This window comes from Pecten maximus, chromosome 13 (genome assembly GCF_902652985.1).
Source record: "Pecten maximus chromosome 13, xPecMax1.1, whole genome shotgun sequence".
Classification (NCBI taxonomy): domain Eukaryota; kingdom Metazoa; phylum Mollusca; class Bivalvia; order Pectinida; family Pectinidae; genus Pecten; species Pecten maximus.
In genome coordinates, this window is record NC_047027.1 from 12,259,298 (window position 1) to 12,331,386 (window position 72,089).

General features: G+C 37.5%; 2 protein-coding genes across 2 annotated transcripts in view; one reads left to right on the top strand and one right to left on the bottom strand.

The window, feature by feature from the left end:
- LOC117341111 overlaps nt 1-7,581 on the top strand; it is an 11,770-nt gene extending 4,189 nt beyond the window's left edge. The window contains exons 2-7 of the mRNA XM_033902948.1: nt 2,109-2,348; nt 3,666-3,920; nt 5,509-5,591; nt 5,822-5,915; nt 6,085-6,298; nt 7,147-7,581. Coding sequence (XP_033758839.1) covers nt 2,109-2,348; nt 3,666-3,920; nt 5,509-5,591; nt 5,822-5,915; nt 6,085-6,298; nt 7,147-7,162 — 902 coding nt within the window. The 3' untranslated portion in view covers nt 7,163-7,581. The remainder of the gene's footprint in view (nt 1-2,108; nt 2,349-3,665; nt 3,921-5,508; nt 5,592-5,821; nt 5,916-6,084; nt 6,299-7,146) is intronic.
- Nucleotides 7,582-18,496: 10,915 nt separating this feature from the next.
- On the bottom strand, nt 18,497-40,242 carry LOC117341328 (retinol dehydrogenase 14-like). Its single transcript, XM_033903184.1, has 9 exons — nt 39,904-40,242; nt 30,070-30,155; nt 29,106-29,313; nt 28,630-28,664; nt 27,980-28,077; nt 27,168-27,270; nt 26,642-26,798; nt 20,338-20,464; nt 18,497-19,141 (listed from the first exon to the last, which is right to left on the bottom strand). Exons 1-9 carry the CDS (start codon nt 39,977-39,979, stop codon nt 19,045-19,047), a joined length of 987 nt encoding a protein of 328 aa, XP_033759075.1. The 5' UTR covers nt 39,980-40,242; the 3' UTR covers nt 18,497-19,044.
- Nucleotides 40,243-72,089: the final 31,847 nt, after the last annotated feature.

The following is a 72,089-nucleotide window of genomic DNA, read 5'->3' on the forward strand; positions in this document are numbered from 1 at the left end:
ATTGTCGCAATGTTTACAATTAATACCGAGTAGCAATCTAGTGTAGATCACCAGTCTAGTTAAGGGATATACAAAGCCAATTAAAACATCGACCACGCGTTTTTATGGTATCTACATGAAAATTACGGATGAATCATTGGCAACAAGATACAATATTAACATCTATGAATAGAGGTGGAAAGCCATGGTACTAACGCCATGGACAATGCTCAATAGTTATTTGTGCTTAAATGACAATAACTGATGATTGGACGTTAAGCTAAACACTGGATTCCCTCTCCTTTTCCCCCCTTCATTAATGATTAGTTATAGACGGACAGCAGTTACTGTTATTTCATATAGGAATTCAATGATTGGTTTTTGCATTGCGGCTATGAATAGCAGTAGCTATCTACATATCTTCTGATCTACGTATCTTCTCAGGTATCTACATATCTTATGAGCTACTGCTATTCTTAGTCACAACAAAAAGGAAAAGAAAAAAACAACAACACCAAGATTACTGGATAGATCACGAATATGATAGAACATAGAGTAAAATGTTATATTCAACGGAAAACTATTCAATTTTCTTTTTATCGCATCTTAATGCTTAAAATCAAAATCAAGCACAATATAATATGAAAACATGATGTCAACAAGTGCCGGAATCAGTACCACATGACGTCGTCTCTTTGTGACGTTACTCTACGTGAACTTGGCGGCGTCATTTTAAAAGGACCGATCAGCGCAATTTAAGTGTTTTCTTCTGTTATCAGAGAATCTGTAAAGGAAAAGCTAACGACCAGTAAATATTTTGTCATATACTTGTCTGAATATTTCCGAAACACAGCAAAATAACCCATCGATCTCTCTTCGCTTCGATTAGAAATATCGGCAAGTTAAAATGAGGTGAGTACAAAGGTTCATTCTGATTGGTCTTAAAACTTATATTTTCACTTCATTTTTTTTGTTTTTTCACTATTCATCACTGCAGTGAAAAGATAAGTTTTATCAATTTCTACATTTCACTAAAAAATACAATAAATATGTATATGTTGTATCCATAACTTAATATAACAAGCGCACTGAGTATTGCTCAAGCAATACATGTCCCTTACTGGCCTCTGTAGCTAGTTTGATTAAAATCCTTCAAGGAATAAAGACGCTACAACAATGACGAAAAATAGTAATGGTGACTTTAACTTTCACCCATTAACTCTGAAACTTTTCTTTCCGAGATAGTATTATAATTTATAATTGTACGAAGTGTGATGAAAATCCCTCAAGGAATAAGGCCGTTAGAGCACTGACAAACGCACGTGGCTTTGCATAATACGAACATGCGTGCAGACGTACGTACAATGTACTTACCTACTAGACGGACGGAGATGAAACTTATAGTCTACCTTCACCGGTAAGGGACTTAATGATAATGTGCTCTTCATTTACTTTTTAAAAAAGCAATCCTTTAACGTTTATAATAGCTATGCTCATTTAAGGACGACCCCTCATTAACGAGATGCGTAAATGTGGTATGCTGCTATATATTCGTTTTAGTTTCCTTGTGATAACGAGGAGTGAACGCGAAATAGACAGTTCAGTTTCATTGAACCTACAGATATATTGGATTTTATTATACCATAAAAATGCTGTTGTTTCCCATTTTCACAGGTGAGCTGCTAATATATTTTAAACCGAAGTATATACGCATGTTTCCTCGGAACACATACTCTTAGTTCAAGTTATTGATTTGGTGTGTTTACGTACCAGAAATGTATATATACTCGTATGAAGATGGGATAGTTAAATATTTAAAAACGTAATTTAAATGTGATTGTTTAAAGCTCATCGGAACAAGCAAAATTTTGTATTGATGTAAATAAAACACATTTAAAATTGCGTTTGCTTACTAAGTGCTTTAAAAATTGTTAGAAAATTTCAAAAGATTGCAACAAGAGGTCAAATGGGACGTCCGATGACAATGCAACTAACAATTAAATGTTCCAATTGAAAAACTGTATAAAGTATTTTTTGTTGGTTTTATTAATTAGACGTCATATAAATGTGGATTTACTTTGAATATAATCAAATCTTATAACACTACATTATTATTTTCCTGTGATCAGGTCTCGCCATCATGGCTGATGACTACTTCCAGGAGGATACCATGAATTCCGGGTTCTTGTTCATCCCCTCCTTGATGAAAGAGACCCACGACTTCTTGGAAGACTGTCTAGCGCTTTGTGATTCGACACCGAAGTGCAATATCATAACTTTTGACAAGGCACGACAGATGTGCAGGGGATATGAAAACATCACGCAGTCAGTGGGCTTCATCTCCGTACCTGGTACAAAGATATGGTCTAGTAAGTAATTCTGGATTATACGTATGTAAAGGTTACAAATAGACTTTGTTAACTTTTCGTGGTTCTTTGGCATTTAAAAATAAAGAAAATATGTAAATAAATATATATATATAAAATAAATAAATAAATATAGGTAAAATAATAACAAGTACAAATTGCAACGGGTTGCCGTTACAAAACGTCTCCCTGTTATAGAAGGACGATTCTACCTAACCAATTGTTAATCGGAACAAAATGACAGTTTGAAATCGAAAAAAAAGGCATATATGTGATATATTTCATTTTTTATACAACATTATTAATTTTAATGTTAAAGACACTACGTATTTATCTTATGTTTGGACTATATTTACGTGTTAATTGTATCGAATGCAGTTTACAAAGGTCTGTATGCACTGCCATCGATCCACCAGTCCTTTCTATAAATAGGAATGTATTTAAATTCACATATAAGTGGAAATGTAGTCGTCATAAACAGCTGCAGTGGCATCAGAAAGGTAATTTTGAGGATGAAAGATTGATTAAATGTTCCAAAACACTTCATATCAGTCAAACAGGACAATCCACATTTCCCTAACTTTCTCAAAATTCACCAAAATATGACATATTTTACCACATAAATGTCCCTCTTCTAAATCAGTCCAACTAACTTTATTTTAAAGGGATTGCTACCATATAAATATACATTAATTTTGCAGTCGATTGGACAAACTACACATATTATAAAGCCATTTCTATAGCTACACGAAAATTGCGATTTTTAGCGGAAAAGTATGTTGTATCAGAAAATAAAATGTTGAATGTACACCTGTAAATGTATCACGTATAGTTTTTGAGAAAAGTGTCGGACAATATCACGGTGGAATCAGAAGAAATAGTAATAATAATATTAATATACAACAGGGGTAAAATCGATAAGTCCCAAAACGTTGTTTGGGGACTTAAAAATGATCATCTCAGATGATTGTAATGACAAATTAACTTTTCATTTATGTTTGGTTTTCCGTTCAGAGTTCAATTAGAGTATATTTTTCTGATGCTAAATAATTCTCAATTATATTGATGTTGCTGTTAAAATTGCTATCTAAGTGTATTACTGGCGATTTGATATATAATATTCTATCAAATTAAACAAACTAATGGAGCTTAATATTATTTTAAGACATTTTGCGCTCGCAGTATTGTGTTAAAATATTTTTGCGCTAATAGCGATTTCTTTCTAAAGGATTCTTGTGCGACATTTTAATGCTCCGCTTAGCTTTTTTAAGTTGAAAATGCGCTCAAATTTAATTATTTCGGTTTATCTATTTTCCTCAGACAACAGGAAGAAGACTCATAGGTATGCCTACCCTGGACTGACCTGGGTTGCTGATCCATCACGTGCAGGCGTTGTCTTCAGTCCTACCGCCTCCAGAGAGTTCCTTCCCCGACTTGATGAATGTGTGGATCGTTGTCGTAACGACCCAACGGGTTGTCACTACTTGACATTTACAGAAAATGCTGCTGATTGTCGGTCATTTACCGGCATACCAGACTACAACGTGACCCTGGCAAACACTGAAGTTTGGATGAGTAAGTCAAACTATTTGTGCTTACTAAACTAGCTCACACTAAACTATTATTTCCGCGTCAAAAGTCTCTAAAAAGAGGACACTTTATTGCCCAATAAGAAGCCTGCTTCACAGTTCATGTTCATAATCGTTGGGACATATACGGGAATTTTCTGCCGTTTTTTTTATGCATTGGATATTTATATTGTTCGGTCCTTATTTAAGAGTTGAGATCTTTCATTTACCAAATTTTCTCTCCGTTCGGTTTTCAGTTCCTTGCTATCCCCGTGTTGTACAAAATCGGACATGACTTCTGTTATTTAACAGCCATGGTCATTTAAGGATGATCTCCCCGTGTATTCAATGTTAGTGTACACTGAAGGGGTCGTATGAATGTTCTCAAGTGGTTGCACTATGTTCATGCGAGGCGTCTTGTAACAGCACAAAACGTGTAGCGCTACCCCCCCCCCCCCCCCCCAGCCCCCTCCGAAGTATGCTTTCGAGGACACCCAATAGGATCAAACAACCGGTCACATTAAACCGACAATGTGCGGTGCGAACCAGGCATCTTAGCATAGAATATGGCACTAAAATTGTACTTTAATCCATGTTTTCTATCGAAATTATTAAGTCCCCGTCTTCCAAATATAATACATCAGGCCAGTTTAAAATAAACTCCATCCAAATGTCAAAATATCAAATTAACCCGCTGACAGATAAGGCAAAAACGGAGAATAATTGGTATCGGGGAAAGGGTTTCATTTGACGTTTAGCGCATATAATTTAAACTCATAACGAAGTTATTGAACATTTAAGCATTAAAAAAGTAATAGAAATTATTCTCTGTCACTATATCCAAAGTACGATCTTCTGTTATGGCATGTTTTTAAATCGACTTATCTCACAGTGCATTCAGTAGGACTTAAAATATCAATGTCCGTGTAAACAAAATTCATTTATATACTACTAAGCAAATAATTGCGGTCCGTAAACAGAGTTTTTGTGCCTGTCAAGTTCCTATCAATACCTGGCCAATAGATAAAGGGTTAAACAAAACCTATGTGAATACTCATAATACTGTCAATAAATGACAACAAAGGTTGGCGTACTCAGAACCTTATATGTAAAAAAAGAGAGAAAAAAAAGGTAGATTCTATTTGTTGACTGAATGACATAAAATGACACATAAATGGATGTCATTATCCACTAGAGATTGCATCTTGTAGAACATGAGAGAAATATTACTGTGGCTGTTTCATGGGATGAGTGGAAATGACACATAAGTGAATAGTACCTAAAATGTGAACTGAATAAATACATGTAAATAGCAATAACATTACATTTTTTGTGAAGAATCATTAATTGCTAAATGACACTGCTAAATCTCCAACGTGTTTGGTTTGGTTTTATTTGTTAAACGTCCTATCAACAACTAAAGTAATTTAAGGACGGCCTCCCGTGCGTGCGACATGCATGTGTGTAATGAGTGCGTATGTGTATATTTTCTGCCGACAATTGTTTTGCGTATTTGAATTTCTCTGTACCACATTTCATCCTCAACAAAAGGCAATATTTTATATATTTATCTATACGTATCTCATGTTCAATAGAAACACAACTAGGACGGGACCTGGAGTCGCCGGAATCGTTCTACTTGATTGTAAAGAAGAATCTAAATCGCGCTGAGGCAAACGTAAGTAAAACCGGTAAAGTAAAATGAAAAGTTATTAGTCAAAAAAGGAGAGAGAATATTTGTCTTTGAAATTATTGAAATAATTCATTCACAAAATGAATCGAGTGATATAAATAAAAAAAGATTGTCAAAAGTGTCTTCATTAAATTTAAGAAGTAACATAACAATTCCAAAGTGTCTTCATTAATTTAAGAAGTAACATAACAATTCACAAAGACATCTTTCTACAGGCCTATTGTGCTCAGGACGGTATATTTGGACATCTCCTGAAAGTCAACAACGCTGAGGAGCAAGATTTCCTGGATCTCAATGCAGCGTTTGATGGTAAATTATCACACAACGGTTGTATTTAAGTACTGATTGAAACTTCGGAAATATGACGGAAGGCACCCTTCTACGAGTATTATTGATAAAAAGGTGCATTGAATGTAATTTGCGTTGTAATCGACTCTTTTGTACAGTAAACATTGTTTTGTCGGTGTTTATTCAACAGGAGCAACAACTGCCTCTTTATGGATGGATGCGGAGGTGGATGCCGACGGAAGGTTTCTGTGGAATGTCGGGAGGCCGGAATCCACATATTTGAACATGGCCTACGGCGAGCCTTCCGATACAGCAAACAAGAAATGTCTGACCATAGCAAAAGCGGACGGAAAATGGGCAAGCGCTGACTGTACAAACACCATACACTTCGTGTGCGAGATCGAGTAAGTTGTGCAGTTTTCTTGGAATCGGTGTTAAACATACTCTAACAACCAGTGTCATTATCATTATAGATTCGGTTTAGTTTATTTTGTTTAACGTTCTATCAACAGCTAAGGTCATTTAAGGACGGCCTCCCGTGCGTGCGACATGCATGCCTGTGGTGAGTGCGTATGTGTGTTTTAGGAGGCTGCGGTATGTTCGTGTTAAGTCTCCTTGTGATAGGCCGGAACTTTTGCCGATTTATAATGCTACCTCACTGAGCATATAACGTCTATTTACTGTTCAATATGACAGAATGTAATTGAAGCTAAATTTGAATTGTGGTGTTCACTTATTTTTTGTGTGATGATAATGTGACGAAGTTGCTTTGAGTATGTAAGATAATTATATTTCGAGAGGTTGAGTGAAATTTGTAGTGTGAATTTGGATAAGCCTTTAGTTAAGCATTCGCCAGAAGTCTTAAACATGCCAGCTACTAGTCCTGCTTAACGCTCAGCATACAAGGAGTGTGGCGACTGGTTTGCCTGTTGTCAGTTTAATGTGACCGGGTGGGGTGTCCTGCTGGGTGTCTTCGACAGTATGCTTCAGTAAGGTAGTACTATAAATCGGCAAAAGTTCCGGACTATCACAAGGAGACTTTATATGAAACATACAGCAGCCTCCCAAAGCACACGTACGCATTCACCACACGCGTGCAAACCAAACCAAAATAAATAAGTAGACATATATATTAATCTTGTGATATATCGTAATATGCTTTAAAAATTGTGATATTTAATGATTGTAGGATAAGGACGGGAACTCCTCTTATCGGTGCCTTATGGTAATCTATTTTTCCTTTTCTTTGTAGTAAATTACCATGGTGAACGGACATCAGGATTCAAGGTGATAGAAGTAAAACCTCTGGTTAACCTGGCCCGTTGTAGGGGATACATTACAACAGACATTATTCTCACGCATCCTATCCACGATCGATATTCAGACTATCAATATATAAATCCTCTGGCATTTCCTTTTTCGAACGGCATTATATTGTTATAATGTAATTGTTATATGTAATGTAATTTTCTCCTCACTGCTCTCTAACTTTCTGTGCTTTGATTGTGGAATTGGATTACATTTTTTTTTCAAAATAAATTTTATTCAACAAGCATGTATATATATATAAACAAATGTCCTCACGCAGGAGGGCTTTCACTCATCAGACATCCTATCTCTCACTCATCAGAGATCCTATCTCTCACTCATCAGACATCCTATCTCTCACTCATCAGAGATCCTATCCCCTCACTCATCAGAGATCCTATCTCTCACTCATCAGAGATCCTATCCCCTCACACATTCTTTTCATATTTTACATACATGTACTGTACACTCTGATACATTTTCGTTCAATCTAAATTATATACACACAATATCACTTAAAATCTATACCAACACACATTTTTTCTTCTACTACTTTGGTCTACTATAATCGGTATATTATAAAAAAAAACTATCCAGTGGTTAGCCCAAATTTTGGTATTCGACTATTTTGGCCTTTATACAATACTCAATATTTACTTCCGGTTTGTCGTAGCACGTTGTTTGTAAGTAAACAGATCAAATTTCTTGTAATAGTGTTCGATATTTTGATATCAAACATCTCTTTTTAGCGTCAGGTGTAATTTTAATGTAAAGTGATGTGTTTTCTTTCAATAATTTCTTCAGAATTATATAAGCCGATTGTGGAGACGTTGTTTTGTTTTGAATTTTTGTAATGTTTCTAGCCTTCCATATGACCCATTTAGTTGTCAAGATAATTGTGTTAGCTATGGTGGCTGTGATGTTATCAGTTGCATCTCCTAGTATCATCTTCTCTTCGCCAATATTCCATATTTGATTAGCTGTGACAAAAACAGGGTTATTGTACAAGTTAACATGAATTATATCTAATAGCTGATTTGAAAATGTACAGTGAAAAAACAAGTGAGTTAGAGTTTCAGTTTCAGTGTTACACATGTGACATAAGCCATTAGATCTGTTCATTAAATTTAATTTGCTTTCAGTGTATATAATTTTATGAATACCTTTCCAATGAAGTTCTTCTATCTTGCTATTTATTGCAATGTCAGTATTTTTGAAGTTTTCCCATACTTTCTCCCATGGTATTTCCTTATGAAAATGAGTATTCCATTTCATTTCTGATTTAGGTCTTACAATTGGATCTGAAATATTGTGGGGAATTGAAAATTTTAGTTCATGTGGTTTTAAAATTTTAAAATGATTTATTTTCAAGACACATATCTCTAACTTATTGTTAACATATATTTTTTTGTTTTTTTTTAGCACCAGCTGTTCTGTCAGGTTCTTGTCCTTGCATAATCTCAATATATTGTTTAGGTATAGCTTTCTTTATTTTTGTTATTTCTGCAATCCAGTTTGTTCTAACAACAAGTTTTCTTAATAAATGTTGATTATTTATAAATTGATTTCTATCCCAATCCCATAAGTCTGATATTTTTTAATGCCACTTTTTGAAAAGGATGGTATAAATAATGGTTGTCTGTTTAGCTGTATGTTTTTGTTTCCAAACAGTGGCTGTGATGAAATTTGTGAGATTCCTTCTGGAACTATTTTTGATTTCATATTTGCCCATGCTTTTAAATTATTGTAATAAAACTTAGGAATTTTATTGTTAATGTTTAATCCGTTCAAGTCTGAGCAGCTTGCTAAGAAGTTACTTTGCATATATTTATTGTCCAATATTTTCAAATAGGATTTTCCAATAGCATTCCAAGCCTCAGTCTTTGTGTGTAGGATTTTGTATATTGTTTTTACTTGTTTATTTTCTGTAAATTGCATTAAATTTATCATTCCTATACCTCCATCTATTCTACTGTTACAGCAGACTTTCCTCTCTACTAGATTTACTTTCCCATCCCAAATATAATCCCATATTAATTTGTTTATTTCTTGCATGTATTTCTCAGGAATGCCTCTGGCTTCTATTTCAAACCCTATCAAGGATATTATGAAAGATTTTATTATAAGTGTTTTCCCCGTAAGAGTGAGATTCCTAGTTTTCCACACTTGGAGACAGTTTTTTTTATCTTCTGTATTTTGTCTTTCCATATTTTATCATTGTCGATCACATGCCCATGGAAAATGCCTAATGTTTTAACAGCAGTTTTTGTCCATTTTATTTTTGTGAATATTGATTCTTTGTTTTTCCATGGCCCCAAGTATATTCCTTCTGTTTTAGATTACATTGAATTGAATTGGATTACATTGATCTTAAACCTGTAAGGGATTTTTTAAAAACAGTATAGCTAAGGACTGGGCGAGGCCATAACGTATTTTAATGGCTTAAACTTTTAAAATCTTCATCTCAAGACCCAAACAAGATAGAATCAAATACTCTTCATAGATGAAATGGTCTTAAGGTTTTTAACCAAAATTGTGAATTGCATGACCTTAAGGTCTCATGTTTGCTCTTGAGGTGGGAGTAAACTTGACTATAGATTATATACGAAACGCACACCTTTGACTACCATTTGTTTGATTTCTATTGGAATTCATTCTACTTGGTTTTCATTATCTACATGGGATTACAGTTTGATGGTATGCACATGTTGGCTTGACTAACCCCTGGGCCGATTGGCGAGTCTAGTCATCGTTAAGGCCCATGGGCCTCTTGTTCTTTGTATTATTTGAAAGATATTTTCAACATTAAAGGTATATTCAATATAAAGCATTACGTATAAAGTTATAATTTGCACTTAAATATGAAAAAAATCAAATGAACAATGAACTTCTTATCCGTTTAAAGTAAAATATAGACAACCTGCAGCGGTGACAAGAGACAAACATAGGTAGGTCATTTTTAACAAGCCTGCTTAGCTCATATGACAGAGCAACCCGTAGGCTCGTAGTTCGAATCACCATCATGTATTCTTTTTACATTTGCTTGTGTTCTTAATACGATTTATTTTTTCTTGCTCATATTTGAGATATTTTCAATATCAAATTTAATATATTATGATAAGTAGTCACAGTTTTCACTTGAATATGAAAAGAATAAAATTAACACTTGACTCCGTATGACACGAGACAAACATGGATAGACAGTGTAAAATTCCTATGTAATATATCGATTTAACTGACTTTTATATTGTATTGATTGACAACGCATGACGCACCAATTGATCATGGAATCACAAGTGGTCGCGTGATATTTTACCTGTATTTTAGCTGAGACTATCGCTTGACGCGGCACAGTTCAGGGTAAGCATAAAACGACCTTTATTATTTAGCTTATCTGGTCCGCAGGACTAGTGAGCTTACTCAATGGTGCGGCGACCGTCCGTCATTTTGTCTTTAAATCGCAACTAGTCATTATGTACTAAACGGATTTTGACCAAATGTGGTCAGAAGCATGCTTTGGTGTAAGGGATAAGATTTTGCATAGATTTTGACTGGTCCTCTTGTGCTAGAGGTGCGAGGCCAAAAATAATATAGACAATTAGAAGTTAATCTTTTGAATCACTATTTGTCGATGAACAAACTAGATTTGGTATCCTTGGGTGAAGTGGAACAAATCTGTAGAGTCAAACGCCAAGGGGCCTAAGTGAAGGGGACAATACAGTTAATTTTGCAAATTATTTTTAATTCTTCTATAAGAATGAAAGGCTTTTATCTCTATTTGGTATAAAGTATCCTTGGAAAAGAAGGAAACAATGGTGTATATGATGTTGGTCTGGCTGAATAACGGCGTCCCATTAGGGGATATTTGGCAGATTATTTGAAATCCTTCTTCCTCTGTAGACATGAGTGTTTTGCCATAATTATTGCAATATCTAGGTAAGCGATAAGTCCTCTCGGCCTCTTGTTTTATTTAATAAATTGAATCATATAAGAACGAACAACTTAGCACACAAACTATATTCTTCACTATTTTGTACATACTGTATTTATCATCGTATTCAAATTTATTATTTCTAATACATTGTGGTGTTTATTGACAAGGGCCTTGAAAAGAGGTTTATGCTATATATTTTACATCGTTATCATTATCCGTGAACATTTATTAAAAAAAATGTTTTATAAAAGTTAATTAGTATTTTAAATTGTCAATAGTGTCTTACAATAGCAGTCATTTTAATTCAGCTTATGTCTCATACGAAGGGTCAGAATGAACACGAAATAAAGGAAAAAAGTGCTACAAAGGAAGCAAACAAATATGCAAGGAAACGTTCACGAAGCTGAAGCAATGTTTGTTGCCCTAATGTTACCGTTTTTCAAATAAATATTTGTACTTGTAAAAGTGTATCTTTTTGTTATTAGTTGTATAAACCAAATTAAGTTCACCGAAATAGCATATTAGCTCTTTTGGATATCAAATAATCGCTAATTGGTAATCACTCTTTCATATATTGTAGATTTATAAATTCAAATTGGAAAAATAGCATTACCTGATCCTGAGAAGATCATCTTAAGCTAAATATATTACGATTAGTACCCAATAGTGCTGGAAAGATGTTTAGCTTTTCTGAACGAAGCGATGTCCAGAATGTAAGCATCAGCTTATCATTTTTAGATGACTTTTATGAAACCCGTTGTCAATTTCAGTTAGTAACCAGGTTTCTTATCAGTCATAGACTCGTCCTGTCTTTCCGACCAGTCAATTAACTCTTATGCTTCGTCCGTCGTCGTGCGCCGTCCGCCGTGCGTAAACTTTTCATATTTCAATCTTCTTCTCATGCACCATCAGTGCTATTGAGCTGAAACTTACCAGAAATGATCCTGAGATGGTCCTGACGAAGTGTTGTTATTTTTCGGGTCGGTCCGAAATCCAAAATGGCCGCCATAGTCGCCATCTTGAAAAACACATATTAAACTTCTTCTCAAATTCCACTAGTGCTATTGAGCTGACACTTGCCTGAAATGATCCTGATATGATCCTGACCAAGTGTTGTTATTTTTCGGGTCGGTCCGAAATCCAAGATGGCCGCCATAGCCGCCATTTTGAAACACATTTTAAACTTCTTCTCATGTTCCACCAGTGTTATTGAGCTGAAACTTGTCTGAAATGATCCCGATATGATCCCGACCAAGTGTTGTTATTTTTCGGGTTGGTCTGAAATCCAAGATGGCCGCCATGGCAGCCATCTTGAAAAACACATTTTAAACTTCCTCTCCAGTTCCATTGGTGTCATTGAGCTGGAAATGGTTGAGGATGTCAAGGAAGGCGAGACAAGATAGTGTTGTTATTTTTTCGGCCTCGTAAAGACTTTGAAATGGCAGCAATGGTGGCCATCGCAATCATGGTTTTCCTGAACAACACCTATTTCAAACTTCTTCTCAAATTCCACCAGTGGGACTCAGTCCTAACTTACGATAAATGATCCTGAGATGGTCCTTACCAAGTGTTGTTATTTATTGGGTCGGTCAGAAATCCAAGATGGCTGCATGCCATGGCAGCCATCTTGAAAAAAAACATCTTAAACTTATTCTCAAGTTCCACTAGTGCTATTGAGCTGACACTTGCCTGCAATGATCCTGATATGATCCTGACCAAGTGTTGTTATTTTTCGGGTCGGTCCGAAATCCAAGATGGCCGCCATAGCCGCCATTTTGAAACGAATTTTAAACTTCTTCTCATGTTCCACCAGTGTTATTGAGCTGAAACTTGTCTGAAATGATCCCGATATGATCCCGACCAAGTGTTGTTATTTTTCGGGTTGGTCTGAAATCCAAGATGGCCGCCATGGCAGCCATCTTGAAAAAAACATCTTAAACTTCTTCTCAAGTTCCACTAGTGCTATTGAGCTGAAACTTGCCTGAAATGATCCTGATATGATCCTGACCAAGTGTTGTTATTTTTCGGGTTGGTCTGAAATCCAAGATGGCCGCCATGGCAGCCATCTTGAAAAACACATTTTAAACTTCCTCTCCAGTTCCATTGGTGTCATTGAGCTGGAAATGGTTGAGGATGTCAAGGAAGGCGAGACAACATAGTGTTGTTATTTTTTCGGCCTCGTAAAGACTTTGAAATCTAGCAATGGTGGCCATCGCAATCATGGTTTTCCTGAACAACACCTATTTCAAACTTCTTCTCAAATTCCACCAGTGGGACTCAGCCCTAACTTACGAGAAATGATCCTGAGATGGTCCTTACCAAGTGTTGTTATTTATTGGGTCGGTCAGAAATCCAAGATGGCTGCCATGGCAGCCATCTTGAAAAAAACCATCTTAAACTTATTCTCAAGTTCCACTAGTGCTATTGAGCTGAAACTTGTCTGAAATGATCCTGATAGGATCCTGACCAAGTGTTGTTATTTTTCGGGTCGGTCCGAAATCCAAGATGGCCGCCATAGCCGCCATCTTGAAAAACACATATTAAACTTCTTCTCAAGTTGCACTAGTGCTATTGAGCTGAAACTTGCCTGAACTGATCCTGATATGATCCTGACCAAGTGTTGTTATTTTTCGGGTCGGTCCGAATTCCAAGATGGCCGCCATAGCCGCCATTTTGAAACACATTTCAAAATTCTTCTCATGTTCCACCAGTGTTATTGAGCTGAAACTTGTCTGAAATGATCCTGATATGATCCCGACCAAGTGTTGTTATTTTTCGGGTTGGTCTGAAATACAAGATGGCCGCCATGGCAGCCATCTTGAAAAACACATCTTAAACTTCTCCAGTTTCACTGGTGCCCTTGAGTTGGAAATTGGTGAGGATTTTAAGGAAGGAGGGCCATCAAAGTGTTGTTATTTTTCGGCCTCGTAAAATCATTGACTTGGCAGCCATGGCAGCAATTTTATAACATGATTGTGCAATCATGGTTTTCCTGAACAATGCCAATTTCAAACTTCTTCTCAGATTCCACCATCGGGATTCAGCTCTAACTTAATAGAAATTATCCTTAGATGGTCGAGACCAAGTGTTGTTATTTATTGGGTCGGTCAGAAATCCAAGATTGCCACCAAAGCCACCATCTTGAAAAACACATTTTAAACTTCTTCTCAAGTTCAACAAGTGCTGTTGGGCTGAAACCTGCCAGAAATGATCCTGAGATTGTCCTTACCAAGTGTTGTTATTTATCAGTTCGGCCAGAAATCCAAGTTGGCAGCCATAACCACCTTCTTGAAAATCACATTTTAAACTTCTCCAGTTCCACTGGTGCCATTGAGCTTGAAATTGGTGAGGATGTTAAGGAAGGAGGGCCAACAAAGTGTTGTTAGTTGAAAGTTTTTAATTTAGAGTCAGATGACCGTTAATGCCCCTGGGCCTCTTGTTTTGAACATACCATGGGTTGAAATATCTTCGAATGATGTATCTAATTTACGGAGTATATCGGTAATGACGGACCTTTCTTCCAAAGAAATTAGTATTCTTCTGGCAGTTCCCCTTGATAAGCGACGTATTGCTTGTACCATCTTCATCACCTCCATGCAAGCAACGGATCTCATATTCCTGGTAGGTTACCTCTCCCTTTTAGTAGGATGACTAATCCAAATTGTAATCAAATTGAAATGAATACGTCCTAGAAGCATCGAGGGAATTATCAGCATCAAAACGGATTCGACCACGGATCACGGTACCCTAGTTGTAGGTAAGTTTAAAACGACTATTAACAGCTAAGGTCATTTAAGGACGGCCTCTCGTTCGTGCGATATGCATGTTTGTGTTGAGTGCGTATGTGTGTTTTGGGAGGCTGCGGTATGTTCGTGTTAAGTCTCCTTGTGATAGGCCGGAACTTTTGCCGATTTATAGTGCTACCTCACTGAAGCATACTGTCGAAGACACCCAGCAGGACACCCCACCCGGTCACATTATACTGACAACGGGCGAACCAGTCGTCCCACTCCATGTATGCTGAGCGCTAAGCAGGAGCAGCAACTAGCATTTTTAAAGACTCTGGTATGTCTAGGCCAGGGGACAGAACACAAAGCCTTCCTCACGGGGGCGAACGCTCAACTAAAGGCCAAAAGTGAGGCAGTGTCAAGGAAGACGTTAGGAAGAAGAAAGTTGTTAAGAAAGAAGAGAAAAGATAAGATCCCAAATTTAGTCGCCTCTTACGATCATGCAATGGGGCAGCAGGTACAATTCTTACGCCCTACCTGCAGGGCGGGTCACTAAGGGGAAAACAGTCCAAAAAAACAATGTAATATTCCCTAGTGTGTCTTTAATCATCAATTCTTATTATCAGTACTCCTGAAGATCAATATAATCTTAGACCTGCGCTACTTTCAATGTTCAGGTATGATAGTATTTTCGCAGGTTTCCTCTTGTGTAAATTGTCTTGGTAAATCTTCATATGCATACAAATAAGTCAATAACATGTGTTTTAATGTATTTATTTATTGCCACTGATTCAAGTGTAAATATACAGGAAATTAATATATAAAACAAACATGCAATACAAAACAATTTTAACATACATATTTCGAATCTGCAAACAACTTCCACAAAACATTAAAGCGTCACGTTTTTATTTTTATTACTCAAGAATGATACATTCTTGGGCGACATAAATTGTTTCATGTGTGCGGATAACAGTTACAACCTCTATTGTCTACTTACAGAAAAAAATGAAATTAAAAATAATGAAAAGCCCGTTTATGTCATAAACAAGAAATATATAACGCCCTGTCCAATAGTTTATTTGGTCATGACATATGTGACAACGACGTCACGATAAATAAGTAATATTGCATAAATGACAATAAGCAGTAAGATTGATTTCTAGGCAAATACAAACGAAACAGAAACAAGAATTGGAATAGAGAGCATTATTTTCGACATCAGATTCTATTTCCTTAAGCCTGACAATATATTGCCATTTTTATTTGGATGATCAAAGACGCGATTTCAAGAGTTCAAAGGATTTAAATACTATTTCTATATTCATCTCGAAGTAGGAAAATAAAAATATCAATTGTTTGGCACAAAACGTATTCAATATCCCCGGAATATTGCTAGGAAAAAATAATTTACATACGGCAGAATTCAGTCCCCAACAAATATTTGAAGATCTAATGATGAAAGTCTATCTAGACCATTTATTCCGATCTTATGGGCCATAATAGGTCATTTCATTTCAAAATAATATATTAACAATACATATATAACTCATACAAATATTTATGTGTGCAAATACAACATTGTAATGCTTACAATGGCAATGTCAATGCTAACAACTACGTGTAAGTAGTGTACGTAATAAAAAACATTGTGTATCAATGAACACTGTTGGTCGGCATTGTTTCAAAAATGATTGTCATCGTGGTGTGAATGGCTGTAAAAACATGTATCGAATATCACATTTCATATCCTCTCATTTTCACATGGATGTTTCCTAACTTCACTACTTCTTCACTACGAATAATTATTAACTTGAACCAACTTAATACATACGACTGGAATCAGGAACAAGAGGCCCAGGGGCCTTAACGGTCATCTGACTCTAAATTAAAAACCTTATATAATTGTAGTATGTATTCTCTGTAGCAAGTATATAGTGGCACCGTTTGCCATGGTGGCCATCTTGGATTTCTGACCGACCCAATAAATAACAACACTTGGTAAGGACCATCTCAGGATCATTTCTGGTAAGTTACAGCTGAATCCCATTGGGGTTTAAAAAGTTTAAAATAGGCATTGTTCAGGAAAACCATGATTGCACAATCATGTTACAAATGGCCGCCATGTCTGTCAAGTCAATGATTTTACGAGGCAGAAAAATATTAACACTTTGTTGGCCCTCCTTCCTTAAAATCCTCACCAATTTCCAACTCAATGGCACCAGTGGAACTGGAGAAGAAGTTTAAAATGTTTTTTCAAGAAGGTTGCCATGGTGGCCATCTTGGATTTCTGGCCGACCCGATAAATAACAACACTTGGTAAGGGCCATCTCAGGATAATTTCTGGTAAGTAAGGGCTGAATCCCACTGATGGAATTTGAGAAGAAGTTTGAAATAGGTGTTGTTCAGGAAAACCATGATTGCACAATCATGTTACAAAATGGCCACCATTGCTGCCATTTCAAAGTTTTTACGAGGCCGAAAAAATAATAACACTATGTTGGCTCGCCTTCCTTGACATCCTCACCCATTTCCAGCTCAATGGCACCAATGTAACTGGAGAAGAAGTATAAAATGTGTTTTTCAAGATTGCGGATATGGCTGCCATCTTGGATTTTAGACCCAACCAAAAAATAACATTTGGTCGGGATCATATCAGGATCATTTCAGGCAAGTTTCAGCTCAATAGCACTGGTGGAACTTGAGAAGAAGTTTAAAATGCGGTTTTCAAGATGGCGACTATGGCGGCCATCTTGGATTTCAGACCAACCAGAAAAAAACAACACTTGGTAAGGATCATAACAGGATCATTTCAGGCAAGTTTCAGCTTAATAGCACTGGTGGAACTGGAGAAGAAGTTTAAAATGTGTTTTTCAAGATGGCGGCCACGGCGGCCAACTTGGATTTCAGACCAACCCAAAAAATAACAACACTTGGTCGGGATCATATCAGGATCATTTCAGGCAAGTTTCAGCTCAATAGCACTGGAGGAACTTGAGAAGAAGTTTAAAATGTGTTTTTCAAGATGGCGGCTATGGCGGCCATCTTGGATTTCGGACTGACTTGAAAAATAACAACACTTTGTCAGGATCATATCAGGATCATTTCAGGCACGTTTTAGTTTAATAGCACTGGTGGAACTGGAAAAGAAGTTTAAAATGTGTTTTTCAAGATGGCGGCCACGGCGGCCATCTTGGATTTCGGACCGACCCGAAAAATAACAACACTTGGTCGGCATCATATCAGGATCATTGCAGGCAAATTTCAGCCCAATAGCACTGGTGGAACTTGAGAAGACGTTTAAAATGTGTTTTTCAAGATGGCGGCTATGGCGGCCATCTTGGATTTTCGACCGACCCGAAAAATAACAACACTTGGTCAGGACCATCTCAGGATCATTGCTGGCAAGTTTCAGCTCAATAGCACTGGTGGAACATGAGAAGAAGTTTAAAATGTGTTTTCAAAATGGCGGCTATGGCGGCCATCTTGGATTTTGGACCGACCCGAAAAATAACAACACTTGGTCAGGGCCATCTCAGGATCATTTCAGGCAAGTTTCAGCTCAATCCCACTGGTGGAACTTGAGAAGAAGTTTGAAATGTGAAAAGTTTACGCACGGCGGACGGCGCACGACGACGGACGAAGCATGATGACTATGGGTCATCCTGACCCTTCGGGTCAGATGACCTAAAAACAAAACAAAATTAAACACACTTTCTCGACTTACTTTAAATCACAACATTATAACAAAATATAAATACTACGCCATGCAGGGAAAACCCATCACAGACCCATTTATCACACAGCACCCGTCAATATGAGTCACGACAAATGAAACAAGACGTTTGTATCACTGACCAAGTAGGGGGCATGACCGAGTCTCGAAACAAATGTTTATATCTACAATAATCTACTTGACATGACACTCGATAATGCTCCATATACTATGATTGATATTTGAAGGCACCTCTACTGATATCGCCTTTTTAGGAGGCAGTGCTTTTTTCATTGTCGTGAAGGGTGTCCTTTTACTAAACGATAATGCTTGATCTGATGATGAATAATGAGTAGGGTAAAACTATCCCATGAACACATTTACTTTAAGTAGAGGTAAATATTGCAATTATGAATACTTTTGGATGAAATTAATTTCAAAAACAATTATTTAAGTTGCTGAAAATTATTTTGTTCTTAGATCTTCCAGAATATCCTCTGGTAGGTGGTGTTTCACTCTTTCGAGAGAGAACTGCCATAACGTTTCTTGGTCCTCCGTCACCCTGTACAAACAAAAAAGGTTTAATGAAATATCGCAAGTACCTTTGATAACAATAGACCAAGACAGCAGCATGCATTGCTCACCATAACCAGAAAAAACGGTTTAGTGATAACAAAGGCAAAGTATGAAGGACTGGTACCTTTGTCAAGCTGTCACCTGGTCATATCTTTGACAAAGGGACCAGTCGGTCTTAATGTAAATGTAGAAAGGCAGCATTCGATACCACATAGTTCCAAACTGATGTAGTTTTTTAATCAAAGACATGCATGTTTATTAAAAATATAACCTGGTCTCATTAAATAATCATTGAGGCTTCACCTGGATTATTCATCAATGTAATACTTAACAATCCAATCATACAAAGTACTGTAATGATATTAGGACAAAGGGCATGATTATTTTGTTTTAAATCACTGCTCCGCTATGGATCACGGACCTCTGGATTTACTAGTCTTACGCTTGATCAAGCTAAAGAGAAGTTCTCTCATGTCGAGAGGTATATTGCGGCAGAATTAACTAGGGTTACAACAAAACAAAGGATTGGAAAAGGCAAGGTATGTTTGAACACCTTGCAAAAAATATTATATTTTTCTACTTGGCAGCCTTTTACGTAATCGATGAAACTAAATAAACCAAACCAAACCAAACGTAATCAATCTTGATATGCAACCCCTAAACGTTTCCTCTATTTCGTGTGATCCCTTTATTTCCAAACCTTACCTTAATATCCTAGCGAGGACAGACATGAAATTATTAACATCATTTAAACAAGGCAAGACCATTCAGCGAGATATTAAATCATCCAATAAAGAATTGAACTCTTCAAAACTGCGAATTGTGTAATTGTGAGGAAAATTACGAGGGCTGATTGATACGCTGTGAGCCTCATATTGAAGAATTTTAATTTTGCCGGACAAATTGTATTATTTTTCAACCTCATCCTCTTTAGTATCCATCCACTTTTGCCAGTGGTGTTTAAGGGCCCGAATGCCACAAAAGTCTGTTATTTCAACGTCAGTCAAGCTTCAGATATATACTTATATTACATTCTTGCAATAATTAATATCGTAATTCGCCCTTGGAAAGGTAAATGACATGATGGAGACAGGGTTAGAATGTTTCGTCCTTTGGAAGCACTATATATATATGCTATTATCATACTTACGAGACATTAAAATAGATACATGTGTTACATACCTGGCATGAGATTTGATTGCCTCTGGTTTGGAATTGTTGAAATACACATCTCGAATTCCAGTCAGGTTTGGGTTTACTACTGCATTAATGGATGTAAAGGCCCCCTGTTCTGCAGATTTGGACAATCCTGTCGAAATACATTTTCTATTTATTGGTCAAGTACAGGCAATGGCATCATTTAAAAAAACAGACAAGGACAAAGAAAACAAGAGGCCCAGGTGGCCTGAATCGCTTACCAGGTTGGATTGGACTAAAATCAAAATAAAGCTCATTTCATATTTAATTCGTTTAAAGCTTCATCTGTTGATGTCGAACAATGGTATATACAGTACGAGGAGGGTGATTTGGTACTCAAACGCTCACAGAGCGTTGACCCGCGCAGCCCTCCGCTCAGAATTTGCGCGGGTTTGCAGCGGGATTGCCGCGGGATTTGAGCGGGCTTCGAGCGGGCTTGAGCGGGTTCGCAGCGGGCTTGAGCAGTTTTGTAGCGGGCTTGAGCGGACTTGTATCGGACCCGCTCGCCGGGCGGGCTTGTAGCGGGCCCGCTCGAGCGGACTTGTAGCGGACCCGCTCAAGCGGAATTGTAGCGGACCCGCTCGAGCGGAATTGAATAGGACCCGCTCAATCAGTAATGACGGTAGACTTTCAACAGCCTGGTGTCGATTAATTATACTTTAATGACCATGTATATGTTTTCAGTTGTATTGTCCATCGTAAGTATTTATTGGATGATGTACCTCAACTATGAGATACAAATTCATACGTGTAATGTATTGCTCATGAAATCTATGTTATAAGTTGAATAATATCTGCAATGTTGTACAATATGACAGTGTACTTGATGTCGACCATTTTGATAAAAACTATTTGTAGGGAAATATTGTAGTTATTAAAGTTCAAATAGACTATTTTCATGCATGTGCAAGATCACTCACGAGTCATAAATCCAGTAATATTGGATATAGTCGTCATTTAGTGTTAGGAGCTGAGTCAATACATGTAAATGTATCCTGTGACTGCTAACTGGTGACCGTCTTCTTTGGGAAAACAAAAGGTAATTATTCCGGTTAATGGTGGACAATGAACCAAGTGTCCGCAGTAGCATTATTTCATTCTTACGGAATGGGGACGGGTCAAAAGGCGGTTTTGTCATCATTTCTAGAGTACTTAGGACGGTCGGATCTTGGTCAGAATTTTGTGCACCTCGAGTGGGATATGGGGAACACGGAAATGTGCTCAATCCGGTAACCATTTTAATAGTGGACAATGAGCCACGTGTCCACGGCAGCATTATTACAATTCTGATTTAGCTGACCTTTGTATAGATGTCGTTTTGTGCATGACCTCGGAGAGGCCACATAAGGGGCTCGTTATTTTGATCTCGACTTATTTTTACGTAGACATTTGAAGTATTTAGCTAGCAACATGTCCGTTTGAGAAAATTATCTTTGAATTTCTGTAGTAAGTTTCATAAACTTCACAATTATTTGAACATTTCGTAGTTTTAAATCCACGGCCTAAAGATATTGTGTTTTTATTACTATCATTATTTATGTGTCCATCGGGGTCATCTCTTGCATGGCTAATATCACGGACATACACTTACATGTATATTACCGGTAGATATCGAAATCAGTGCTAATAGTTTCCCAACTATAGTAGCTAATCATTTAATTACTTTCTTATCAGAAAAAAAATCGTCACAAGTGCATTGCTCTACTCGAGCTGACTTGAATTATATTTTTTGTAATCGTATGATGTTGATGAGATGTATACTCGCAAGACTAATAAAGAATTGAATTTTTTTTTACCATTTTAGCAGCCTGGTACAAAATTATTTTGTGAGATATCGAACACTTTTGTAAAGGATAATCGATTGCCTTCCCGATCTCTTTTTGCCAGCAAAGAAATACATGTAGTACGGTCTTTGATTACAAGACATAATAGTATATACGTATGTATGTATATCTTATGTTGTATATATGCTATTAAATGGAAATTGTCAAATAAAATACAGTTTAAACTATATAGAAAACAGAATGATTGTGTGTGTAGTCCAATATTCGTGATAAAAACGTCAACAAAAACACATTTTAAACAAATTTTAATAAATTATAACGACAACATGGAAATATTTCCTGTCCTTTTTATTTCGGAAGTATAAAAAAAAAAAAAAAAAAATACGTACTGACTACAGGAAAGTCACCATTATTATCAAGACCTAACACCCAAACAATGTGAAGTATTTCCTCCTTCACCGAGCTATTGACCAGTCCATTTTATGTCCGATGAAGCCTGAGATTAGATTAACTCTAATTGTATTAGATACACAGTGTACGTACATGTAATTGAAATTTTCCATTGAAACTGGTAGGTAACAAAGAGTTTCAGGAGAAGATATGAACCTTGTCTTCAGAGAATGTAGGAGATGAGTACTATTATCTGTTTTCCTGTAAAAACGCAATCATTGAAAATTGGCAAGAAATTACATATTCTAAATTATTACCGCTCAAATCCAAATAAAACTAAACCAAAGGTCTGTTTAAGGTCATAATTATAAACGGAAGTTCTAAATGGTTTGTCTTTTTTTTTCTAAAAAAATCTCTTCTTTGATTACGTGTATGTAATATAATCCTATGAATATTATGTTTTTGTAACTGGATTGTTTATTCATATATATGTACGTGTGATACAATGTTAATGTTCCTCGTGTAACACATTTCCATGTGTTATAGTATCCAAATAAAACTGTGTGTATGGAGACCACGTGGTTAAAATTGCGTCATTTACAAATCATGATTGGAGTTAATCAATGTGATATAGATAAATCCTCTATACACAGGACAAATACCGGTCGTGTACAGTGTAGTTACCGTTATAGAAATGTTTTCACCTGCTGTTAACATCTGCCAATCACAGATTTTGATTACAATAGCGAGTATACCTGTATCGCAGTGACCCCATCGGACCCCTACAGCTTTTTTTTTACCTGCGGGCGGAATGTTGTTACATAAGGATTTAGCCTATGCTCCATGTTTACTAGTCTACCTGTATCTCACCTCTTACATTTAGGTCTTTTAGAATAAGGCACCTGCCGTTTTCCTTTTGAGGCCGTAATAGCGGAAGTAAAACCCGTTAAATCCGTATGCGATGATAATTGTATTAATCATTCTTAAATCATTTATATATTTTCGATTTAAATTAGGTACGTAATTTGTATTGTTGAAAGTTATACATTTATGATATGTACATCACTATATCTTTATATATCCCCCCCCCCCCCCGTCCTCTCTCTCCCTCCCGCTAAACCAATTTGTAAACATGTTAAAAAATAATATTATATTAAAATATTATATTATGCCATCTTGCTGTATTTATTTCATGTATACTTGTGTCGGGAAAGGTGGTTTTTGCCCAATCTCTTATATACATATAAGTTACAATAAAAATATGTTTAAATAAAAAATCAGGGTAACTATTTATGTCAGGTTTCGTAAGAAAATAGAACACTCAGTATCCATATTTTTAATTTCAACACATCTTATTGACGAGACGTTAAGTCAATAGGATTGGACATCAGACATAGCCTATATAGATCGATATCGTGATACACTTATTTATTGATCTTCATATTACTTTAATAAGGACGAACTTGGATATTTCACCCAAACATGCATATACAATTTACATATACATGTATATACACATAATACTAATCATAATAACAACATTATCCGTAATAAATCATGTACATGTATTTGTTTCAACAAGCACATACAAATGTACATGTACATGTATAATGTATATATGAGGAGCCTCATATATGAGACATACGTTATGGGTCCGGTTGTTCAAAACAAATGTGTTTTCATTTTATGAAAAATGTCAAGACTGGTTACCTATCAAACGGGTGATATACAGATTAATAAGTTTACAATACAGTACATTTTACCGTCTCAGCTTATGTAAATGATAAGGATGACCACAGTTCATTTCAAATATTTCATTCAGAGAATTACATAAATATTATATATATATGAATGGATTGAACAACAAACTAAGCCTACATGTATCAGTGTATACTGCCCATCGCCAGCCGTCGAAAAACTGTCTCGGTACCCTGTACATTGCGCGTGCATTGTGCATACTACGACGTTTACCGAGCATTGAATACATTTGTAGGTAACTCAGACGGGCATGGCTACATAACGGCTGGCGATCGTACAATTCGACTACATTTCAAATCCTGCCTATATCAAAGAAAATGTTTCACTGACAGAACGAATTGCCTTCTTTATTTTGATATATCATACATAACTACGATACTTTAAGTGGATATACCACGCAAAAATGTATGTAAGATAAATGATTGTTCGCGCACAGCGCTAGCGAGAGCTTAACTAGAGTACATGTGAAATATCACGTGACTTATTGCGAATCTACATCACCGTATAACAAAATAGATATAAACATATATATTGCACTCATATTTTGCTCAGTTGTCATCGCTGTGAGCTTCGCAACTTGTAGATATGTACATATGTATGCAAAATAGATAAATGTTGGTGGTTTGATCTCTTAATCTTCCGTATGCTGCATAAACTGATGGTTTTGTTTTCTATTATTCATGTAGTTAGTATAATTGACATTCAAACTTAAATATTTCATCAACTACGTCTTCCCCCATGTTATTGACACCAGCGAATATCAAATCTGAGAACTACTTTTTATTTGAAAATGGTCACCTTTAGGTCGAAACAGGCCAAATTGCGTCATGTTCCTCTTTCATACGATCCAGCTAACATGTACATGTACTGTATGTACACCAAAAAGACAAAACAACTTAGAAATATATCAGAATACTTAATCTAATTAAAATCATATGTACATTTGCATTTTGCACTACGCTACTCTCCGTATGAACATTTTTAGATACAAGATGTTGTATAAAAAATAACTTTGTGTTTAACATTTTTCTATGATTATACTTTAAGATCCATAAAATGTATTTTTGTTAAACTAAACTTCATTACTTACGCTACCAAATTACTCTTGATTTGATACTTACACAAGCAGAGAACAACTCAAGCAAGTGAATACGAAACATATTTTGTAACCGTTACATTACATTCTGCGAACGTTTCTGATGAAATAAATATGAGTTCCTTCTTATTCATCGTTATATTTAAAAAACAGATTGCAGGATTTCTTGTGTCCATGTTACGGGAGCGGGATCGCTGGCTGAGCGGGTTTGCTGGCCCGCCGGAGCGGGATCGCTGGCTGAGCGGGTTTGCTGGCCCGCCGGAGCGGGATCGCTGGCTGAGCGGGTTTGCTGGCCAGCCGGAGCGGGATCGCTGGCTGAGCGGGTTTGTAGGCCTTCCGAAGCTGAATCGCTGGCTGAGCGGGGTTGCTGCCTTGTCAGAGCGGAATCGCTGCGTGAGCGGGATCGCAGCGACATCGCTTGCGCGGGATTACGGCGGGATTGCAGCGGGGTTTTAATCCCCATCGCTCGACGGGCGCAAACGCGCTGTGAGCGTTTGAGTACCAAATCACCCTCCTCGTACTGTATATGGTTATGTAGTTATTGGGACGGAAATCACAACTGCTTTGAAGAGATAATGCAGAATCGAACTCCAGACTCACAAGGGACGTGGAAAGATCTCGGAGATTGTTGTTTACAACGTGATTATGTTTAATGAAAGTCCCTTGGAATGAGGAAAGATCCCTGGGCCTGTTTTTACATCAGGATTGAGCTTATTTCCTGATGCCGGCCCATGCTTTATATGTTTATGAGATGGGGGATCTAAACAATTTCAAATTTATTACCAAGAAACTAAGCCCCTTTTGGGTTGGGAAAGACCCAAGGGTCAGCGACACCATCTGTTCGTCTAACCCCAAGGATATTTCTTACTAAATTTGGTTAAAAATCCATTTAGTATTTTATGATTAGTAGCGATTTAAAGCAAATGTTGATGGACGACGGATCCGCGCCATGGCATAAGCGCACCGATTTGGTTTGGTTTGGTTTATTTTGTTTAACGTCCTATTAACAGCTAAGGTCACCGAACCTTCGGTCCAACTGAGCTATAAATACTAGATCAGCGACACTCAAAATCATCATACGCAAACGCGTTATCAGACAAATTACTTTAATTTATTCGCACTTTATTATTTATAGTTAGGACACCAACTTCCTACTACGCTATGAATATTTGTTTTGTTCAATATTTCCTGAATGCACACCATGAATCAAACTGGACAATAAACACAATCTTTTAATAATATGCAGGTTATTGCTACTTACCTAGGCAATTGATACAACTTATTGCTCCCCTGTAAAAGCACGTGGCCTGCTCCTGGAACTCCTCCATCATGTTAGTTCGTACGATACCCGGATGCACACACGTGACTGTTACGTTAGTGTGGTGCAATACTCTGTTCATCTTGTACATCATCATTATCTGTGAATAAATGGATACAGTAAGAAAACAAAATGTCGGTCGGCGAGGAAACAATAAAAAGGCAACAACAGAAACATGTGAGAACTTGTAATTACATTTCAATGATGTCCTAAGTATCACAAAAATATTTATTTATTTTGAAAGTTTGGCGTTTATTGAAGAAGGCTTTTAGTCTGATCCTGGTTAGCGCTCAACAGTTTTGAGGCGAGACGGCTGGTTCGCCAGTTGTGAGTATAATCTGACGGTATGGCAGTATGTTTCAGTGAGGTAGCACTATAAACTCAACACAAGATTCGCACTATCACTGAAGGTGGCATTATGACAAAATTTACCATTGTACATAAGACACAATACGAATTAAAATCTTACCATATATAATTTACTTTTCTGGTAATAATGATCGCTGTCGTACGTAGCCGGAGTTTCCTTTTCTGCATTAATTGTCTTCACCTCAAATTTTCCAGACTTGTACCTGTACAACAGTAGATAAGTCATTATCAATTTTAATTGATAAAGGTATGTTTTATTTAGTGTAGACACTGAAATAAAATATAACGGTGTATCTATTTTTGTATAACACGACCATCCACACTAAAGTTTTAGGGACCAAGCTAACTTAAACAAAGATACAAACAAGAAATATATTTTGTTTCATGTAATATTGATTAACCTCGTAACAAAAGACATGCAAGGTACATGAGTGTGACGAGCGCATGAGCTGCGATGTGTTGGTATGTGTCTGCTGGTGCGATTACAGTGCTCTTTTACTGAATCATAAAAAAATGAAACTACCCATCTGGACACCCTAACTGGCGCGCTTATACTGACAAGTCTTCCCGACTCCTTAAATGCTTACCATTAAGCAGGGAGTAGTAGCTTATAATTTAGTGTGTTTCCGCTAGGGTCAGAAACTTAAGTCTTATGGAACTATGTTTCAGTGACTTGGCACTAGAAAATCATCATCAGTTCCGTGCAATTACAAGGAGAAAAACACGGACATTCCGTAGGCACCCGCAACACATACAACACTCTTATGCATTTTTCACACATGTGGAATTGTCCTCAAAATTTCATAGCTATTGATATGACATTAGACCATACAAAAGAAAGCCAAATCTTAAAGGAGCGACACTCAACCAATCGGTTATCAATCTATTTTAGGATAAACAGTTATAGCTTACCACAAACTTGACAGGAGCACAATCCGGCAATCTGGTCCCGACATTTTCATTACAGGAAGTAGACTCGCAGCTATTAGGAAGTGACTGAGGTAGTTGACCTTATAATAAAAAGAAACGTGATTAATACAATGTTTGACATGTTGACTACTGAAGAATATTCGTAATAATGTTTACATCTTCGTATGTTTGGTTTATTACTGTTTGACGTCCTATCAACATCCATGGTAATTTGCATCTCGCACATAGGAGAAACCGTCCTTAAATGAACTTAAACAGTAGCAAATTGCACAGTTCTCCTTGTTGAATATATTTTGTTATATATTGACATATTTGCGTTGAAAATCTTCCACAATCTACAGCAGAATATATGTTGACATAAGCAATAACCAGACCAAATACTGGTATAATGTGATCGTATACACGACGCGCAAAACGTAGCAATGCTATCACGTGAAGCTGTCTTTACAAATATTGCAAATTATGAGGTCATCAAATCAAATGTGTTATCTGTTCCTTCCCCTGAAAGGTTTAAGAGTAATATGTTTTGCATTCACTTAATAATTAAAATATGTTCTAACGATTACTTATAACAGACAGGGTTGAGTGTATGACAACTGGACCAGTTAATACAAATCATGGCATAAACATACCTGAAAAAGTAGTTCATTTCCGTCCTCTGTTATAGCTGAAACAGGAGCGAGGAAACAGTAATAATACATTTTAGAAAAGTAAAAATATTATAGGTTGAAGACAAATTTACTAACTTTATGAGGAGTAACAAGGAAAATCTACAAAATATATGTTCTATACTAGCGGTACGAAAATTATTTAATACAACATAGATTGTAAACTTCAGAGATTACTAAATTTCCACATTTTGAGATAATCTAATATAGACTGGATTGCATGCCTTAGTTTTTCTTCTTTCCGCTAGTTTTTGTTTTAAAATACATCGACATGTCTGGACGGTCGATCCTGTCAGTTTGATTGGCTTTTTGTCTAGATATGACAGAGAATATTCCTTTTGAAAATTGCGTCTGGGATATTTCGCTGAACATATACAAGAGAAAACTAAATATCTTTAATTCTGATGAATGGTGTTACGTTCTCCCTACATCAAACGTACTCTTTTTAACAGTGTTGATTCCTGCATTACATAGCAATACATGGAGCTTTCTTCCAGATGCTTTGAATTCGTCCGTAAATTCTCGCACTGATTTCAATGATGTACAATCCAACTTCATAAAGTCGACACTCAGTTGATCGTAGGGAGCAAGACCAGATGTCCCTTTCCTTTTTTCTTCTTGGAACTCTCGATTCATATCCTCGATAGCCTGCAACGAAACAATTAAGACTTTCTGTGAAGTGAAATGTCTTCACAGTTTGGTTTGGTTAGTTTTTGTTTAACGTCCCATCAACAGCCAGGGTTATTTAAGGACGTGCTAGGTTTTGGGAGTGGAGGAAAGCCGGAGTACCAAGAGAAAAACCACCGGCCTACGGCCAGTACCTGGCAACTGCCCCGCGTAGGTTTCGAACTCACAACCAAGAGGTGGAGGGCTAGTGATAAAGTGTCGGGACACCTTAACCACTCGTCCATCGCGGCCCCACTTCACATGATAACATTGGTTTATTCAATAAACACATCAAGAACGTACTAGTATAGCTTTAATCTAACTGTATTTATAAGTGGTAATATTCTGTAACATTTAAACAATATTTTCTAACGTCCATTGCAATAGCCAAAGTTATGAACGAATGATTGGTATGAAAATCGTTTGGTTAAGAATTATTGAATGTCAATATTAAGGTCATTTATGGTCATTAACATCCTATCAACAGCAAAGGCCGTTATGTGAGTGTTTTATGGGAGGCTGCGTTATGTTTGTATCTTTTTGATAGTTCGAATCGGAAGTCGACTGTATTGTGCTATCACATTGAAGCTTACTGGGGAAGCCACCCAGGATGTAACCCGAACCGGTTATAATATACTGAAAATGAATGGGCTTACCAGTCAAACCAGCGCTTAGCCAGGCAGAAGTAACTTCAATATTTTATAAGCGCTGTATATTATACTATGGGTATTAACAGACCTTTGTAGCTTTAAATTCGGATCGGCAGGCGAGAATCACAGTCGCTCCCATCATGGCAATCCGTTTGGCAGTCTGGTACCCAATACCTACAAAATAAAAGAAAACTGATCAGTGAGTTAATAAACAGTAGACCGCAAAGATAAAGCATATTGTCTAAATAATCCTCTAAGGACTAGTAGAAATAATAATTTTACATTTGTATCGTTAAACGTCAGTGTCTCTGCATGATATTAGTATAACTGGTTATCTGTGTATGACATTTATATAACTGGTTTTCAGTGTATGCCATTAATATAATTGGTTTTTAGTGTATATGCCTCAGTGAGGTAGCACTATAAATAGGCAAAAGTTCCGGCCTATCACAAGGAGACTTAACACGAACATACCGCAGCCTCCCAAAACACACATACGCTCTTACCACACGCATGCCTATGTCGCACGCATGGGAGTCCTTAAATGACCTTAGCTGTTAGCTGATAGGACGTTTAACAAATAAAACCAAAACCAAATCAATTTTAGTGTATGACATTAATATTACTGGTTTGGAGTGTACATTCTTATAACTGGTTTTCAGTGTATGACATTTATATAACTGTTTTATATTGTATGCCATTAATTTCATTGGTATAACTGATCGTCAGTTTATGACAATGTTATAACTGGTTGTCTCTGTATGGCATTATTATTATAACTGTTATCAGTGTCTGACGTTAACTTAACTAGATGTCCGTGTATGACATTTGTGTAAGTAATTATCTGTTTATGACATTGTTAATATTGGTTGTCTGTTTAAGACATTGCTTTAACCGGATGTCTGTATGACGTTAATGTAACTAGATGTCCGTGTATGACATTTGTATCACTGATTATCTGTTTATGACATTGTTATACAGACCCGTGTACGTTCGCAGTTCCGATTTAAGCGTACCATTTCCGTAGCATTACCGTATCACTTCCGTACCATTTCCGTAGCACTTCCGTAGCATTACCGTACCATTTCCGTAGCACTTCCGTAGCGTTTGCGTTTAAGACGGAACAGCGAACGTAGACGGGTCTGTAATTGGTTGTCTGTTATGTGTTATAACGCGATGTCTGTGTATGACATCATTATCAGTCCTTAAAGTTTTCCATGTAAAACAAATTGCGCTAAAAAACCAAAGAATTTCGAAACATTTGTGTGTGTTTGTGAAGAAAAGCCCATTCATTATTCATTGATCCCGGACTTGACTTATTGATATTATCATACTATTGAGTATCTAACAAAAATTCTCGCAGACGTAGAATAGAGCTATTTGTTTCAGGCGAATTACTTGTGGTGCGTCATGCTGACATGTCCAGTTACACGTTTATGTAACATATACACACACGCACTCGCCACACTCATGCATATCGTACCCACGGGAGGCCGTCCTTAAATGACCTAGCTGTTGATAGGAAGTTTTACTAACAAGAGGCCCATGGGCCTTAACGGTCATCTGACAAACACTTACACTTACAGCAGGGACACACCCCTCAATCCAGCATTATTACCATAAATCATTTATCGCAGCCAGTTATGTTTTAGATCAAATTTGGTTTTTATCCATTTAGCTTGTCCAGGAAGAGCAGCATCATTTTAAAATGTTAGCAAAATTTTAGCCAAGTTCCCATTTTTGGGGCATGCCCCTCTGTCCCAATGGGTCAGACAAGACTCATTTATATCAATTAGGATTGCCTTTCCCCAATGTTTCATGCTAAATATAGTTGTAATCAATTAAGGCATTAAGGAGGAATTGCATTTTAAAGAAATGTTTAACCTAAGCGCTCCTTTTGCCCCATCTTTTTTTCCCCAGGGGTCAAACCTGTCTCATTAAAAAATATGCTTGCCGTCACCTTATGTTTCACATCAAATAAGGTTGTAATCCACCAAAAGGTTAGGGAGGATTAGGATTTAACAGCAAATATTCACCAAAGTTCCCCTTTTGGGGCCCTGCCCCTCAGGCCCCAGGGGTCACACTAGCCTCGTTTATATAAAATATGACCACCCTTCCCAAAGGATGTTTCACACCATATTTCGTATTAATCCACCCAAGGGTTAGAGAGAAGTAGGATTTATAGCAAAAATTCACCAAAGTTCCTCTTTTGGGGCCCCGCCCCTCTGGCCCTAGGGGTCAAACCAGCCTCATTTATATAAAATATGATTGTCCTCCTCCAATGATGTTTCACACCAAATTTGGTAATAATTCACTATGGGGGTTAGGAGGAGTAGTATTGTAAAGCAAAATTTCATCAAAGTTCCCCGTTTGGGGCCCTGCCCTTCTGGCCCCAGGGGCCACACCAGCCTAATTTATATAAAATATGACCACCTTCCCCCAATGATGTTTCACACCACATCTTGTTGAAATCCACCAAAGGGTTAAGGAGGAGTAGGATTTTATAGCAAAATTTCATCAAAGTTCCCCTTTTGGGGCCCCGCACCTCTGGTCCCAGGGGCCACACCAGCCTCATTTATATAAAATATGACCACCCTCCCCCAATGAAGTTTCACACAATATCTGGTTGAAATCTACCAAAGGGTTAAGGATGAGTAGGATTTTATAGCAAAATTTCATCAAAGTTCCCTTTTTTGGGCCCGTCACTCTGGCCCCAGGGCTCACACCAGCCTCATTTATATAAAATATGACCACCCTCCCCCAATGATGTTTCACACCAAATTTAGTTGTAATCCACCAAAGGGTAAAGGAGGAGTAGGATTTTATAGCAAATATCCACCAAAGTTCCCTATTTAGGGCCCGCGCGGCCCCTCTGGCCCTAGGGGTCAGACCAGCCTCGTTTATATAAAATATGATTGTCCTCCTCCAACGATGTTCCACACCAAATTTTGTAATAATCTACTTTTGGGTTTTGGAGGAGTAGTATTTTAAAGCAAAATTTCATCAAAGTTGCCCTTTTGGGGCCCCGCATCTCTGGCCCCAGGGGTCACACTAGCCTCATTTATATAAAATATGACCACCCTCCCCAAATAATTTTTCACAACATATCTGGTTGAAATCTACTAAAGGGTTAAGGAGGAGTAGGATTTTATAGCAAAATTTCATAAAAGTTCCCCTTTTGGGGCCCCGCCCCTCAGGCCCCAGGGGTCACACTAGCCTCATTTATATAAAATATGACCGCCCTCCCCAAATGATGTTTCACAACATATCTGGTTGAAATCCACTAAAGGGTTAAGGAGGAGTAGGATTTTATAGCAAAATTTCATCAAAGTTCCCAATTTGGGGCCCCGCCCCTCAGGCCCCAGGGGTCACACTAGCCTCATTTATATAAAATATGATCACCCTCCCCAAATGATGTTTCACACAATATCTGGTTGAAATCCACCAAAGGGTTAAGGAGGAGTAGGATTTTATAGCAAAATTTCATCAAAGTTCCCCTTTTGGGGCCCCGCCCCTCAGGCCCCAGGGGTCACACCAACTTCATTTATATAAAATATGACCGCCCTCCCCCAATGATGTTTCCAACCAAATTTAGTTGTAATCCACCCAAGGGTAAAGGAGGAGTAGGATTTTATAGCAATATTCACCTAAGTTCCCTTTTTGGGGCCCCGCCCTTCTGGCCCCAGGGGTCAGACCAGCCTCATTTAAGGAGTTAAGGAGGAGTAGCGTTTTGAAAGAAAAAGTTTACGGACGGCGGACGACGACGGACGAAGCACGATGACTATAGGTCATCCTGACCCTTTGGGTCAGATGACCTAATAAAACCAAGCCAAACCAAACCACTTCTGTGTGGTGACATGTACTTTGAACTGAACTTGAACCGTCATTCGTGGACACGTCTTTGTATGCCACGATCCGTTGTCAACTCGTTAAGGCACGTGAGGAACATTCGCGTTTCTGTGTTCCCGGGGCCCTACGGAGGATTATAGGTCCTTCCACACCTTATGTTTATACCACAGTTGTATACATAAAGTAACGGACTGGTTATTTATCCCATTGCAAGAAGGCGGTTACATTTTGCCTATTCGTTAACTTGCCATTATATCCGATTGATTCCAGATTTTCGGTATGTCTCTTAGATAAACTTTTACTCGCACCATCGTAGCTTTGACCTTTCTCTTTTTACGCTGTGGAGATCAAAAGCGTTAAAATATACACTTGTATATAATCATCCGCTCCGTTTTAACATCAGTTAAAGATAACAAATCACCGTTTAGCAGCCAATTTGACAGATATTTCCTGTCAGTTTCAATGGTTCGTTAGAATATTAAACGCACTAATAACACATTAAGGTCACTTAAGGACGGTGCAACTAGCATAAGGGCATACACAAGTGCAATTATAAAGTGGCTATTGAAATATGTTGCCGGCTCAATTGGATAATCTCTCATCCTAGTCCACTATACTAACACTAAAAATGTACAATCAAAAGTCCATGGCTTGTCTACAAAAACGCGCTACTCTATACAATGGAATATCGTTAGTCTATACAAATGGAGCTTGATACTTCCTGATTGACTATGACTCGTTTGTCCGTTTTTAAAACGTCACTGGGGTAACATAGTACGGTGTCCACGCGATGTTTCTCTGCGAGAACTAAATCCGCCCGTCACTCGTCCAGTTATTTGTGAGCGCATCTCTGGGATGACGTCTTGTCAGTATAATTTAGTCGTTTATGTAAAACAATGCGAAACTAGAGGAATGTTCACAGAAAGAAAGGAAACTAAAATGTTAAAAGATGAAAATCGAAAAACTAATTGCATCAAACGAACTGGTAGCAAAACATGATCCTAATCGGAGAGGTGTTATTACATGTTGATTGTTTGATTATCACTGGATTGACATACCATTCGTTAAGCTGACGTTACGATGGAACATGACTCATGTGAGGTAAACATAGATTTTGTAAGTGTTTGAGCGATAAACAGCGGTTTTTTCCCTTCTACGAAAGATAACATTGAAAAGTATTTTTATGTCAATACGTTTTCGTTCTTTCTTCCTTTTCAGATTGTAGTCTGCATGTTTAGGACACCCTGCGGTTGTTCAGAAGGTGAATGATACGCGTTGCACACTAAGTGATTATGACTAGGAGAAAGAATTTAAATGATATACCATTATAAATATGTAACTTTGCTGTACGTTAAACAGATAACACCCCAAGCTTCAAAAAAGGTTCTTACCGACAATGATGACTAAACATACATCTTCACTCAAATAAGTTAAGTGTTTCGAATTTGTTTCCGCGCCTCCAATATTCAAGAGGTCATTTTTTGCTTATTTAAATGTTAAATATTGCCTATGTTTATAACAAGAGCTGAATGTTCTCAGTCGGTGCATATTGTACAACTTGTGATAAAGCGAATCTGATGTCGACTATATAGTTATACCTCAATGGAGTATAGTGCTGAAAACATCCAGCAGGACACCCCACCCGGTCATTTATAGTTACTTTTGAACGAGAACGACAGCTCTAGTGTTGTGTGTGGAGTTAAACAGATACATAATAAGTTTGTAGGCCCTAGGAGATTATTTTTTTAGTGATGGACCAGATTATCATAAAAATATAATTAATGATTGAAAATAAAAAATAGTTTATCAATTAATAAACGTAATTAATATTCAGATGAAAATAAAATATTAATTATACGATACCATATATTGTATAAAATAGTTGAGAGTAACAGACAATGCCGTATTGATGCGTTCGTTTAAGGTTGCCCTAAGGTAATATGAAGAGACGACTAGATTCACGAATAACGAAATGCCCCCGCTGCCACTTGACACCCGGAAACACAGTTTGGTGAGGATCGCATCAGCAGTTCCTGAGATCAGATATGTTCACCATTTGAATATATAAGATTCATCTGTCCCATGTGAAACACCAATGTCGGATGTCTCTGGATATATCTATCCCACATAGGGGATATCACACACAAGTGCAACTAGTAACATTAGGTCCGGGACTCATTTTAAATGTGTTATTAAACGTCATTAATATTCAGATGGAAATATAGTATCACTTTGATAAAATAGTTTATCACGAAAGTAGCAGATATTACCATGTTGATACGTTAGTTGAGCGTTGCCCTAAGGTAATATGAAGATAGTATTTTCGGGTTATAGGGTCGCACCTCGTACTGACTAGAATAACAAAACTGACAAGACCTGTTGCAATGCTATGTCTCGTATTACTTACTGGTGTATATCATGATGAGAAATCTGTATCACACGAAATGTGCATTTTAATTTCATTTCGACGAAGAAGATATACATCAATATACGAGTAGAAGTGGTTGAAGGGATTATGCTCACTTTTTCAATGGGAGAAAAGCATTAATTTAAACGTTTTCAATATGTATGTTATCGAAAACTAGACTACGATTTTTTTCTTCATATTTTCATGATTTTTATAGAGATATGATTGATAATTTATTAAATCACCCGACAAGGTACCGGGTACACGGTGATGTATCAGTAAATGAATCACTTCCGTCATTGTATACCCCACGTTCTAACGAAATCATCCAAGCGTGTAAATAGGTGAGATTAACAATCAACTAAATGTGGGACAAAAGTCATCCGATACAACACGGAGTGACAGAAATGAATCACAATATCTTGTAGTACACTATAACAATGGCTAGCGTAGCCAGCGAACATCACCACGCACAATTTGTACGCTTCAGAAGATTGTAGAATGCTATTTATCCTAATAAGGACAAACTGTATTTATACAAAAATTGTCACTGTTATCAAATAAAACTAGAAAATGTCTTAAGTAATAGATGCCGCCGCTGCCACTTTGACCTCAAAAACAGTTTGGTAAGGATCACATCTGTAGTTCCTGATATAAGATATCTTCACACCTTTGAATATGCAAGATACATCTATCCCATGAGGAACATCCATGAGGGATATCCCCATCCCACGTAGGTGCGACGAGTTACCTAAGGTCCGGGACTAATTTTCAACTGTGTGACGTCACTTGGAAAACCCATCTGTTTGTTCATATGTATAACTTTTACAAATGCATTGTATCATTTTTCCATATGTCGTTTGAACAAATTATTTATTGTAGTCATTGACCTATACATAAAAAGTCTTATTTTTACTGTTTGCCGAGAACTTATTTTTACAGCTGAAGACTAGATAATTTTCCTTGTGCAAGCAAGCATAGGCGGAGGAATATGACGTGATGTCCAACATCAGTTGGCAGTTTCCGGAAAGCCAATCGCCTCTGACATATTTGTTGTTATCTTGTTTTATTGTCGGTCATCGAAAAGTTTCGCAATATTTGAACAATTGCCCCATGCATTTCACGAAAAAGGTGTGAGAAAAATAGTCTATTATATGTTAAGGATGTAGGATTCCCAATGCCACATACCTACATATGATGGACTATATAAGTCACATTGCATCGAGACGGTGCGAGACGGATATAGGTTACACTATACCCCCCCCCCCCCCCCCCCTTTTTTTATGACGGGCAGATAAAAACTGGATATATCTATACAAAACAGTTCCCATATTACTGGGTATTCTAAAAGAGGATGATCTATTTTACATGTGATATTATTTGTCGTGTGTTTTGTATCATATTTTGCTTCGATGGTTTCTTTACTGTCTGAACAGATTTTGTTTGTATCCTTTGGTTGTGATAAGATTTTTCATTTTCTAACGGCCTATCAACCTCTGTGGTCATTTAAAGCCTTACCTGTGTGTTGTTTAACGTCCTATTAGCAATTGTGGTCATTTAAAGTGTTCCCCATTTGTGTTTAACGTCACATCAACAGCTGTGGTCATTTAAGGACGGCCTCTGTGTATGGGTTTTTGGTATAGTCGTATATATATTGCCTGTGCGCGGAACTGATGTCGAGTTCAGAGTGCAACCTCACGGAAGCAAACTACCCTAGTTATCCAGCAGAACACCTCAACGGTTCACATTATACTATTGTGTTGGATGGCTTTGTGTACAGTTTTTAGGATTACTATCGAGTCCTAGATTGCGATACACTTATACAGTTAATTTAAGGATTGTATACCACTTCTTCAGTAAATCATTCGACAGAGTAGAATGGTCACGGCTTAACACTTCAATTTTGGAGTGTAAATTCGGGATTGTATAGCAATGTTTTGAAAAGTTCGAAGACACCTATATAATAAATACTTTTGTGAGTATATTTCCTTATATTGACATCAGCGAGACAGGTCTTATCGATAGCTCCGATTTTGTACATTTTACAAGAAGCTAAACCACTTGGTTCATTTATTAGAAGAAATAAATATATTTAAGGTATTTAACTCACGAATCAGCAATATAAGTGTGTCCATAAGATTACATACAGAATAAAATATAATTAAAGTTGGTAATTGAAATTGTATATGCCACTTTTGCAGGACGCAAATCGAAGATGTTCAACTTTTTCATGAATGAAAAATTGTTTTAAATATTCTGAACATGTACTCTTTACAAATACACCAGTACTACAAAATATTCCAGGATTTAGAGAAGAAATGTTGACACTACAAACTGTGATTCTAGGATATCAAGGAAACTTTGGCTGCTGTTCTAATAAATTAATTCGAAATGATAAAAATTACTATAAAAGTACATTTACAATTGTTCTCATTATGATGAGGTTGAAACATTAGTCATTAAACAATTTATGTAAAAGTAATGATAAATAAAATATAGTATCAATATATAATGTTCAGAATATTTTAAATAATGTATGATTTCAAACGCTGGTGGGACCCTTTTGAACGTTTTGTCTATGCAATGCTTATTTCATGTAATTTCTTATATTCTTATATTCGCTTATATTTGGTTATTTACATGCAATAGAACAATATCATAAACTATATTTTTAAACCTCTCTTTAGTTTCAGTCCTCCTTATATGGTACTGTTTGGCCCTTAATCACTCGAAGTGTTGATGAACCGTAAAACAAATACCATACATGAAAATATTGACATTACTCCCCATACTGTTAACAAATCATATACATGTAACGAAACATACTAGCAACTGGATTGTGTTCCATTACGTGAGGGTAATTAACTAAAAGCCTTTAAACTTACAAAGATTACTTCCTTTTTTTTTTTTTACATATTAAATGGTCAGTCAACTAGAGAATAGATCAATAAAGAAATAATTGATTGGTAAACAGTTGTGAAGAACGGGAAACAAAATTTAAAAAAGAGGAAACAATTGCTGCTAGTTAAGATGATAAAGTGATTACGGATGATTATGTCCTGTGGTAAAGACAGACAACTTTAGATTTGAAAATGTGTCAATGTTAACAAATATGTTATGCTGTTCTAGTATCTTGGTTCAATACAATTCATACTTGGTTTTACAGTTTTGTAGTGGATGTGTTTGGCAGTTTCCAGAGAAAATGACCTTTTTAATGGTTGGTACAGATCCCACACCGGTACCAGAGCAACTTTCTCAAATACTTTTAAAATATTAGTTTCCATAATTGTAATATAATTTATATATTACTGAAATTACTTTTATATCATAGGTAATCCGATATTCATGTAAAAAATATATGTCTGGTTTTCATGGACATGACTATCAAGTTTATTAATGGAATAGATATACCTTATATTTTGTTGTCATTATCATAATTGTATTAAAATTAATTTCCATTTAATCATTGATTATTGTATTAATAATTATCCACCTACAGCAACCGCATTTCGCGAGTAAAACCCACAGTAAAAGAGAGCGTTTTTCATTACACATTTTACAGTTTAACCAATTAAAACAATCTAATCGTAGACCCTAGTCTTTTTTTTTTTAATAAAGCGTATAATTTGAATGAGAAATATTAAAACAAATCCATCACAAACTCACCTTGATTTCCTCCCGTAACGATGACAACCCGCTCCCGTGGGAGGGTAACAACGGGGAAAGACTGTCTCCCTCCCATATACAACTCTTCAGTCCACGTCGGGTAGGGTCAGATGTATATAAACTGTCTGTGGTAGAAATCGGCTTCACCTGTCAACGACTACAATTCACAATGGACGCTTTGATTAGGGCTTAGGGTAAAATATCCCAGCGAGGTATATTACATCAATGCTACATACCTCACCTACCCGGCAGCCTAAATTTATATATCGGGATTATGACGTTTGAATGTTAGGCTGTGTATAAAGAAGAAGAAATACAACCTATCAGATACCTCACACAATACACTGTGCAGGTATCTGGACAAGTTTCACTATACTACGTACACAATCGTCAGAGCGAGCTACTGCTCTGTAAACAACGCGTGGGTCGGAGCGCGGATGAAATTACCACGTGAATCTGAACGAAAGTTAAGTACATCTGGGGATAATTCGGCAATAAACATCTGGGTCGTCTCAATTTTCGTTATTATATACTCGCCTATATGTAATGTGACCGGGCTGAGTAAGATTTAACTTGATTAAGTCTTTTATATACTATTGTCAGTGATATGTATATATAATGTATGCATTGTATGAACGCCCTAGATCAGTAATCTACTACGAGGTATGTGCAGTTACTTTATTGTGTATGTTCACACTGTGTAATGGATTTAGACCGGGGGTTACGTTTGAATGCTTTTTGCACTTACACATATAAATATGTACTATCTACGTTGATATTTACTTTCGGCTATTTATGTACATTGCTCTGAAATGTTGTTAAATATCCAAGAGTGACAGCCTTACTTGCTATGTGGGAAGGATAGATCATACTAGTTCAGTTTTTTATATCTATGTCACAGACAAGCGACGATTTTTTTCAGCCTATCACAAGGAGACTTAACATGAACATACCGCAGCCTCCCAAAACACACATACGCACTCACCACACGTATGCATGTCGCACGCACGGGAGGCCGTTTTTTTAAGACTTATTCCCTTTTAACAAGCTATATTAAAGCTACTACGAAGAAGAAATATTCTTTTCTTATATCTGACCTGCAGGTAGGGCGTAAGAATTGTACCTGCTGCCCCCATTGCATGATCGTAAGAGGCGACTAAATTTGGGATCTTATCTTTTCTTCACAACTTTCTTCTTCCTAATGTCTCCCTTGACACTGCCTCACTTTTGGCCTTTGGTTGAGCGTTCGCCCTTGTGAGGAATTCTTTGGGTACTGTCCCCTGGCCGAGACATACCAGAGTCTTTAAAAATGGTAGTTGCTGGTCCTGCTTAGCGCTCAGCATATTAGGAGTGGGACGACTGGTTCGCCCGTTGTCAGTATAATGTGATCGGGTGGGGTGTGCTGCTGGGTGTCTTCGGCAGTATGCTTCAGTGAGGTGGCACTATAAATCGGCAAAAGTTCCGGCCTATCATAAGGAGACTTAAACACGAACATGCCGCAGCCTCCCAAGACACACATACCCACTCACCACACGCATGCATGTCGCACGCACGGGAGGCCGTCCTTAAATGACCTTAGCTGTTAATAGGACGTTAAACAAAACAAGAGGCCCATGGGCCCTGCATCGCTCACCTGGTTGGATTTGACCAAATGTCAAAATAGTGTTCATTGTTCAATTCATTTTATTTGTCAACCTCAAAAAATGCATTATATGCTTAAAGTATGGGGATCCAGACTCTCTAAGTTTACAACATGCATTCATAATTCTATGACTAGTAGCGATTTAAAGGAATTTATTTCCCTTATGGGGCCCTAAAACTTTGGCCAAAGTTATCATTAAATGCAAAATCTGTTTTGCTTCCCCCTAGGATGTTTCTGACCAAATTGGGTTCAAATCCATCCATAACAAGTAGCAATTAAAATAATTACCTCTATTTCTCCTATTGGGCCCCGCCCCTTTGGCCCCTCGGGGTCAGAGTCACCATTTACGCAATATCTGTTCCCCTTCCCCGAAGGATGTTTCTGACCAAATTAAGTTCAAATCCATAAATAACTTAATGACTAGTAGCAATTTAGAGAATTACCTCTATTGGGCCCCACCCATTTGGCCCTAGGGGGTCAGAGTCACCATTTATGCAATATCTGTTCCCCTTCCCCAAAGGATGTTTCTGATAAATTGGGTTCAAATCCATTCATAACTTAAGACTAGAAGCGATTTAAAGGCTTTACTCTATTTCCCCTATTTGGCCCCACCCCTTTGGCCCCTTGGGGGTCAGAGTCACCATTTATGCAAATTCTGTTCCCCTTCCCCCAAGGATGTTTCTAACTAAATTTGGTTCAAATCCATTCACAACTTAATGACTAGTAGCGATTTAAAGGCATTACCTCTATTTCCCCTATTGGGCCCCGCCACTTTGGCCCCTCCGCGGTCAGAGTCACCATTTATGCAATATCTGTTCCCCTTCCCCCAAGGATGTTCCTAACTAAATTGGGTTCAAATCCATTCATAAGTTTATGACTAGTAGCGATTTAAAGGAATTGCCTCAATTTCCCCTATTGGGCCCCGCCTCTCCGGCCCCTTAGGGTCAGAGGCACCATTTATGCAAATTCTGTTACCCTTATTCCAAATATGTTCCTAACTAAATTGGGTTCAAATCCATTCATAACTTTATGACAAGTAGCGATTTAAAGGCATTACCTCTATTTCCCTTATTGGGCCCCGCCCCTTTGGCCCCTCGGGGGTCAGAGGCACCATTTATGCAATATCTGTTCCCCTTCCCCCAAGGATGTTTCTGACCAAATTTGGTTCATTTATGACTAGTAGCGATTTAAAGGCATTACTTCTATTTCCCCTATTGGGCCCCGCCTCTCTGGCCCCTCGGGGTCAGAGACACCATTTATGCAAATTCTGATCCCCTTCTGCCAAGGATGTTTCTGACAAAATTAAGCTCAAATCCCTTCATAACTTTATGAGGAGTAGCGATTTAAAGGCATTACCTCTATTTCCCCTATTGGGCCCCGCCCCTTTGGCCCCTCGGGGGTCAGTCACCATTGATGCAATATCTGTTCCCCTTCCCCCAAGGATCTTTCTGACTAAATAGGGTTCAAATTCATTCATAACTTTATGACTAGTAGCGATTTAAAGGCATTACCTCCATTTTCCCTATTTGGCCCTGCCCCATTGGCCCCTCGGGGGTCAGAGTCACCATTGATGCAAAATCTGTTCCCCTTCCCCGAAGGATGTTCACGACTAAATTGGGTTCAAATCCATTCATAACTTTGACTAGTAGCGATTTAAAGGAATTACCTCAATTTCCCTATTGAACCACGCCCCTCCGGCCCCTAAGGGGTCAGAGTCACCATTTATGCAAAATTCATTCCCCTTCCACCAAGGATGTTCCTGACTAAATTGGGTTCAAATCCATTCATAACTTGATGACTAGTAGCGATTTAAAGGAATTGTCTCATTTCCCCTATTGGGCCACGCCCCTCCGGCCCCTTAGGGGTCAGAGGCACTATTTATGCAAAATCTGATCCCCTTCTGCCAAGGATGTTTCTTGCCAAATTTGGTCAAAATCCAATAAGAACTTTTTGACTAGTAGCGATTTGAAGCAAATGTTGACAGACGACGGACGGACGGACGCCATGACATAAGCTCAACGGACCCTCGGTCCAGGTGAGCTAATAAACCAAACCAAACTTTTCTTATATTGTTTTTCGTTTACTACATTTTGATGAACAAATGTTTATTTTATATTCTACAAATATGATACCGATTTGAAATTGTTTTAACTAAGACAGAATCGATATAGATGTCCCGCCCGGAAAGAAATGCCTGCTGTATTGATATATAACTTCTTTACGACCGTACTATAGGGACAATTTGATAGGGAGCAAGAAGGATGGATAAAACGATAAAACGAACATAATATAATAAACAACATGTATATTAAATTTAAATGTACTCTTATATTTTAACACAGACATAATATAATAAAGAACATGTATATGACATTTAAATGTACTCTTATATTTTAACACAGACGAAGTCGGATATCAACAAGATCGCATATATTGTTGAAATATTTGCTGGTATTGCAGGGTTTTACATTAATCTAGGTCAAAACGGACCCGACTTTCACAAAAAACCACGCAATAATAATAAACAATCAGATATAGAGTTATGCAGAAAATGTATCATATGAACATTGATTTCATCAACACAACGTTAAATCAGTCTCATTTGTCCCTCTGAAATCTGAGTATTCAATCATATTGATTGACAGTAAAATAATCATCGCAGGTTTGACAAATGTAATGATATGCCTTTCGTAATATGTAATTGTCGGTGGTATATGTTTGGCTCAAACGCGGGAGAACAACATCCTCTCGACAATTTCATCACCTTTTACCACATATGCAAACAAAAGGTCGACCATCACTCAGTTTGTTTACCGTTTGTGTAAAATGATCTTGTCAGGATAGTTTAATCAGGTTCGTTATCAATGATTTAAATCGGAATATTTCAGTCTAATGTCGTTCTCGTAGGTCAAGTGCTGCCTTATCAGCTTTCTCATGTCCAGTAAATCCGACATGACCTGGAATTGAAAACAGGATTATATGAGATATCACAAACAATGTTGAGCTCCAACCAGGTGTAGTTTGGTTTGGTTGACTTATTTAACATCATATCAACAGCTAAGGTCATTAAAGGACGGTCTCCAGTTGGTGCAATATGCATGGGTCTGATGGTTGCGTATGTGTGTTTTGGGAGCTTTGATTGTGTGGAGCAGGTGTAGTAACTACCATTTTTATTGCCTCTGGTATGTCACGGGCCAGGGGACGGATGGTGTGGTACCTAACTGCAATCTTGGTCGATTATAGAGGTTTGTTTTTTATTGAAGGATTTTGATCAAAACTTTCTTCAAAAACACTGTAGGCTAAAATAGCAGAGCCTTGACTAACTCCAAAGGGAATTAAATACAAGAGTTCTACGAAATGAAAAAGAATATACGGCCGTCAAATGTCATATTGTGTTATACTATATACCATCTAGCATCGATATAAGATATGCATCAGCTTATGACTGGTCATAGGCATGGTTTTAAAACTAACTTTTATTTTCATTACAAAGTCAATATTAGATGTTCTTACAGTCTCAGGAATAGGAAAGATCAGTAGTTACTGAAGTACCGTGATCGTCAACTCAATAAAAACAAATTGATACATGTATCATGATTATAAAGCCTACCCAGTTGCAAAGAATTAGTTAAATAAAGTAGGATCTCACGACAAAAATCAGACACTAAAGTTGTATATTGACGATAAGGAGGTCAAGCTTTGATTTGCTAATAGTCGATTCTTGAGGTAATGTTTTTATTATTTGATAAACGCTTTCAAAAACACTGCAGGGCCGCTATAGGAGAGCCTTGACTTGCCCCGAAGGGAATTTAAAACAAGAGTATCGTGGAATGAAAAAAAAATATAAAAAGTACTATGCATGTTATCTAGTTTATACGTGGAGATGCCTTTTGCAAGATATCTCTCTGCGAGTGTTTTTATAATGTGCGTAAACGGAGCGGTTCATTAGACATAAGTCAATAAGGGTCTTGCGTATCGACTGAAAGACTGACTCGGCGGACAGGTATCTCTTTACCTTCTTCTAATGCAATTTTGACTTTGATGTTGATCAAGGTCTTTTTATGTAAATACTAAGCTGATTAATACTTTAAACAAATATAACCATAGGCTATGTTTATTTAAATCATTTTTGTAACCCTTCATTCCATTACATTTTAGCTTAATTTCATGTCTTTCGCGTTATGATCATAAGAGGTGACTGAATATGGGATCTTATCTTTTTCGTCCTTCCCTTTACGCTGCCTCAATTTTCCCCTTTAGTTGAGCGTTCGCGTCTGTTAGGAAGACAACGGAATAAAGGCGATTATAATCGCTACAATCACATCGGCAGACATCCGGTTTGGCGCACTCGATACAAAAAATTCCGTTTTTCACAAGATAACTAATAGTGAGAGTCACGGCTATTTTTATCCTTCGATTTCATTGGCTGCTGCTTTCGGGCGCACTTAAAGTACACCCGGTGAAGAAATTTCAAAGCGAAGGTCAGTCTAGGTACGTATAGAAAATGTCGATTATTGGTATATAGTTCTGTCAATGTTTATTTGAAAAATATATTCACATGTTCATTTCATATTTTTTTTATTGTTATACAAAAAAATTACAACAAAAATATGTTGATAACAAGAGGCCCAGAGGGCCTGTATCGCTCACCTGGTTTCATGAGATATGAAACAAGATGATGCTTCAGTATATTTGTCGCTGGTATTGCTATGTCAATATATATCGTAAGCATTTTATATGGGTACATGCACATTGGTTTTATTTTAATGCTAAAAATGCCAAAAAGTGCATTAATCCATGAAATGAAATTGACTTTTGGCGCGACCCCATAGGGATGCTACTACACAAATGTGAGTGATATCCATATTACTTAGTTTCAGAGAAGATCTTGTTAAGACTAATTGACCCCTTTTGACCCTGCCCTCTGCCCCCTGGGGGGTCAGCTCCTTCCTATATACAATTTTTAAACCCTACCCCTATAGGATTCAACCAGTCAAACCATTGTTAAGTTTCAGAGAATAATTTGTTTTAATCAATTTAGCCCAATAGACCCCTCTTGGCCCCCTTGCGGCCTGGGTCAACCCCAACATTTGTATAATTTTGAATCACCACCCAATAACCATGCTACCATACAAATGTGAGTAATATCCATTGCTTAGTTTCAGAGAAGAAGTTGTTTAAACAAATTGACCAATTTTGGCCCCGCCTCTCGGGGCCCCTTGGGGGTCAGCCCCACCATTTGTACAATTTTGAATCCCCACCCCATAGGGATGCTACCAGGCATATATGAGTGATATCCATTGCTTAGATTCAGAGCAGAAGTCGTTTATATCAATATTGTCAAATTGACCACATTTGGCCCCGCCCCTCAGGCCCCTGGGGGGCCAGCCCCATCATTTGTACAATTTTGAATCCTCACCCCATAGTGATGCTACCAGGCAAATATGAGCGATATCCATATCTCGGTTTCAGAGAAGAAGTCGTTTATATCAATATAGCCCAATTGACCCCTTTCGGCCCCGCCCCTCAGGCCCCTGGGGGCCAGCCCCATCATTTGTACAATTTTGAATCCTCACCCCATAGTGATGCTCACAGTCAAATATGAGCAATATCCATTGCTCGGTTTCGGAGAAGTCGTTTATATCAATATAGCCCAATTGACCATATTTGGCCCCGCCCCTCAGGCCCCTGGGGGGCCAGCCCCATCATTTGTACAATTTTGAATCCCCATCCTGTAGTGATGAAACCAGGCAAATATGAGCGCTATCCATTACTCGGTTTCAGAGAAGTCGTTTATATTAATATAGCAAAATTGACCCCTTTTGGCCCCGCCCATCAAGCCCCTGGGGGGCCAGCCCCATCATTTGTAAAATTTTGAGTCCCCTACCCATGGGGATGCTTCTGACCAAATTTGATCAAATCCTGATCAGCGGTTATGAAGAAGAAGTCAATTGTTGACGGACGGACGGACGGACGGACGGACGCCAGGTGAGCTATTAATGTGTTTCAGATGTTGAAGTTATCGTCTGAAGATAACTATATAGCCATAAAATATTAGTAATACCTAATGATGTTCACCATGTTGACATTTTTTGTTTATGTATTTACTGGATATATACAAAGCATGTTTAAGTTAAACATCAAAATTATTATGAACTCCAGATAATGACATTTTTAGTCTGTATGTAATTATCAAACAATCTGATAAAAAACACATTACATAACCACATGTATATCCTTTTTCCTCTAAGTAATTATTTCTCCTTTCTTTCCTTCATCATGAACAGAAGCCTATAAACTTTAACATATATATATACACAGACTAGAAACAATTTCCTTCAGTCACCTTTATATGTTTTTGATAATTCTCTGTAGACAATGAGCATGTGTACATGTTCTAAACACACAACATGTCTTGTTAACATGATAGCCATTTACCACTGATATCTGTCATTTGTTTTACTTTTGTGTCTGGTATTTCATGTTCTTTTCGAAGTGATGGTACCGTAATTAACCTCTCATAAAACAAGTGGGCCTTTACTGGTAAGTGTCCATGCCCGAGCGATGGCATCATAATAAAACTTTGAAAAACAAAAGGGCCTTTACTAGAAGTGTGTCCATGCCAGAGTGATGAGGGTACCATAATTCACCTCTGATAAAACAAAAGGGCCGTTATTGGTAAGTGTCCATGCCGGAGTGACGGTACCGTAATTAACCCATAGTAATACAAAAGGTCCTTTAGAGGTGAATGTCCATACTGAAGTGAAGCTACCGTAATTAACCTATGATAAAACAATAGGGCCTTAACTGGTAAGTCTCCATGCCTGAGTGACTGTACTGCAATTAACCCCTATTGATACAAAAGGGCCTTTCGTGATGACTGTCCAAGCCGAAGTGACGGTACCATTATTAATATCAAATTGAGACATATATAGTGTGTCCATATTAGACTGATGGTACTGAAATTTCTAAAACAAATGATCTAAAACAAATTACAGCCTTTGTCAAAACTAAGGGTCATGTTATGGTAAAGGAACATTTGACTAGATGAATTTGGAATAAACATAACATTCCATTTAATTTCCATCCTAAGTATAAAATTTCTATATCAATTAAGCATAAGTTGGATACATGTATAAAAGTACAAGGGTTTACCAACCATCAAATATGGTACAGAGCTAAGACAGTTGATGGTACAGGTAAAGCAAATACAACACAGGCCAGACCGTACAGGATGTGTAACACATGCTGATACAGGCCTCAGGCAAGCCTTTTACCGTTTGTTAATTCAGCACTACAATGCCTTTGGGTACTAACTGGCAGTAACTCACACTCTTGCATGTCTTTTGTTTAAATAAAACTTGTGCCATAAAAAAGATACAAGCTTGACATGAAGAGGTTTGATCAGGCAATTATTCCGATCTTGCATGACCTGTAATTTTACAGTACAGTACGTATACACATATAAACATTGATATGTTCATCCAGCTGTTGTCTTTTTATAAGCGACTCATTTGCATGTACAGTTTTGTAAATGTATTTAATAACTTTATACTTAAAACAATCTTTTCATTATATTTAAAAACTCAAAAGAAATTGTAACACAACATACAATTTTTATAGATTTTTTTTTGAACTTATCAAATACATACAACGATCCTGTTTATTTGAGTGGTTCTATCTAATATAGTCATAATTTCCCCCTAAGCATATTGTTCACTGAGAGAAATTCATTTGTCATGATTATATGCGCCACATACTGCAGGTATATATGGTGAATATACCTAGCCAGGGTGTATACAGATCTAGATCTGGTTAAATCAAATTCAGCGCTATTTCAAGGCCTTTTTCAAGACTCTTTTTTTTCAAGGTCCTTTCAAACAAAACAAGAGGCCCAGAGGGCCTGTATCGCTCACCTGGATTTCATGAGATATGAAACAAGAAACAAGAATGATGATTAAGTATATTTGTCACTGTTATTGCTATGTCAATATATCATAGGCATTTTATATGGTGGGGGGGCCCACCATTTGTACAATTTTGAATCCTCACCCCAAAGGGATGCTCACAGTCAAATATGAGCAAAATCTATTGCTTGGTTTCAGAGGAGAAATTGTTCATATCAATTTAGCCAAATTGACCCCTTTTGGCCCCGCCCCTCAGCACCCAGGGTGGTCGGCCCCACCATTTGTACAATTTTGAACCCTGACCCCAAAGGGATGCTCAGTCAAATACGAGCAATATTTATTGCTTGATTTCAGAGAAGTTGTTCATATCAATTTAGCCAAATTGACCCCTCTTGGCCCCGCCCCTCAGGTGCCCGTGGGGTCAGCCTCACCATTTGTACAATTTTGAATCCCCACTCAATAGTGATGGTACCAGGCAAATATGCGCAATATGCATTGCTCAGTTTCAGAGAAGAAGTCGTTTATATCAATATAGCCAAATTGACCCCTTTTGGCCCCGCCCCTCAGGCCCCTGGGGGGTCAGCCCCAGCATTTCTTCAATTTTGAGTCCACACCCCATAGGGATGCTTCTGACAAAATTTCGTCAAATGCTGATCAGTGGATATGAAGAAGAAGTCAATTGTTGACGGACGGACGACAGACGACGGACGACGGACGCAACGGTATGGCATTAGCTCACCTTGGTCCTTCGAACCAGGTGAGCTAATAAAAAAAATACGTTTTAATAGTGATCGAAATAAAGGGACATGTCAATTTTGATATTCACCAAATTTCGATCACTAAACAATAGATTTTAGATATCAAATCACTTAATATCTTGATACTGCAAGAGAACTTGATACATAAGTATGTGTTTTTCTGTCTATATTAGTGTTTTGTGTTACCAATATTTGATAGTTAATGTTTTTTAGATTGTTCATTTGGATGTTTTTAAAGTTTCTATTTGACGAAATTTGTTTCCAAAATAACAAATTATTTGCTAAATCCCAATGACTTCAGAGAGTAATCCTACTTGGCCGTTTTAATCATGATGACGGTTGTAGTATAATTAATATTTTTGTGATTTTCAGAAAACGTTGAACCGTTGATATTGACCATTAGGGATTCATGCTTAGCCAGTAATTCGTGCCATCTTCGATTTAATTACAGAATCATTATGTGGCAGATAATGGTAAAAATCTATGGGCAGTGGGCATGCACTACCATGGTTTCAAACGCCTATATATTGGAGAGGCGTATCTACTATATTGGGAAAAAAACAACCCCGGGATAGTAATGCCGTAGCAATCAGCGACGGGGATGGAACTGTCGCGTACTTAAAGAGAGATAATGCCGCTAGAATTTGCCATGTGTTGAAATATGGCACTTGGTGCCTTCAAGTTGTTGAAAGTGACCCAATTGTGAAATCAAGATGGACTGGTACCCAACAGAGTGGACACAATATGTACTTTAAACCATTATCACGAATTTGAAGAGGGTTCGAACCGCCTTGGTGAAAATGGTATTCTTTATAGTGTGAAATAATGGGATTTAGCACATGATTTTATGATTGTTAACATTTTGAAAACAAATTGTCTATTACGAAATAAACAAAAACGTTTAACAGTGGTTTTCAATTTTATCTTTTAATTTTGCAGGATCTTTAAAAATACTACGGTGTAAACAAACGGGTTACAAGCGTTATAAAGATGGAAATATTGAGTTAGCTGTAGATGCTGTCCGTAATGGGTTATCTCAGCGCAAAGCGTCAGTCAAATATGGCATCCCACAGGCAACAATTAATAATTATATGACCGGGCGATCTACCACTGGCGTTAAGGTAGGACGACCACCGGCTCTTCCTTCTGAGGTGGAAAAGGATATTTCTGTAAAAATTGGAAAGGCGGCGGAAATGGGGGTTGGGCTGACAAAACCTCAAATAATTTCTAAAGCAGATGAGGTATCAAAACAAATGCGCTTGACAAACGCCTTCAAGAATGGAAAACCTAGTCAGCATTGGTGGACAACCTTCCGGTCAAGGAACCCATCTCTCACCATCCGGAAGCCAGAAAAGCTGAGCGGCGTTAGGACTAGGGCGATGAATCCAACCGTCACTGGGGGCTATTTTATAGATCTCCTGAAAATTATGCAGGACCTGAAACTGGAAAACAGTCCAGAGGCCATATGAAACATGGATGAGAAAAAAGATCATTGCCCTTAAGTCATCCAGGAGCGTTCCTGGGCGCGTATCGGACACCCGGGAAAGTGCTACTTTGATAGTTGGCGTGAATGCCGCTGGACAGGGTTTACCACCCTTAATCATTGTGAGAGGTAAAACGGAAAAGTCCCTCAATGCCTATCACATGGCAACAGGTCCGGCCAATGCCCTGTGGACGTTTCAGGAAAAGGCATGGACGGAGGACGTGCTTGGCGTAGAATGGTTTTAAAATATTTTCTTGAAGTACTGTGGAAACAGGCGACCACAACTTCTCATTTCTGACGGACACCGCTCTCATGAGGCATTAGGTCTTCTTGAACTTGCAAAGGAAAATAGCATCCATATCCTCTGCCTCCCTCCACACACCACGCATTATTTAAACCTCCTAGACAGAACGGAAAATTCTTGGCAAGGTTTGTTAAAGTTTGCGTACGCACATGCCGTCATCCCATCCAATATTATCGCTGGATTTCGGTCTTGTGGGATTTACCCGTGGAACCCCCTCGTTATCCCGTCATCGGCTTTCTCGCCATCCATACCACAAGATGTCCTTTCTTCTCAGCCTACATCCACTGATTACCCATTAGCTTGGGTAACAAAACATGTTGATCCTAATTAGTTGCAAGTGGAGACTGATGAACAACATCATGAGGATGAACAAGAAACATTACAAGCAGCAATGACACTTGCTGCACTAAACAACGAAAGTCCGACAGTCGGCGAACAGATTTGGAACTTTCAAGTTCCTGGTGACATAGATGGTGTCATCGACCTCCATATCCCAGGTTTGATCCCAGAGGCTTTGGACAGTGAAGATATACTGTCGTCAAACATCCTGTCGCCCGTTACCTGGAATGAGAGTATAGAGGAAGTGTTTGGCGTGTCGATTATTTGTGAGGTAGGGTCATCTGCGAAAAAAGTAAAGTGAAAACTTGTCACCGTTTGTTAACTAGTGACGAAATTATTCAAAAAAAGAAAACAGAGGAACAAATTAAGGTTGCAAAACGACAAGACCTTGAAAAACGCAAGGCTGAGGGAATTTAGAAACGAAAGGCCAAAGAAAACACCGAACTGAAGAAGAAACTCAAAGGGCTGGGTGCGTTATGGGCCGATATTGGCCTCATCTTTCTAAGAAAATGAAAATATATTCTGGATATTAAAACTGCGTTTTCTTTAAATATTGAAATATTGAATTAATCATATTTTGTTTTGTTTCAAGATTTTTTTTATTTTTAAAGTATTTATACGACCGAAATACGGTCATATTGCGGTGATATGGCGATATTTGGTGGTTTTCCGTGTTAATGACTCTCATTTTAGTATTGAGCGCATTCTACAAACAAAGCATACTTTCAGAAAATAAATATGATTGTATTAACAAGCTATACTCAAAATATTAACTTGTGTGTTGCATGCGCTGATACGAAAAAAAATAAAAATGATTATGTTGTGAAACTGGCTTTTCCTCGCGTCGTAACTAGTAACGCGTCGGAAAAGGTGAATTTATCCGGAACAGACTTGGATATCGACTTATGGCAGACGGAAAAAATATTGACAATGCTTGTGATGCCAAAAATGTAATACAGGTGAGTAGTGAACTTGAAATACTCATATATCAATTTGAAATATTATCGATTTCATTTTAAAACGTTGATGAATATCTGTATATTTTACATACATTTTTGACGAAAGATTCGCCGATATTCCTGTTTTTACCATGTTCGGGCCTATCCAGTATTGGAATGTAGTTTCGGTTTCGGGTCTCAAAATATGTCTGTACGATCGAAACAGCCAGTCAGCTTTTCTCCGAGTCATTATTAAGAGGAGTAGGTATCAGTAAATGCACCATTAGGATTACTGTAGAAAAATACCTTCGTTCATCGAGTTCAGATTGTCGCAGACGTCAATGTTGAAGTGTCGGACGAGCCACATCGAAAAATAGTCAGATCCCTACTGCTCGTCAAATTAACATTAACACATACTCATAAATATCAACAAGATATTAAATCGAAGCACATTTATCCATATCTACTGTCATGAAACGCCAAATAATTTAAATTCCCGAATTTCAACAAACATTTCTTGTCTACCGTTGATACTAAAGTACAGATATATCAATCATTTTAGCCCATATATACATCCGGTCAGATTTGCGCAAGTGGTAAAATGATTTCCATTAGTGCACGAAGATCGCGTTAGCGGTTCAAATCCGTCTGCCTCCATTATTTTTAATTTATTCCCCCCCCCCCCCCCCCCCCCCCCAAATATCGTTTGGTCCAATATTATAAGCATTAAGTTTTATATATGCTGTACTTGGATTATAAATATTTCTGTAACAAGAAATATGTTTTAAAAAGATAACTGCAGCATTTACTCAGCTTGCATTTAAACTCAAAATGATCGCTGTAGTTTTTAACTTCAAATCGTATTTCTGTATATATCTCTACAGCCATTGAGCTCTGTTTTGAACTTGCATCAAATCATATTTGTGTATTTACCGTTACATTTACAAATCACTTACAACAACTACTGGTGCTCTTATCGATATATTCACCAATCAGACAAAAACAGTACCAGTGGCGCTACCTCGTCGTCTACAGTAAAATCTAAATCACGGTAGTTCAAATTCCACTGACCAAAAGTTTTCTATTTTTTCGGCATAGCCGTCTAATTTTCTTTTGGACCCGGATATGACGCGACAGGTGGCGTTCTGGTCAAGATGAAGTGTGTGATTGGTCAATGTAGCGGTCAATGCAAAATGCAGATATACAGTTAAAAACGAAACAAAGTTAAAGGGACCGCACGGTAAACCAATATTTATTTTGTATTTTTTATCATATTATTGGGTATATCTTTTTAAAAAAATAACCTTCTGAACAATGACCATTCGAATTCGATGATGTATGTACATAAAAACACCAATTATCAATTATCAAAATGTTATCATCACTCTGAATATGCAAATTTTGTGACATATACGATAAACGCATGCGCACAACAAACTAAAACACATGGAAACAAAAATGGCTTTCAATGTGAATCGACTGGGGTTGAAAACGATAACAGCTTCCGCAATGAAGAGAATAATAGGAAAATGGGTCAAACACAATCCTAGAATTAAACTGGGGAAGCAGTACAATAGATTGTAACAGTTCAAACATGAAAACAACAGTAATACGGACGCCGCTCGTATTCTGCTTGATTGTTTGATAGTAGGTCATGATAATCTCGGTAATATTTACACAAACTCGGTATTTACACATAAATATGTGTGCCGTAATATATACAGAACGTGTTATTTAACATTTAAACCACTGTGTATAATATCGTTATCCAACTAACCCAGGTGGAATATAGATATCGCCTTGTAAACTATCGTGTGTTTGTGTTGCCACGATTTCAAAACAGTCACGTAATGATCTAAAAATAATTTCCGCGCTAAATTTAGAGGGGGATTCCCAACTAAATCGAGTGGTCAAGCTGGACATAGGGATTGACTGTGAACATTGGAACAGCACAGAAACATAACTGGAAAGGAACAAAACGCGTACATTCAGTGAAAATTGCAACGTTTTTTACCGTGATGTCCCTTTAAAATTGAATGCAAGCTGAATAAGTGGTGCATCTATTCAAATGACACATTTGTAGTCTTATTATCACCAAAATGATTCAAACTTATATAGTTTTGTTATCCGTGCTGAAACTGCGCATTTATTAATTACATCGTAGTTCGTTAATTTATTCCACCAGTAGTTTTACATTATAACCACCAGCATTAAAACTATGCCGTTTATCTTTTTTAAAGATATTTCTTGTTTTTCAATATCTTTCCCAAAACCATAAGCATACATTTGTAAATGATACACCAGTATTGATTAATACTTATCAATTTTGATATATGTTGATGCACTACATCGTTACTCAAGCATTTCCTATGTTATAGTCCCTAATAATATTTTTATTTCAAGAGTGTAACGTACATTTTTTGTATATAACAGTAAAGCTAATATGCATATCGATATTACTGTCTTACACACACTGTTAACATCTAGAATTACACTCACAGTACTTCATTAATCGTGAAATCTAAAACATAAATAATCAACAACTGGTAGCCACTCATATGAATATGGCATTGCAATTCAAAAGGATATCATATGGCAGATGGTCTTTGTATAAAATTCAATTTAAATTGTGCAATGGCAAGTGTACTTTTCACGAGGATTCAAAATAGAAAAAGTTATGAGAAATAAACCATGTACAGTTGTTATTCTCGCATTAACCGCAACACAACGAGAAAAAGATCTACAATATAATTGAAGCAAACAGTAATGTATGAAATAATTTTGTTTTTCACTTGCTATGGGGAATGGGGGAGGGAGGCTGTTTTTAAAAGTACTAATATATGAGGGTTGGGGACTGTATGATCCACTATAGTGTTATACATGTCCTGATATATATAGATGTATACCCTACTCCACGATCGCCAATTAATGTATAATATCAACATCCATGATCCCTTATGTACATTCTTGCTTTATCTTAGATATAATTTTCACCCAACATCATGCATGGTGTTTAAATACATTGAATACAATCCGTTTCAATGATTTCAGGATGCCATCATCGAAAGAATTCCCATGTTGCTTATGTTCCAAAAGAACTAAACCAGGAAATAGACGATATCTCCATGGTGTAGCAACCAAAGATTTCCGCAAATTCCTATCAAAGCAGTTTTACGTTGAAACCAAGGAAGACAGTGTTACTTGCAAAAAATGTAGACAGTTATATTACACATCAGTATATAAAAACAAACAGAAAAATTTAGCCATATTAGTGAACAACAGAACGCAACAACAGCAACTTTGAATTCACCTCCGAGCATTACACTTCCAATACATTCAGCTGGAGGGAGCAAAGAGATGGAAAACTTGTTGTAATCCCATCCAAAGCTCGGTATGATCTTTTCCTTGAGAAAGAACTCATTTGTCCAGCAGGGGCACGTTGTTGCAGAGGACATATAAATGACGAATCTCTTACAAGAACGGCTTTTGGATATGATCGAAGGCAGACGCACAACTTCCTCTTTTAACCATGCTGGCATGATGGACCTACTTAAACAATTGCGTCAAATTGCTTTGCACAGCGCAAGTAAACGCATTGACTTTGACCAGTTAAGTTCCCTAGAAGATCGCGATATGGTTAACCTTACTGGATTGACGAAACCGCATGCGGATACATAAACGGCCTTCGGGATTCAAAGCATAGAAGCACAACCATGTGTGCAGGTATCCTTCTGACAAAACTAAGAACAGGAATGTCCAACAGACTTCTTTCAACGATTTTCAACATAGGAAAAGATTCAATAGGACGCGCCATCAAATCATCAAGGTCTGCTTTGATGGATTCATTTGTACCTAGACATGTTGGATTTGGTCATATAACAAGAGAGGAAGTGATCCAGCATCATACCCACCCCCTGGCACAGACTCTCTTTAGAGGAATGCTGTCATCGACGGAACGTACATTTACATTCAAAAGAGCGGGCAATTCAGATTCCAAAGGAGGTGCTATAGTTTGCACAAACATAGACCACTAGTGAAACCAATGATGTTTGGGTGACAGGATATATCGTGAGCGCCATTGGTCCATATTTTTCCGACCCCAGCAACAATTATGCAAATATTCTCAATCATATTCTGAAGAACAACATGGAAGAAATCCGTGGCTGGCTGGAAGAAGACCTTGTGATTGTTGACAGAGGCTTTAGAGACTCACTCTATCTAATAAGCGAGTTTGGAATCCGATCTGAAATGCCCTCTTTTCTTCACAAAGGCCAGTCTCAACATACAGCAGAGGAAAGCAACCCTTCGTACTTGGTTACCAAAATCAGATGGGTTGTCGAGTCGGCAAATGGTAGGATAAATCACTGGCGGTTCCTCGACCATATATTACATACAAATCAGGTCCCTTTCATCGGAGACTATGTCAGGATCGTTTGTGCTATATGTAACAAGTACCTACCACAACTTAGCGCTGGAAGCGAAGACACTGATCAGATACTAGATGCAAAGATGTTACATTTGTCAAGACAAGGGAATGTTCTCCAAGAAAAGGTTATGAGAGAAAAACTTGATAAACGAATCGTAATTTGGAAACCGATTGATGCATCTGATGCCGTTGTCGACTTTCCCAAACTGGACGAGGAACAGCTCCGAAACCTCACATTAGGTAATTACCTTGCATAGAAGAAAATATCAGTATGCATTTGTAAGATTTTAATGGTGAACTTCACAGTCCTCTAACAATGTGCAAAAAAGCGAAATATTTCCATTTTAAGCATATGCGCGTATCAGAGATTAACACATTCTTCAAAAGTTTTTTTTTTCTTTGATACCTGCATCCCACACCTGAATCCTTGTCATGTTGCAAAAATGTCTAAAACTTTGATTTTAGCTTTAACATCTTCATTCATACCATATTCATCAGCACTAAACACAATGAAATTGTTGCTTCATATAATGGTTATTAAATGACATAATATTTCTGTATCAACAAGAGTGTACCAGTTAAAATTGGCCAAGTTATATAGTAGAGAACACATTGACGAAGAGGGGCGGTACCATATACTAGTACACAAAACACAGGATGGCTTAATCTGTGCAAAGATTCAAAGCAGACATACGTCATCTAAATCATACCAATTATGGATTGAATACTCAGAAGGATGCATTACGTGCTGGTATTGTAAGTGCAAATCTGGATCAAGGGTAGTTGGTGCATGTGTACACATTTCTTCTGTACTCTGGTACCTCGGATTCGCCAGACATCTACACCTACCATATGAACCAGGAAAGGACTGGAGCATGTATTTGATGGTTGCTAAGAGCTTAACACAACCACAGCCAGTAGACGAATGCGATGACGATTCCGTTGAGGAATAACTTTTGGTTCCCTAAGATGGAATAAGTTGAGATTGCCATATGTGAAATCCTATATATTTCATGTCATGTCCTGCATCCTTTGATTCCAAGACCGGGAAATTGCATTGATTTGTATCCCGTTGTTTTAAAAGACATTGTTGTTTTAATATCCTTTCCAATAACTGTTTTATGATATCAATAAATGCAATTTTAAACTTGTTAAAACGTTAATGATGATTCTCTGTATATAATGAATGAAATCTTAAAAAAGAATGTACACAATAGTTTTAGCTTGAAATATCAGTCCTTCTGAAATAACCACAATCTCCTTGAAATGCAAATATTGTCACTAATGAAGAATTTTCTAGGTATACAATTGTATATATATATCAATCATGCAATATATCAAAGAGAGGTTTTGATATGGTCCATGTTTTGCCATCAATCCACCTCGAGCCTGACTTTACTATTTGTAAGTGGATAATATGTGGTAACAAATTTCTTACAAATTAAATCAATTAAATACCAATATTTGCATGATAAATATCAATCAAAAGTGTTATTCCATATTTATTTTTATCATTCATTTTCAAAGTTGCTTTGGAGAAACATGCGTTGCTAAGGCAAACTTGTTGATATGGAACATTGTTTATGGTGTTATGTATGTATGCATTTTAAATGAAACACATGTGTTTATGAAATTGTACAGTAAATAGTCCATCCAACAACTTGAAATTTTGTTTTTTATGTTATTATAGTTCTGTTGCAATGGAGAGAAATCGGTTACTATCGAAAATCAATAAGTTGACTGGGATTAAATTAAAAAAATTGTTATATGTTCAACTTGTCAATACATTGGTAATAATACTAGGTATACGTTTGAATTTATAATCATAAACTTGGTTTAACTTCGGTAAATTGAAAAAAAAGCTATACATATGATACATTGGTTGCCAGGGCTGTTGCTAGGCAATCCTTTACCAAATTACTTAAAAATTACGTTTATAAATGGCATATTCTGTAATATAAATTGTATGAAATTTTTTTAAATCGGGCTTGAGGCCAAAAATGACCCTTAATGCACCCAGCCCTTTGTTATGTAACTGTTACAGTACCACTGGATCGTGGTAAGTTAAAAAAAAGTACAAAATGACATGTATACTCAAGCGACAAATGTAATGTAACTATTGTAATTAGCTTGTATTGATGTCGGACTGTATTGCCTTTTGTCGATAGTGTGTTTTGGGGTAGAGGCAATCGAACAATAAGTTCATGTTTATATATCTTTACAAAAAATGCATTGTTTATAACAGCGGCCATAAACGGGTATAATCATCGTACACGTTGCATTTTAATGATGACACCGACTTCACTGTTGCCACTTTTGCATTAAGTAAACTATTAATGATAAATATGAATTAATGGTATCTGTCATTCTTCAAATGTTAGTGTTTTATTTAGTTAATACTTAATTTATTATATAGAAACTTTGGCTAACGCAAGAAATACCAGCACATAGTAAATCAATTTCCCGTAGTTAAAATACGAACAAACCTCATACTGTTTGACCTGATTTGAAACGTTTGAGAAAACAGTTGGCTACATTTAAACAGATTGTATCAATCTAGAGCATAGAGCATGCAGAATTGTTTCTACTTGTGTTTTAAAATATGATTTCTTATTTACGAGACAATGACCTACTCACCCATAACGTAACATGTATGTCGAAATTCTGCTGATTTGTCTAGGTTCGGAGATGTGAACTGACTATAGCTGCACGGAAACAAAAATTGCGAGACTAAATCCCGTGCAGAATTAAATCACGTTTGTACCCATAGGTTTTGGTTTGGTTTGGTTTATTTAGTTTAACGTCCTATTAACATCTAAGGTCATTTAAGGACGGCCTCCCGTGCGTGCGACATCCATGTGTGTGGTATGTGCGTTTTGGGAGGCTGCGGTATGTTCGTGTAAAGTCTCCTTGTACCCATAGGTGTCCACCCACGTGACATGTAGATCACATGAAGAATGACTATTTCTCCTCATACGAACAAAGACCCATTTATGAAGGCTGAAATAATTATAGCAAAAAATCAGCTGATAGGCTTAAAGCTAATTGAATGAAATTCCCCATTCGGCTAACCTCGGCAGATTCCGATACCATTCGTTTGATGTGGACTACATGTAGGCAGCTTGTGTACATTGTTTGTGTTAAAAATGGTAGTTGCTGCTCCTGCTTAGCGCTCAGCATATTTGGAGTGGAACGACTTGTTCGCCCGTTGTCAGTATAATGTGACCGGGTGGGGTGTCCTGATGGGTGTCTCCGGCAGTATGCTTCAGTGAGTTAGAAACTATAAATCGGCAAAAGTTCCGGCCTATCAGAAGGAGACATAACAAGAACATACCACAGCCTCCCAAAACACATACGCACTCACCACACGCATACATGTCGAACGCACGGGAGGCCGTCCTTAAATGACCTTAGCTGTTAAAAGGACGTTAAACAAAATAAACCAAACCAAACCAAACATTGTTAGCGAGGCACAGATAATATAAACACGCAATACTTTTTGTCCGCAATTAACTTTTCATACATCGATACGCCAGATGTATAATGTGTATAAATTTGCATTTAAGTACTGTGCTGCTACCGTACGGACGGAATTCCATCATCGTACGAACTAGACTGATAGTGACGTCGGGTTATTTACGTAACAAGCCACAACAGACCACAGGGGCATGTCTAGTTTTATATCTAAAAAAATAGTCAGAAATACCTATATATGTTAATATATATAGGTATTTCTGACTATTTTTTAAATATAAAACTAGACATGCCCCTGTGAACAGACCGTTTTTAAAGGCACCCGGAAGTGATCGAATTTAAGTGAAGGGCGATCGAAATGAAGTTAAATTGTTCTCATTCAAACGAATGTATGTATTATTCAGTGCGACGCAGCGCTTGAAACCAAAAGGATAATGATGATGACAAGCACCTCAAAGATCTTAAGGTATGTTTAATGGTGTGGCTACGTATACTGAGGTGTGAACGTAGAAGCCATCGTAAGTCTAAGGTGATCGAAATTTGGGTCAGTTCCCGTCTTCAGATTTTTTTTGTTTTAGTTTCAGTGAAATTGACCCTTTAACACCCAACCACTAAGGGTACAGGTGGAAGGGGCAATATAATTCACGGTTGTTGTTTGTCTTATTCCATATAAGCTGCCTTTTAAATGGCAACAAAAATAGTTTATAAGTTTTGAGGGAGATGTAAAAAAATGTTGAAAAAGTTAACGCACGGCGCACGATTCATGATAGCAATACGTCATCCTGACCCGTTACAGGGACCACAGAACCAAATCAAAAATAGATTGTGGGTTTTCCCCGTTTGGGCAGATGATTTAATAGGAAGGTGAATGCATCAGGGCCTACTGATTGGATATTTAGGTCAGAAAAGTTTCCAAAGTTTTAATATGTTGGTTGGGCAATACATGTAGATGTAAAATAAATAGAAAAAAAAGTTATTTTATTACTAGCCAAGGGGAGCCTACATATGAAATTTGAGAAAGATCCCTTCAGTACTTTTTCAGAAATAGCGATAACAAACTTCAATTATCAAAATCCAAGATGGCTGCCTGTCGGCCATGTTGTTTTCCGATTGGTCTCAAAATGTAATACGCATAACTAGGCACCAAGGGGAACCTATATATGAAATTTGAGAAAGATCCCTTCAGTACTTTATGAGAAATAGCGGTAACAAACTTCAATTGTCAAAATCCAAGATGGCTGCCTGTCGGCCATGTTGTTTCCGATTGGTCTCGAAATGCAATATACATAACTAGGCACCAAGGGAAACCTACATATGAAATTTGAGAAAGATACCTTCAGTACTTTCTCAGAAATAGCGATAACAAACTTCAATTATCAAAATCCAAGATGGCTGCCTGTCGGCCATGTTGTTTTCCGATTGGTCTCAAAATGCAATATGCATAACAAGGCACCAAGGGGAGCCTACAGATGAAATTTGAGAAAGATCCTTTTGGTACTTTCTCAGAAATAGCGATAACAAACTTCAATTGTCAAAATCCAAGATGGCTGCCTGTCGGCCATGTTGTTTCCGATTGGTCTCAAAATGCAATATGCATAACTAGGCACCAAGGGGAACCCAGTATCCCTTTAGTACTTTCAGAGGATTAGCGATAACAAAAATTGTTTACGGAGGGACGACGGACCACGGACGCAGGGCGATTTGAATAGCCCACCATCTGATGATGGTGGGCTAAAAAGTTCAAATTGGTAGAATTTTTTATCATTCCATTTAGAAGTTTCCGAGATGACATACTTCAAGATTATGGCTACTGGACCAGTATTGAAAACTCCATTTAAGCAGTACAGTGGTAAACGTTAACATTACCGTCTATGGGAAATCATTTGGTTCCGTGGTCCCTACAAACAGACAACAAAGCAAAACCAAACTAATCCAAACGTTCGTTAATAAAAATAATAGGTATGTTCAGAGTTTCGAATGATGTATGTACACATATCTGTCTCGCTAATCACGTACTTACCTTTTAAAGAATTTTAACTCCCAGCGCTATTTTCCATGACATTTGTGAATCTCCTCGTGGTTTATTTGTGTCAACTAATGTCACTAGATCTATCAACAGTTTAGATTACTGAATTGGTACATCACCCAGCCTGATCCGGAATGCATGTGCACGTATTGTGAAGTAGGTAGTTCCCAAAACTGCAGATGTATAAGGTATATACATATATGTAGTTCAGTTGGTACTTGTAAGAAGTTATATCCGTATTTTGTAAATTATGATCACATATTTGATATGAAAGTTTCCGCATTTAATGAATCGTGCATGGTATACGACAAACAATTTATATATATACACAAATAACACATTTATCTGTTTGACTTGTGACGTGTGTTTATGATTTTATTTTTCAACCAAGTACATGTATAATTAGTAACGTCTTCAGAACACTTTTTCATGTGGTATGTAACCCATGGAGGAAGTTAACGCGATATATATTGTAATCAACGATTTTGATTCAAACAAATCCTATATCTCGCCAATGACATCATATTGTTAAGAGGCAGTCATACACCAAGACAGATATAGTAACGTATATAAAAATCAAAACATATCGTTACATCAAAAATGTAATTTTTGTCATATATATCCGTGACATGAAAGAGTATCGTGTTGAAAATATATAAAAAGTTATTGTATAATGACATAAATATGTGTTCACATTTACTCAAAAAATATCTCTTGTTCAGGATACGTACATATATTGAAGATTGTAATGAATATAATTTATGTAGATATTTATGTCATTTTGTGTCGATTGATATATTTAAGGATTAAACTTTTTTGGTGTCTATGGTCGATACAGATGCCAGATCGTAAGAGGCGACTGAATTTGGGATCTTATCTTTTCTCTTCTTTCTGAGCAACTTTCTTCTTCCTAATGCCTCCCTTGACAATGCCTCACTTTTGGCATTTAGTTGAGCGTTCGCCGCTGTGAGGAAGGTTTTGGGTTCTGTCCCCTAGCCCAGACATACCAGAGTCTTTAAAAGTGGTAGTTGCTGCTCCTGCTTAGCGCTCGGCATATTAAGAGTGGGACGACTGGTTCGCCCGTTGTCAGTGTAATGTGACCGGGTGGGGTGTCCTGCTAGGTGTCTTCGGCAGTATGCTTCAGTGAGGTAGTACTATAAATCGGCAAAAAGTTCCGGTCTATCACAAGGAGGTTTAACAGGTTTGGTTTATTTTGTTTAACGTCCTATTAACAGCTAAGGTCATTTAAGGACGGCCTGCCGTGCATACGACATGCATGCGTGTGGTGAGTGCGTATGTGTTTTGGGAGGCTGCGGTATGTTCGTGTTAAGTATCCTTGTGATAGGCCGGAACTTTTGCCGATTTATAGTGCTACTTCACTGAAGCATACTGTCGAAGACACCCAGCAGCACACCCCACCCGGTCACATTATACTGACAACGGGCGAACCAGTCGTCCGACTCCTAATATGCTGAGCGCTAAGCAGGAGTAGCAACTACCATTTTTAATGACTGGTATGTCTCGGCCAGGGGAAAGAACCCAAAGCCTTCCTCACAGGGGCGAACGCTCAACTGAAGACCAAAAGTGAGGCATTTTCAAGGGAGACATTCAGAAAGAAGAGAAAAGATAAGATCCTAAATTTAGTCGCCTCTTACGACCATGCAATGGGGGCAGCAGGTACAATTCTTACGCCCTACCTGCAGGGTAGGGTTTAACAGGAACAACCGCAGCCTCCCAAAACACACATACGCACTCGCCACACGCATGCATATCGCAAAAACGGGATACCGTCCTTAAATGACCTAAGCTGTTTATAGGACGTTATACAAATAAAACTAAACCAAACCAGTGCAAAGTCTGTGCTTCTCTTCGAATGAAAAGGAACAAAAAAGGATATCAAATCACGGCACACGCAATGAAGGTTAAATCAATCAACTTAAAGTCGCTCGGTATATCAAACAAACTATCAAAGAGGGTAAGCCAGTCATGCCAGAATGGTTGGGAGGATGACCGAAAGTCCAACAACCCTTTTCTACGACAACATTACCAGAGACATTTCAGACTCGAGAGGTCCAGTGAAAGTAGATGGCCAATACCAAGGAAGAACAATCCTAGAAAATGATATGCGAGCTAGCTATGACCAATATTGGGCGAGAAAGAGTAAGTCCGAGAGTTCCCGAAATTTGACGTGACCTTCGCCACTGGATATAAGTAAACCGAAGCGGCCTTGGCGACGGCATATTATAAATACTATTCTTCCCTAAAATTGCACTTTTTATACTTCATTGGATGAATTTTGTTTCCGGGACTAAGACGCACCATCAGAAGTCAGAGGTAACTGTGAAATCTGACCACGTTCTCAAACATTTCTATACGATTCTGAGCAGTGCCATGTACAAAAAAAAGTTCAGGACAGCATGAGAGATAGCAGTTGCTACGTAAATGTGAGTGTATATACCAGGTAGCAAGATAGTTAATACAAGAGATCCAAGAGGGATCTTGGCGCCCACCGTTGAATGACCTTAATAGGTTCCATGTCAGATTGATCTCTCTATTTTTCCCTTCCTCTTACTAATCTGTGTAAATTTAGAAACATCCCTCCAGTACTTTTCAAACATGGGGAACCTATATGAAATTTGAGCTTAAGCGATAATGGCTGTCTGACGGCCATATTGCTTTCAGATTACTCCAAAATGCAATAAAATAGACCAAGGGGAACCTACATATGAAATTTGAGAAAGATCCCTTCAGTACTTTGAGAAATAGCGATAAAAAACTTCAATTGTCAAAATCCAAGATGGCTGCCTGTCGGCCATGTTGTTTTCTGATTAGTCTCAAAATGCATTATGCATAACTAGGCACCGAGGGGAACCTGTGTATGAAATTTGAGAAAGATCCCTTCATTACTTAGTACCTAGTAAAATAGCGATAACAAACTTCAATTGCCAAAATGTCACAGTACAAGTATAGTAATAAACCTGTCAAATAATTGTTTCTATTTAAATTAATATTGCTAATATAGATTGTCATTGGTTTGATACACTGTTGCCATTTTTCAAGTATTTTTCAGTGAGGTAGCACTATGAATCGGCAAAAGTTCCGGCCTATCACAAGGAGACTTTACACGTACATACCGTAGCCTCCCAAAACACATACGCACTCGCCACACGCATGCATATCGCAAACACGGGGGCCGTTCTTGAATGACCTTAGTTGTTAATAGGACGTTAAACAAATAAAACCAAACCATCATTGTTCAAGCAAATATTTGCTTCATATAACCAAGCGGCAACCAGTAATGAAGCTGTTGCCAGTGGAAAATACTGTTCCTACGGATATGCAGTTGTGGAGGAAACAGGTATGTAAAATAAAACATGTACAGTCAAACTGGTCTTCATCAACCGCTGCGTACAGTTGGAACGTCACACCAGTGACTAGTCTGCCTAAGGTTGCAAGCGGAATGTCATCTTCTGGGTCATCGACGTCGGGATTCGTAATCTTGGTTGGCAGTTGACGAAGCAGTTCTCTATCGCCAGGCATTCCGCTGTCGCTGAAACATGAGCTTGCGGTAATGGACCTTGAAGTTACGAATAACCCTTTGGTCCATCGGCTGGGTGTCTGAAGTGGTAAAACCAACTTCACAGCGGGTGGGCGGGGCAGTTGTCTACAACCAAAAGTATCTTCCTGCCTCGTGTCAACATATAAAACAAAGAACCGGTGAATATCAAAGCATAGCATACAACTTTAGTAATTTATGTCATTGTAAGAGTGTCGCTTCATGAAAGCGGTGTATTGGGATGGTATAATTCGCCGTGCTGCAAATCATAATCACTGCCATCAGGTGGCACAACTGACTAGATATTATAGAACGCATGACGTTAAAGCCCTGAGATCTGTGAAATTAAGTGTCCATTCAATGCCAGGAATATGACCATCACAGAAGCCATAGGATCAATCAAAGATTTTTATTTAGGTAAAAAAAGAATATTTATTAATAGTGACGTGGATGATTTGCAAAAAATATAAATGTAAACCAACCCATCATTATTTTTTAGTCGGTCCAAAATCCAAGATGGCCACCATTTTGAAAAAAAACACATTTCAAACTTCTGAAATGGCCCGGAGATGGTCCTGACCAAGTATTGCTATATTGGGTTAAGCCCAAATAGCTCAACAGTCCTTAGATCAATTGCATTAAAACTTGGTTCAAACAAATGTGATGATATATTGTAATGGGTATCAAAGATAATTGAGACCTTATTCACTTGGGTGCCCATATCTGTCTACATGCATTTTCAACATGTTGTTAACAAAACCACTTTTAGTCATAGAGCAAAATCTCTAATCCATTGGATACATTATATTTACCATTGTATGGCACTGCCACTATATAACCCTACCAATTCAGTTGCGAGTTCACCAGCCTATGAACTGCCAACAGGAAGTGATCTCTGCTACTGGTAAGCGCGGGAAATTTGAATTTGAAAATTTCAGAACAAAAATCGCATGACAAATAAAAAATCGCAGATGGTAAATATAAGAATTGAACGGCTTTCAGTTGGAATTCATAGTCAATATGAATTCCAACTGGACAGCGCGCTTCATGTTGAATTTGCCTCTGTCCAGTTGGAATTCATATTGACTATGAATGCCAACTGAAAGCCGTTCAATGCTTAAATGAACAGATGAGACAGTAAAGATAATATGAGATGTTTTCATTCGGTATAAATATAGAAAATGCTATTTTTTAAATTAAAACCTGCCTGTTTTGTATTTCCGGTTTGATAGCATGCCCCATTCTGATGGCTGCTTAAACGAATCAAGTTAAATGACAAAAAACATTTTCACCAGAAATGGACAGACGTTATCTACATAATATATTTTCCAATAAAAAAAATAACGTGTCCTTTGATATGCCAGTACTATTTATACATTATTATCCGCTGTCGGAGCAGCGGATCTATTTGTGGTGGTCTTGGCGTAGGGGAGATGGGGATTGAGAAGTCGTTACTTTTGTTGAGTTTTGTGTTTTCTAAATGTCTTTTGTAACAGAGTACAGATGTTCTAAACTGTTGAAAAAATGTTGTTACATTAACGTAGTTTTTTATGTAAATAAAACGACAAAAAAGTTTATTAAATACATGCATTCTCTAATCAAGTTGTGTCGGGTAATAATTATGATAATAATGATTACCCCTGGTGTAAAACAGACTGGCTACCTATATATATATAGCTACATGATGTGACAGCCTGTATATTGGTACGTACAACACTACCGGGAGTGTGTACACGTGTCGTCTGCTGCTACGCTGTGTTTTACACTATACCGATTGCGACGACCGACTTTTTGCTGCAGAGGTGAGTTTGCTGCTTGACCCAGATTTAGCCTGCGACTTTGTCTTCACGTGATAATCTCCCGCCAATTTAAATCTATTTCCTGTTCCCGCAGCTGTAAACAAGGACTCGCCCACGACAAGACAAGATGGTAAGAGGTGTTTCGGCAAATTTTCATCAAGGTTGTGTAAATTTTGCAAAAAATGCTATGGTCAAATCATTCAAAGTTAAGAGTAAATTTGGGGACAATACAGTGCTTGTGCTACAGCGTCAAAAAAATCTGTTTCCTAACGCATGATAGACACACACTGTAATGGAATATTTACATTTGTTTTGTAGTGTGTCCAAGATGAGGAAATGGAACAGATGTCGGTTTCTTTGGAAGACTTTAAGGAAGAGGCGGATTATTTCGAGAAGGCTGACCTCAAAATCAGTACTATACACGAGGCTATTACATATCCTTGCTGTTCTAATGAAGGTGAGATGCAGGTCTACTCTTTTGTGAGTAGTAGAATGTTTGTTTGTACATTCGTTACCCACTGAAAAAACCGGTGTTGAATTTCAAGATTGAAAAAAATATATATGAAAAGTACATACAAACAACCCTTAAAGATATTTAACTTAGTTGGATGGAGAGTGGCTAATGTGGTTGAAAATCTTCAAAATTTTTTTTTTTTTTTTTTAGTTTGTCAATATTATAAAGCAATACATATCAAACTATTGATCAATTTTAATTTTACTTACAGCTTGCAGGAAGAAGAAACTACAAAATAAGAGGTGTGTCATCTGCTTGGAAGAAGACAAAACCGGCAGTAAGGGTTGCTGTGTTGTAGATGTTGATGACGTCAACACATCAAAAACAACCAAAATTATCCTCTTCAATGCTCTTGTTCTGCTGGTGGTCGGCATTACAGAGGATGACCTTGCTGATGATGACAAATTGGTCACTTCACTAGTGGTGCAGCAAATTACCAGTGACATTTAAGGCAAAGGTTTCTGACAATAGGCTATACGAGATTGACATGGAATAAGCCTCGAGATCGAGTTTATCTCCATCTCTAAGTCGACAAGTAGTCGTGTTTCATCTTCCGGAATGAACACATATCCAATGGCATGGAACTTTCTTTTTTTAATGACAATTCGATATTAGTATAGTTTATGCATTGTTGTATTAATTATTATGAATTGCATGCTGATCAATATTTTAATATTGTTCTTTTCTTAGTTCATGTTATTTTGACATTCTCATGATATTGTTAAGGATTTATTGTGGTGTTTATATTTTTTTCTTTCATTATATTAAAAAGGAACTTCAGTTTATTATATCTTTCAGCTTTCATAAGAAAATGCCTCTCACTTTGAATATTCTGCATAACAAAAAAACCCGTACTTAATTGTCTTGTATGCATACAATGTAAAACAGAGGCTGATTATGATAGATATTAATAGAAACACTTTCTACTTATAAATAATTGTACAAATGATTTATACTTTTAGTTCTAAAGTATGACTTCTTGAAATTTGATATCCTATGAAAATTATTACTTACAGGGGTACATGGCCTCAGCATTTGTAATAATATGAAAAAAATGTGTTTAATTAAGCCCACAGTTAATCCTTGCATTTTAGTTGTAGTGTTATGTTTTAGCTTTGACTTTTAGGAAACTTTATTTTGTGCCAAGCAATAGATTTGATTTTCTCTTACACATGTTCAAATACATTTTTTTTTCTTCTTTTTTTTTTATTTGTATTGGATTTTATTTTGTTTTGTTGATTGACTTGTATTTTCATTGAAAAAAAAAATCCTAGTGTCAAAGAAATCTTATACTTGTAACTCGTAGTAATTGTAGAGTTGCATTTTTTTTTATAATATGTTACAAGTTGACCTTGAATGCAATTTTGGTTGTCCGTCCTAGTTAATTCTTTCATATCAATATTATGCAATTGAAGATATTGTTTTAATTGTCTTGATGTAAAAAGTTGCTTTGTTATTTTCTAACCTTACGAACAGTATTTACAAAAAAGAAAATTAATACATGTGCCAAATATTTCTTAAAACAGAATATTACAGCTCTAACCAAACAAGAGGCCCAGAGGGCCTGTATCGCTCACCTGGTTTCATGAGATATGAAACAAGAATGATGCTTAAGTATATTTGTCGCTGGTATTGCTATGTCAATATATATCATAAGCAATTTATATGGGTACATGTACATTGGTTTTATTTTAATACTAAAAATGCCAAAAGGTGCATTAATCCATGAAATGAAATTGACTTTTGGCACGACCCCATAGGGATGCTACCACACAAATGTGAGTGATATCCATTACTTAGTTTGAGAAGATCTTGTTTAGACCAATTGACCACTTTTGACCCTGCCCTCTGCCCCCTGGGGGGTCAGCTCCTTCCTTTATACAATTTTGAATCCCTACCCCAATAGGATGCTAATAGTCAAATATGAGCTGTTTCAGAGAAGTTGTTCATATCAATTTAGCCAAATTGACCCCTTTTGGCCCAGCCCCTCAGCCTCCAAGGGGTCGGCCCCATCATTTGTACAATTTTGAATCCTTAACCCAAGTGTATGCTACCAGTCACATATTAAAGATATCCATTGCTTAGTTTCAGAGAAAAAGTTGTTTATATCAATTCTGCCAAAATAACCCCTTTTGGCCCCGCTTCTTACGTCCCCTAGGGTCAGCCCTGTCATTTGTACAATTTTGAATCCCTACCCTAGGGGGTTGCTACCAGACAAATATGAGTGATATCCTTTGCTTAGTTTCAGAGAAGAAGTTGTTTATATCAATTTAGCCGAATTGACCCCTTTTGGTCCCGCCCCTCAGCCCCCAGGGAGGTAGACCCACCATTAGTACAATTTTGAATCCCTACCCCAAAGCGATTCTCACAGTCAAAATTGAGCAATATATATTGCTTAGTTTCAGAGAAGTTGTTCATATCAATTTAGCTAAATTGACCCCCTCTTGGCCCCGCCCCTCAGGCCCCCCAGGGGTCAGCCACACCATTTGTACAATTTTGAATCCCCAGCCCAAAGTGATGCTACCAGGCAAATATGAGTGATATCCATTGCTCGGTTCCAGAGAAGTCGTTAATATCAATATAGCTATATTGACCCATTTATGCCCCGCCCCTCAGGCCCCTAGGGGGTCAGCACCACCATTTGTACAATTTTGAATCCCCACCTCATAGTGATGCTTCCAGGCAAATAGGAGCAATACATTATATATGTATATATGTGTGTCCATGGTAATGGGCCATTCCCAACTTTCCTTTTAAATATTTCTAAATTGTTTATTTCAGGTTTCACTTCTGAAAAAGAAACGCAACGGGACACTAAGCGTTCGTGCACATTCAATGAAAGACTCGTCCGGTGTTGCAAAAGTGTGGTTATTTGAGGATATTGCTGAACAACCGTTTCAAGCAATTCAGATTGTAGAATTGACGGCGATGTATAAGAAAACATTCTTAGAAACAGAGCAACTAACTGCATCAATGGCCACAAATGTGAGGTATGTATTATACTGTATGTAGCAGCTTTT

Bases quoted from the DNA above. Each gene is read 5' to 3' on its own strand.
- LOC117341328 (XM_033903184.1), bottom strand. From the start codon at position 39,979: ATGGGAGGGAGACAGTCTTTCCCCGTTGTTACCCTCCCACGGGAGCGG. The intron at 30,156-39,903 runs GTGAGTTTGTGA...TTTATTTTGTAG, and splicing joins CGTTACGGGAGGAAATCAAG to GTATTGGGTACCAGACTGCC. The intron at 28,665-29,105 runs GTACGTTTGATG...CTCCTGTTTCAG, and splicing joins AATCAACACTGTTAAAAAGA to CTATAACAGAGGACGGAAAT.